Genomic DNA, 71,285 nt, shown 5'->3' with positions numbered 1-71,285 from the left:
TCCGTATTACACGTGGAGGGTTGAAGATTTGTGTTTGTCCGTCCACGTTTCTTGCCCTTCAGCATGAGGCGTTGTGAGCTGCGAGCTAGACTGCAGCCATGTGGATCTGAGTCAGCCATGCATCCGTACAATCGATTTTGTTACACCCACATCCCACGCTGGCTGCTACCAAGGGTCCCAACAAGGGTTTTGACCGCTAATTACTATTTGCCTGCTCCTTAGAATCCAATTGACCTCTCCAGTTGTCCCAGTCATTGTATAAAATAGATAAGGAAAGATTTGGAAAGTACATGTCAACATAATGGATTAGAGAATTCTTATTTTATGTACTCACTGTGTTTCTTCGACCTCCTGTGCTTTATGGCTTTGTGTGGCCTGTCATGTTTCTTAGGAATTATAGGCCACTTGTCTACGATACGTGATTAAAATTGTTGGAGGAAATTAGTCTGAATGTCACCTGGAAACAGGTACTTTAAACACCCACTAAGCAGCCGCAGGTGCTGCAAGGCTCGGTTGACTAGCCTTCTACAAAACCAGTTTTTCTCTTCCTTTGTTTCATTTGGAGTGATTGTTAATTAGGCTCACTTCTCCCCGGCAGGGACTCAATATTTGGGGGAGCAATGTGCACAGTGAATTTGTTTCGAAATAGCTCTTTGCACATTTCATTAAACTTTACTCTGTCTTTCGGGTCAACCTTTGGACTCTCTTATTCAGCTCGTTTACAACACTCTTTTCCTCCCCATTTGATTTAGTGACTCTATGCCAGGACCACGTTTCATAATCGCTTATGACATTCATTGGGGAAATCCGCTGCACACGATCTCTTTAGACTATTAAAAAGCAGGGAGGGTACTTTGAGGACTAAGGTGTGCCTGATCCAAGCCGTGGCATTTCCAATCGCCTCATACGCATGTGAAAGTTGGCCATTGAGTAAGAAAGGCTGAAGGAGAATCGATGCATTTGCATTGTGGTGCTAGAGAAAAGTCTTGAAAATACCATGGACTGCCAAAAGAACACACAGTTATTCTGTCTGGGCAGATGTGTGGCCAGAGTGCCCCTTGGAGGCAAGGATGGCGCGACTTCATCTCACCTACTTTGGACCTGTGGTGAGGAGAGACCCGTCCCTGGAGAAGGACATCATGCTTGCTACAGAAGAGGGGCAGCAAGAAAGAGGGATGGATGGACCCAGTGGCTGCCCCCATGGGCTCAGGCCCAGGGACAATTGAGAGGATGGCGCAGGCAGGACCGGCCAGTGCTTCATTCTGCCGTGTGTTGGATCCTATGGATCAAAACAGACCAACATGTTCAAGATAAAGCTTCCAACTCTCTTACGATGTTCACTTTAGCATTTCCTTTCTTTACGATCTTTTTTTTTTTTTTAAAGCAGCTGCAGACAGTCAACGTTTAATAGCCATTTCCTTCATTGAGATGGCGAGCAGGGCCTGGGGGACAGTGCTGAGTATTATTAGAGTCTGGGCCCCAGGTCCCAGAGGTGGTCCTGGGAAGGCTGGGTATCTGGAGATCTTCAGAGCTCTGTGACAACAAACGTGTGCAGCCCAGGGAAGCTATTCCAGGCAGAGGGAAGACACAGAAAACCCAGCGATGGGAAACCGAAGAGAAGCCAGGGCATAGGGGGTCCCCACTCGAGCGTGCCTTCCCCGGCCTGCCAGCATGCTCAGAAGTAGACGGAGCCCTCGCTGTCCTCCTGGTCGTCATATTTCTGGATCTGTGCCTTGAGGTGCCTCAATTTGCCCTTCAGGTAGCAGTAGCGCGCCTGCTTGTCTAGAAAGCTGGGGTCCATCTGCTTCTTCTCAAATTTCGTCCAGACTCGGGCGGTGACCTGGGCCTCCTTCTGGCTGCGGGGTGAGGGCAGCGAGTTCAGCTGAGTTTGCAGGTGCCTGAGCTTCTCCTGTGCGGTGGCCACCTCCTGCTGCAGCTCCCTGAATTCTGAGTACTGGTCCTGGAACACAGTTACGTAGCGGCTCCACTCCCTCTCACTGCTCACAGGGGGGTATTTCAGCTCATAATCGGGCAATGGACGGGGACTGGGTTTATAAACCCCAGGGGTGGCTCCGAGAGGCCTCCTGGTCTCCAGGAAAGGCTGGGGAGGCAGCTCGTCCTCAAACACAATCTTCTTGGGCCGTGCCCTGTGGGCTCCAGACTGAGGTTGGCACAGACTGCGTGGAGAGCTGGCTTCCAGTGTCACCGCAAACAAGGAGGCTGGGGCCAGGTGGGCGGAGCTGGGGGTCCCTCTGGGAACTGTGGGTCTGGGGAGTCTCCCGGCTGGGCATTGACCTCGGGACGGCGCCGTGAGGGGGGTCCCCTGGGCGGCGGGCGGGACCTACGGGTGGCGGCGCGGCCCGCGCATGGCGGGGGTGGTCGGCGGGCAGCCTGTCCCAGCGTCCGGGGCTCCGAGTCTGGGGTCCGGAGCTCCAGGACAGAATGTCCGGCCGCTCCGGTTGAGCTTTAACGGGAGCTTGCACTCGATGGCGGAGGTCGCTGGGCTCTTTACGATCTTTTTAATGATTGTTCTCTTGCTTCGTGTTTGATGCACTTGTCACCGCATGGCTTGTCTCATCATCATTCATTCGTGTTCGGGCATCAAATCCATTCCACAGATGATCCTTAATTACGTGCCCAAGTGGGATATACCCAACGTCATACTTTGGCTCTCTTGAACTTGCATATGTGCAATTGATGGTCTGTTCCACAAACAGCCTCTGGCCTTTTTCTGACGGATGATATTGAGCGTCTCCCATCACCTGGTTCTACAGAAGTAGCCTGTTTGATTCCTGCGTCTTCTCCCCGGAGAGCTGCACATATTTAGTCATTGTTTATGTAGATGAAAAAACCATAAATAAGTCGTTCATCTTGCAAAATTCTACCTGCAATCTCTGGCATCATTTCTATCACCAAGATACTTTTCCCAACGACTGAGACTTCTTTTTGGCTTCCAGCTTTCCATTCCAATCACCAGTAATCATCAATCCATCTTGATTGGATGGTGATCAATCAGAGACTGCAGACGCTGGTAAAACATCTTCCAGTTCTTCCTCTTTGGTTTGTGAGTAAATGTTAACAATATGGGCATCAGCCTCTTACTGACAGTAATGTACATCGGGATAGATCTTGAAATGCTCTTTTTGATCAATTCATCATTCCCAACACCGAAGGCCATATGGTTGTCTGAGTCGCTCACAATAGCGAATACAGTCCATTTTAGCTCACTAATGCCTGGGATCTGCAAGTGCTTCATTTCGTTTTCGGACAACTTCCCATTCTTCTTGGCTCATACTTTCTACATTCCCTGCTCCACTTACTAATGGGTCTTTGCAGGTGTTTCTTCGCATTTTGATTTGTGCTACAGTGGACAAGCAAGGTTCTGAGAGCTTTACTGTGTCCATATCATTGAGGCTAAGCCAGCGTCGAGAAGGTGGCTCTTCCCCAGGTGGAGTGGAGTACCTCCCAACCTGAGGGGTTCATCTTCTGGCTCCATCTCAGATAGGTTCTGCTGATATCTAGAGGGCTCCGCTGGCTTTTTCTCTTTACTTTCATCAGTAGATATTTAGGTCCTTTTGACAAAGAAGGCTGTTTCCTCTGGAAGCCCTGCTGAAACCTGTTCGCCATGGGTGATCCTGCTGGTCGTAGAGATACTGGTGACATACCTTTTAGCATCTCGCTGCAGCCCACAAGCCACCACCGTATGGCAAACTGACAAAGAAGTGGTGATAAATGAGATTCTAAATCGTACAGTTTATCACATATGAATCATAATATCTTTACACTTATATACCTCTTTCTATTTATACCCTCGAAATATGCCTTTATAGGTGCCACCTAAATAAAAGCACTACAAAAAAATCAAATGCCTAAATATATATAAATAATCTAGCAAAATATAGGCAGGATCTGTATGCTGAGAGGCACAAAACACTAAAGGAAATTAAAGAAAAACTAAATTCGTGTTTTGGACTGGGATTGGATGTTTTCATGATATACAATTACTCCTTGATATAAAGCTGTTTCTTACACATTAAAAAAAACTAAATAAGTGGAGAGGTACCCATATTCATGAACTGGAAGATTCAATTTAAGATATCAATTCTCCCTAAAATGATCTGCAACTTTAATTCAACCCACATAAAAATCATAGAAAGATTTTTTAATCGTTTTATTGGGGTCTTGTACAACTCATTACAATCCATCCATCCATTACGTCAAGCACATTTGTACGTTTGTCGCCGTCATCATTCTCAGAACATTTGCTTCCTACTGGAGTCCTTCGTATCAGCTCCTTATTTTTTCCCCATCCTTCCTCCTTCCCTCACGAACCCTTGATAATTTATAAATTAGTATTATTTTGTCATGTCTCACACTGACCAATGACTCCTTTCACCTACTTTTCTGTTGTCCGTCCCCCAAGGCAGGGGTTATATGTAGATCATTGTGATTGGTTCCTCTTTTCTCCTCCACCTTCCCCTTATTCTCCTGGTATCTCTACTCTCAATATTGGTCCTGAGGGGTTTATATGTCCTGGATTCCCTGTATTTCCAGCTCTGATCTGTACCAGTGTACATGCTCTGGTCTAGCTAGATTTGTAAGGTAGAATTGAGATCATGATAATGGGGGGGGGGGCAGGGAGGAAGCATTTAAGAACTAGAGGAAAGTTGTATGTTTCCTCAGTGTTATACTGTACCTTGACGGTTCGTCTCCTCCCCATGACCCTTCAGTAAGGGGATGTCCAGTTGCCTACAGATGGGCTTTGGATCCCCACTGGGACCTGCCTGCTGGGAGCGCGCTCAGCCTTGCGGGTGTTGAAGTGATATTCCAGCGCCACCACCGTGCACTGAAACATGGTAGGCATTCCCAGGTGGCTGGACAAGGGCCAACCTGACTTAAGCTCTCCAAAGATGACCAAGCAGCCGGACTACGACCTGGAGACCATTGAGAACTAAGCAGAATCCACTCTCGCCAACCTTACCAATTACCTCTCAGCCCTGCAAGGTTTTAGGAAGGCCCTGTGCCTGACCGTGCAGCTGGAAGAGCAGGCGAGCAAATAAATCAGCGAGAAATAGCCCCAGTGATGACTGCAAATTAAATTTAAAATATTGGAAGTTACCCATATATTTTTGAAGGCCCCTGTATATCACTCAACTTTTGCCTGTTCAGTTATGAACAGGTGTAAGCCTTATTGCCAGCAATTACAAGTATCTGTTTGCAAGCGTACCATTCCATGATCCATGTGGTTTTTCCATCTTCCCCCCACTCCATCCCCCCAACTTTCTCTACACTGACCCTAGTAACCACTAGTAGACTTTGATGTCTATATAAAAAAATTAGTCTCAGAAACTCACTGGGGCAGTTCCACCCTGTCCTATTGGGTCGCTCTGAGTTGGAGTTGACTCGAGGGTAGTGAGTTTGCTTTTCTGGTTGATGAAGCGGCCGTCATGGAGAGAGTTAGTATGTTAATGACAAAGGGTAAGACACATGAATGCACCCGGGGACAGCCCGGAAATAGCCATATAAAAGGCAACAAATGTACTGGTATAACTGGACATCTACATGAAAAAAATAAACTTCAATATCTTGTATGACACATGAGATATATATAGTGTATATAGTATAATATATAATAGAATATGGGAGTATATAACACATAATATCCTATATCATTATATATAATGTAGTATATAATTCAATATATCATATAAAATTAAAACTTTAGTATCTTATATAAGATATATAGAAATTAGCTACATATGGATCATAGAGTGAAACCTGCCTGTCCCAAGATCATTAATAATATCTCAAAAAAAGAATATCTCCTGTTTTGTTTTTGAAAATTTGCATGTTTTACTCTATGATCCATTTGTAGTTAATTTTTTAATACTATAATTAAATAAGATACTAAAGAAATCTTTCTAATCCAAGATCATTAAGAATATCTCCTGGTGTTTTTTTTTTTTCTAAAAGTCTGCATATTTCTTAGAAATGACACCCACAGCACAATCTGTGAGGAAAAATATTAGCACACTGTATTTCAGTGAAACTTAAAAACTTTTGCAGTGAGAGATACTTGAAGAATGAAATGGCAAGCCACAACACTAGGAGAAGATACGCGCAAATCACATATTGGACAAAGGTCTGGAATCCAGTCTGCGTCTAGAATTCTCAAAACGCTAGAATAAAAACCATAAGCGACTCGATTTTAAAAGGAACAAAAGTTCTGAACAGACGCTTCACCAAAGGTGACATTTAGGTGACAAAGAAGCAGGATAAGAGGCTCACAACCATGAAGCATGAAAGCCGTCACCCTTTGCCTTCAAGTCGATTCTGCCTCATGGCGTCCCGTAGGACAGAGTAGCATCACCCCCGTGGAGTTCCAAGGCTGTGAATCTTTACGGGAGCAGGCTGCCGCATGTGTCTCTCGCTGGACAGTTAGCGGACTCAGACTGACAATCTTGAGGTTAGTATCTGATCACTTACTGAAAACTCTCAAAAGCTAAACTCACTGCCATTGAGTAGATACTGACTTATAGCCCCCCTATAGGACAGGGCAGAACTGCCGCCGTGGGTTTCCAAATGGGCATAGAAAGCCCCAACTTTCTCCCTCCGCACAGCTGGCAAGTTATTGAACTACCGACCTTTCACATCGCAGCCCAATGCGTAACCTTCAATCGCCCGGACTCCTAACTACTCATCAGGCATTAGGAAAATGTAAATTAAAAGAACAAAGAGGTACAACTACCTAACTTTTATAATGGCCAATATAATGGCTAGTAGATTGGTGTATATATATATTTATTTATTCTCTGGTGGAAATGTAAAACGGTCCAACCACTTTGGAAAAGCATGGCAGTTGCTCATAAAGTGAAACATACACTTACTAACCCCACTTCTCTGGAGCTAGAATTTAGATTCACACAAAGACCTTCACATGAATATGGATGGGAGCATTATGTGTAACCGCTAAACACTGGAAATAGCTGACATGTCTAGTATGTTACATTCATACTAGAGAGTACTTACTATTCAATAGATTTATTTTGTTTGGGGAAAACACAGTTATTTTTTATTAGATGCCATTTATATGGACGGTGGGAGTTAGGTAATTTCAAGTCACCTTGGCAAGCAAATGTAGGGGTGAAGTCTAGCCTGTCAATCAACCTGATGATGCCTCCTTGTGGGTGTGGCATGAGGATTCTGGAAACTTCCTCTCGCTCTGTCTTAGTCTTCCTGTTTATAAGCCCTGGGAGACTTGCTGAGACCTGTGAGAAGTCTCTCTCTCTCTCTCTCTCTCTCTGCTTCACCTCCTGTTTCAGAGCTACATCGAAGAGCTGGAGGAGCCAGCGCTGAGATGCTTCCAGCAGCACTGCATCCACAAGGCTTTCCACCCACCGGCCTGTGATCAGCCTGCGTTCGGCATCGTTGCATGTGCTGTGTGAGTCTGAAGAGGAATTCATGGGCTAACATCCGACATATGGGCTGATATTGGATGCATGGACTTGATCTGGACTGGGCTGTTTTCCAATATACAATTGCTCTTTGATATAAAGTTCTCTCTTACAGACATATGAGTGTCTCTGGATTTGTTTCTCTAGTCAACCCGGCCTAACACGTAGACATGTTTATTAAACCAAAAAAAATCAAAATGCGAAACTATGATTTCTTCGTATCCTTTATCTAGGGCAATATGTTTTCTAAAGGCGATGTTTCCATCTCTCTAAACCTTCCCCCAGAGATTTCTGTGCTTTTCCATTTATTCAATTTACACCAACTCAAACGACACTGGTAACCCTCGCGAGGGACCCAGATGGTGTAGTCTTTCACTGTTCCTGTTTGGAACGAAAAGAAGTCCAGAAGGGCAGGATCGGGGCTGTAGGGTCGATGGGGTAAGGTTTCCTAGGGCAGTCCTTGCCACCCTTGAACAATGATCGAATGCATTCTTACGATGGGGAGGAATTCCTTGCCACAAAGCTTTCCTGGTCTTTTACTCACCGACGCGGTTTTCAATTTTCTTAAAAACGTCTTCCTAATAAGCCCTAACGATCATGCCGTGTCCGGTGAGAAAATCTTTCAAGGTGATTCCTTCGGAGTCTTGGCATCTCCATAACGTCAGCGCTGACTTCTTGAGTTCATCGTTGAGTTCATCGCAGAGGCTTTCCGAATTTTCAAATGCTTGATCCGGCTAAAAGAGGTTATTTGCTGTGGGCTGCATCCCGTCAACATGCTGCAAAGCTTCCATGACGGGGGAAGATGTCCGATTGAGTTTTGTTAAAAGTGCTGCCATCCATGACCTCTTTTACGTGGCACCCAAGTATCCTGCCCCTCTCTTCGAAGGTACCTTAGCAAGAGTAAGACACGCTCCCTTCCCTGCAGCCATGCACTGACCACAAAAGCATATGTTTGAGTTTAACAAACCCATGCACGGATGGACGAAGGAGCCCTGCACTTTCCTGCAGCCATGCACTGATCACAAAAACATGTTTGAGTTTAATAAACCCATGCACGGATGGACGAAGGAGCCCGGGTTACGCAGGGGGAGGCTATCCAGAAGGTCAGCTGTCAGGAACCAGCAGCCCCTCGGCAGAAGGAAGGTGAAACTTTCTACTCCTGTAGAGTTGGAGACTCAAACCACGGGGACAGATTCACTGTGTCCTAAAGGGTCACCGTGAGTCAAAATTGGATCGATGGCAGTGAGTTTGGGTTTTATTTTGCTTTGATAGATGGATTGCAATGTAGTAGCAACCCTTTCTACTTACTCTGGTGTGTGTGTGTGTGTGTGTGTGTGTGTGTGTGTGTGTGTGTGTGTGTAGAGAGGGGGAGGAATGACAAAGTAAATGTGCTAGAATGCTAATTTTTGGAAATCTGGGTGCAGAGTATGTAGTGTTCTAATACATTTTCTTGAAAGTCTTAAATTTCAACATAAAATGTTTTTTTAAAGAGGCTTATACATTATTACTTTGTCATCTTTTTTCTCTTGCATATTATATATTTGAAGGATATACCAATAATATCAAATATTCTCCACTACATTTCAAAACTGTATCCTAGGAAATCGAATATTTACCAAAAGAAACTAGTGAACAGAATAGTCTACATGAAACCTGGTCTCATCTACTCTGAGACCAGAAGCACTAGATGGTACCTGATTACCACAACCACCCATTCTCATTCGAATCAAGGCCACGATAGATGGAACCTGATAGGAGACAAATGTGGGCCAAAGCCTTTCCTTTCTAAACCTGAACAAACACACCAGCCTCGCTGGGATGCCTTAGACTGGAGGATTCCCTGGGATTATGCCCTAAAATATTTTTTAAGTTTTGAAAACACAAAAAAAACTGACCACCGAGGTCCCCCCAAAACTAGATGAGGTTGGCTCACAAAGTAAGGTGTAGCTCCTGGACCCCACCCAGTGTCTGCTTTCTTTTCTGTTTATATTGCTTGTTTATTGAGTCTCTTGTAGGAACGTGGTTGGTGTGGTTCTGGTGACTCCGTGCGTTTTATGGACGGTGCAGTGAATTGTCAAAGGAAGCAGAGAGACCAGGTGCCATGGGCTGACTGGGCCCCAACAATGGGGAAGTTGGAAGGTGGGGACACATTTGACCTCTGCCTCACAGAAACCAGTTGTGTGCTGATTCCTACAGTCAACATCAGTCATGATGTTGCCCATAAAGTTAATCATGCCAATATCTCAAAAGTTTATTCAAGTCACCTGCTATTGTTAGGTATTTCAATATTTCCCTGAGTTTAATCCTCACTTGTACTTTTATTTCATATTCCTACTAATTCCAGAAGGGTTCAGACACCACCCTGCACCTTCACCCTGGGGTTGGGCCAAGCTTGCCTTCCCTAGACCTTTGGTAGATGGCCCGGGGAATAGCGTGAGCGTAGGCTAGGGATCAACATATGAGCCTCGCTCTGCTGCATGAGGAGGATCCCTGGTGGCACAGTGGATACAAGTTGGGCTGCTCACCCCAAAGTCAGCAGTTCGAAACCACCAGTCGCTCCATAGGAAAGACAGGACTTTCTTCTCCTGTAAAGAGTTACAACCTTGGAAACCCAGAGAGGCAGCCCTCCCTGTCCTTCACGGTTGCCAGGACCTGGCAGGGAGCCGATCTCATTGTCGCCATCGAAAATGTGAAATCAGTGTCTGACTGGGAGATGGGGATTTCTGACACCCCATGAAATGATCTGACAACACTGGCCCATATTCCGCCTTCACCATCATGCATGTCACTGAGTTTCAGCCAAGGCTATACTTTTGGGGGATGAACCCAAAATGGATCTGAAATAAAAAGGTGTAATGGGGCCCGTAACTGGCACAGGAAAGTGCGGGTCGACCGTTTCCTTGATAGGAGGACTTGGATAAGAGACGTCCCTTCTCGGAGCCTGATTCCTTATTTAGGAACTGAGAAGGCAGGAGGTAAGACCACACAGTCCGCGCTTTGAAAAGGCTCTGGAGATTTGGGACACATTTTTAATGTCGTTTTTGTGGTAAAATTAGGTGCCTCCGCTGATATTCGGGTTGGCTTATACCGAGTATATACGGTAGTTATTTTACCACCAACTTCCTACAGTGGTGTGAGCATTCAGTGCTTGAAAGTAAGGTTCAGGAAATAGTTACTTATTATTATCCGGAAAACACTTGATCTATCATTGCCCAAGGGAGCAGACGGGAGTCGGTGATTTGACTGACCTTGAGGGTGAAGGCCAGGCTCTCCGATATGTTTGAGTCTTTAGACTGGAAACTGGGAGGACACGGAAAGAGAGACATGCGGAAGAGAATGGATCCTGTAGTAGTACTAGGGTCTAAGTCTCAAGTAGAAATCTATTCTAGGGGGTACCTTGGGGTGTTAGGTGCAGAGCTAGCAGATCAAATTCAGAGGTGTCTGTGAAAAGCAAAAAAGGGAAGGATTTGTTGCTGTTGTTAATTGCTTTCCTTTTGGGTTTGTGTTGGAGGAGGGGAAATAAAGATCCTGGAACTTTAAACAAGAAAAGCAAGGTTCTGGCTTGGCTTGATGTAGCTCTGGGTTCTGCTGAACCCAAGAAACAAATAAACCAAACCCACTATCTTTGAGTCGATTCTGACGCAGAGCCACCCCCACCGAACAGAGCAGAACTGCCCCTGTGGGTTTCCAAGACCATAATCCTTTACTGGAGTAGAAAGCCTGGTCTTTCCCCTACAGTGGCTAGTGGGCTTGAACCCCCAACCTGAGGGTTAGCAGTCCAACATGTAACTACTACACCCCCTGGGCTCCTCCTAGCACTGAACAGGAAGCACTAATTCTTTTTGTGACTTGGTGGAAGGGGCTTTCCCCTGTCTCGGCCTTATCTATGAAAAATAAATAATAAATAAGTCATACAGAAAAGCAAACCTACCCACAAAGGTTGGTGTGACGCTTCGGAGTCCATGGCTTGAAAATTCCCCGGGCAAAAACAAGTGCAGAAGGCTGCTGGTGTGAGAACTCCCGCTACGCCCACCGGGAACGGGACAAAATAACCCCCGACAAAACCAAGAGTCGGCAAAGGCACGGAACACCTGGAATTGACTTTTTACTGTTAGGGGCCACTGTGCTTCTGTTCGGGGTGAAGATAAAATTTGGAACTAGCTCTCAGCAGCAGGTTGGAGAGCGTGACTAACATGGCTAATGCTACTGAGTTGCACACGTGAAGAACGTTCAAGTGACAAACTGTTCGTTAGGGATATATGTATCACAAGTAAAAAATACAGTTACTGAACAAATGGGCAATGGCTTCACTGGGGTCGCTACTCCGAGGAGGGTACTTACTCACGGGGATGCCCCTCCCATACCAAACCATACACAATCCTCAGTGATGGTCAGCGCCAATTTGATTTACAGAGCAGTAATATGGAGAAGTCGGAAATGGTGGCGACTTGGCCCCGGGGGTCTGAGCTGCTGGTTTGGTCCCGGCCACCTCTGGGGTGACCGATGGCAAGAGGAGCTCGCGGTGAGGAGGGCTCAGCTCGCATGTGGAAGGCCCTCACCTTCTTTGTTGCCCTCCCGGGGGTGGGAGTGAGCATTCTGAACGCCTTCCTGAAGTCGCAGCATGAGGATCAGAAGAGACCCGAGTTCGTCCCCCTTACCTTCACCTCTGCATCAGGTCCAAGTCTTTTTTTCCCTGGGGAGATGGTAACCCTACTCTGTTTCATAATCCTCCTGTGAATCCGCTTCCAAGTGGCTCTGAAGACGACTGAAGAGAACATGGACCAGGGTTGGGCCACAACACAGGGTGGGACCATTATTGTGCATGTGGACCAGAGAATGCGCGGCACCTGAAGCGCACCTTTCCTTGATGAACTGATGAACAATACATTGATCTCCCATCCCGTTGGCGGGGGATGGCTTAAATAAATAACTTCATCATGAAAAAAAAACCACCCACAAAACAGTATGTGATCAATGTACTTGTAAATCTCTTCAATGTAATAGTCCTTACATTAGCACCTGCAACATTTCTTCCATCGTACCCTCTAACACAGGGGTTCTCCACCTTCCTCATGCCGCGACCAGCTACTTCATCACAGTCATTTTGCTACTGATATGAATCAGGCGACCCCGGTGAAAACAACCACAGAATATGTCGAGGGCGCAGCCAAGACCACGTGATCCTAAGGGTCATTATAACTGGGTAATATCCACAGCTCTGACTGCAGCCAATTAGATGGTTCCGATAGTCAGCAGAGTTTTAGCCTTACAGATATTGATGCACATAAGCTGAGCTTATGAAACATTTTTGTTGCTATAGCTAGTACAGAGATTTTTAATATACAAAAATATTTTTAAATATATACATATAGGTTGGTTATATATGTGTGACTACAGAGATTTTTTATATATAAACTATTTAAAAATATATATGTATGTCGGATTTGTGCCCTCGTAAAGAGTGACAGTCTCAGACAGCACAGGGGCAGTTCTGCTCTGTCCTGTCGCCGTGAGTTGGATTGAACTCAATCGCCGTGAGTTTGTTCATTTGAGTGTGAGAAGAGCGAACTCATTGGTCATGGAAGTGCGGTCAGACTGCACCTAAGGAGCAAGACTGGCTTTGTCTCCCAAGCTTGGGGCACGCTATCAGGAGAGATCAGTTCTGGAAGAAGGACCATGCTTGATGCAGGGCCAGTGAAAAAGAGGAAGTCCCTCAACCAGATGGACTGATGCCAGGGCTGGAGCAGGGGGCTCACACCGCACGATTGTAAGGATGGCTGCAGGAGGGACAGCGTGTCCTTGTGACGCAGGGGCCGCTGAGTCGGAGTATCAAACAAGGCTCAGGTAAGGCTTACACAGTCCTTCACTGCCAAGTGTATCGCAGGTCAGAGGTTACTGGGCCCAGGGTGACGCCTGGGTTCTGAATGTCACCCCCAGGTAAGCCCAGGCACTCCCAGCCCCTGGGGGGGGGGGTAGCAATCCCTGGCACACACCACATGAGACCCTCTGGGAAGGGGACTGGATCCTCTTTGAACCTGGTGGGAGGCATACCTGCCCTGCTATTAAAAGAGGGCAAGGAGCACTTGGTCACCAGTCTCCCTGCCAAGCAGCCAACAATCCCCCCACCCCCACCCCAGCCCAGCCCCGAGAAAGAGCGGGCTGCCAAGGAAAGGATCCAGGGAGAAAAAGATGCAGCAGCCCGCTTCCGTAAGGATTGACAGCCTGGGAAACTGGGACAACTCGTAAGCCCAAACCAAACTCGATGTAGTCCAAGGATACCACACGGAGCGACCCTCTGGGGCAGGAGAGAAATGACGGGGGCGGGTTCCGAGTCTGTAACGCTTTACGCGAGTCGAAAGCTCCATCTTTCGTCCGCGAAACGGCTGATGGTGTGGAAGCGCAGACCTTTGGGATCGCAGCCCCACGGGAAACCATTATTCCGCCAAGGCTCCTCCTAGGCGAACTGCGCTTGGCCTCCGGGCATCTGAGCGCGGGAGCAGACTCGTTGGCAGTGGGCGGGTGAAGAGCGGCGGGAGAGCGCCCTCTACTGGCCAGGAAGCCGATGCTTTCTTAGCGGGCCTGGCGAACAGGTGGCGTCGTGCGCTACTGCGCACGCGCATCCTCTCCGGAGTCGCGCGCTTCTCTTAGGGGCGGAGCCAAGGGTGAGGGGGCGTTCCTTGCCCCTCCAACCTGCCCACAGAATGTCCCGAACTACATTTCCCAGAATCCACCGAAGCCGGAGACTTCCGATTTCCTCAGCGGAAGCCGTGACTGGATCGGGCCGAGTTGCGGCGCGGCCGGCTTGGTCACTATGGAGGAGATCGGCATTTTGGTGGAGAAGGCTCAGGTCTGGTGGGGACTTGGGCTTTTGGGGGGTGGGTCGAGGACGCTGGGAGAGGCCGAGACTGGGCCTGAGGGGAGGCCTTGGTGACTTTGAGGATCCCGGCCCGGCGTTCCACAGGCCCCCTGAGGAGCCGGGTGCCTTCCGGAGGCCGAGTGGGCGACAAAGCTCAGAAAGGGGCGCTGGAGGAACGCGCGACGGTGCAGGTTCCCTGGGGACTGAATGCTCCCGGAACCTGGATGGAAAGCTTAATGTCATGCGGGGAGACTGACTGGGCCGCCTAAGTAATATCGAAGACTTAGCCCATGTTTGGGGCCTCCCGGGAGGGCAGGGTGACATCGGGAGCCAGGCGTGAATTGGGGTTCAGCGACGTAAGGGAACTTGGGGACAACGAGTAAAGTTGGAAGGCGCCGTGACACCGACAGCTTATGTGGGAGTCATGTGACCAGAACCTTTGAGGGGTTATTATAGTCTGAAGAGGACTTGATGGAATGTATAAGGTTACATTCGGGGCATGTTGTGAGTATCATTTGGTAGCGGAAGATGTGCTTGTGGGTTTAGTTGATCTAGGGGCTGTCTGGGGACTGGGTGGCATCAGGGGCTGATAGGTTTCAGGGGTCTCTCTGGAAGAGCTGAATGTCCTTAGGAGGCAGTTTGCACGGAATGACCTAACAGTGACGTGAGATGGGAGTTCTAGAAAAGCTCATGAGCGGGACCTGCTTCTAACCTGAAATGTATCGCTTGTTCTAGGATGAGATTCCAGCACTGTCTGTATCCCGGCCGCAGACTGGCCTGTCCTTCCTAGGCCCCGAGCCGGAAGACCTGGAGGACTTGTACAGCCGATACAAGGTACGTTCAACCGCACTCAGGGACCAGCCGCCCTCCTCTACCTCCCACCGTTTCCTGGTCGGACAAGGGCTCAGGCTGTCCCACCTCTCCCTTTTCTGCTCACAGAAGCTGCAGCAGGAGCTGGAGTTCTTAGAGGTGCAGGAGGAATACATCAAGGATGAGCAGAAAAACCTGAAGAAGGAATTCCTCCATGCCCAGGAGGAGGTGAAGCGGATCCAGAGTATCCCGCTGGTCATTGGACAGTTTCTGGAGGCTGTGGATCAGAATACGGCCATCGTGGGCTCCACCACAGGTGTGTATGGCGGGGCTGCTCATTCACGCCTCGGTTCAGTCCCAGACGGTTCTGCTGTCGTGTGGGGAGATGAGCTTGAGTCTTCTAAAACCCAGCGTGACGGGGCTGACCTAAAAGTAGAAGTATATTTTGTGGAGTATGTGCCCAAAGAGCTGTGGTTTCATGGGAGGATATTTCATCTGACTGCATGGTTGGAAAGAATCTGTGGGCTAATGAGCACCGGGCTGCTCACCAAAGTTTGAGCCCAGCAGCCTCTCCTTGAGAAACAGGTGAGGCCGTCTGCTCCTGTAAAGATCTTCAGCCCCAGAAACCCTACGGAGCAGTTCGCTCGCTGCCCCGTACCATCACTAAGAGTCGGAATTGGCTTCACAGCAGTGGACTTGTACATGGTTTGATGTGTGACACGCTCGGTTGTGTGCTCCAGGCTGCCGTTGTCTGGTTTTGTTTTTTTTTTTGGTTTTTTTGTCTGGTTTTGTTTTAAACACAATTCCAGGCATGCCCTTCTAAATGGATGCCATCGCATGGGCACGGTTGGTAGAGTGTTGGCACTGAGCTCTCGAATCAGGTTATTTACTAGTTGTGGGTTTTTGGCTTCTCACTGGTGTTATTTATTTATTTATAAATAGTTTATTAGGGGCTCATACAACTCTTATCACAATCCATACATATATCAATTGTGTAAAGCACATCTGTACATTCTTTGCGCACATCATTTTCAAAGCATTTGCTTTCCACTTAAGCCCTTTGCATCAAGTCCTCTTTTTTCCCCTCCCTCCCCACTCCCCCCTAGTCATGAGCTCTTGATAATTTATAAATTATTATTTTGTCATATCTTGCCCGGTCAGACGTCTCCCCTCACCACCTTTTCTGTTGTCCATCCCCCAGGGAGGAGGTCACATGTAGATCCTTGTAATCGGTTCCCTCTTTCCAACCCACTCTCCCTCTGCCCTCCCAGTATCGCCCCTCACACCCTTTGGTCCTGAAGGTATCATCCACCCTGGATTCCCTGTGCCTCCAGCTTCACTGGTGTCATTTAAACTGACACACACACACACACACACACACACAAAACTGGCTCAGCTTAGCTGAATCCCAGTACCTAGAAGTATGTATTTGCATTTCATTTGATGTAATTGTCCTCCATTTTCTGGCGTGTGGTAAACCCAGATCTCTGTGGCTAGTGAGGCAGGATTAGGTTTTGTTACATTAGTGAGGCAGGATTAGGGTGGGCTGTGTTCCCCTCACGGGAGTCACCACTCTTCCTCAGATACAGCCCTGACCCAGTGCATCACCTTCTGTCTTAAAGAGATAAAGAGAAAGAGGAAGGAGTTCAGTACCACCAAGAGGGAAGAGCTGGGCAGGGAGCATATCCTTTGGACTGGAGGCCCCTGTGCTGCCCAGATGCAGGGCAAGATGGGCGTTAGGCCCCATGGAGATTTCCAAGGGCTTCTGGGCCCGCACATGTGGAAAGGAAACGAGGGCCTCTCCCCAAAGCTAGCAGAGCATTCCCTAGAGTTGGCACCCTGCATTTGGACTTACATCCTCCCAGAGTGTCACAGAAAAGGTTGTTTGTTAAAGGCACTGCCTTAGGATCTTTCTATTAGAGTGGACCCTGGGTCTCGGCTCCTCTACGGGCTCTTGTGGGGTTTTCTGGATGGTCAAATGAGATTGTGTGCATAGAGCATTTGGCCTAGGGCCTGACTCTTGGTGAGTGTTCAGTGTATCGTACTGAGGCTCACGAAGGACAACGATGAGCCTTTTGACCCCTGTAAAGAGGTACAGGTTGACCCTGTCCTACAGGGTCACTTTGAGTGGCCATCGAATCCTGATGGTAGTCGGTCTGGTTTTCTTGGTTGGTTATCAGTGCAGGTCCAGGCCCTGCCCCTACATTGATGATTGTGGCTGGCGCCCCCTGTCTTTTCCTGCTCCTGGCCTCTGCTCCTCTGGACGAAGCCATGCTCTTGTGATGGTTGTGAGGAAGCAGGTGTAGCCGTGTCTGGAATGGGACTGGTGGGAGGTGAGGAGAGACAGGTATCCAGGTTCCTCTCTGGGACCTGTGGGGCTTTGGGGAGACCCATGGGGCTCCCTCTGAGGTGGTACCACAGGCAAAGAGTAGGCTGGGAGGGAGGCAGGATAAGGTAGGACATTCGGGTCAGTAGTGAGATGGAGGTTGGCAAGCGATGGATACATGTAGACGGTGGGTTGGAGGAGGTGAGACTGGAGGGAGGCTGGAAGACCTGGGAGGAGTCTGGTGCCGGGACCCGGACAGGGGGAGGATGAGTCTGAATCAAGGCAGGGGGAGCAGGGACAAGAATGATTGGAGAAACCTTCAGGAAGCCCGTGAACAATCGTCTGGATGAGGAGGCGGCTGGGGGCTCTGGCTGAGGGCTGGAAGGATCTCCCTAAGACAGATCCAGGGGACACGGCACAGTGGGGGTGAATGATGCCATCATCACTTTGGGACACGGAGGTGCCCAGAGGACCTCCAGGGGAATGTATTCCCCGAAGTGACTGGACATCCAAGCTCGAGTCAGGGCTGTAGACAAGTCCATCCTTGGTGGTACTCTGAGAGGCGGCCTAGAGGAAACCGGTCCGGAAGCCATGAGCGCCTTGGGTCTGAAGTCGGTCAAGGTCTTCCTGAGATGGGCCACGAGATGGGGGAGGAGGGAGTGGCCCTGAGGGCAGGGGGGCCCCTCATTTCCCTACTCCCTGCCTGTCCCCTTTCCAAAGGCTCCAACTACTACGTGCGCATCTTAAGCACCATCGACCGAGAGTTGCTCAAGCCCAACGCCTCGGTGGCCCTCCACAAGCACAGCAATGCCCTGGTGGACGTGCTGCCGCCCGAGGCCGACAGCAGCATCATGATGCTGACCTCAGGTAAGCGGGGAGCCTGGGGCTGGGGAGGTGCCTGGGAAGGACCCCGCGGGCTAGGCCCAGAACCCCTGGCCCTGCTCTTCCCCCACCAGACCAGAAGCCAGACGTGATGTACGCCGACATCGGGGGCATGGACATCCAGAAACAGGAGGTGCGGGAGGCCGTAGAGCTCCCGCTCACCCACTTCGAGTTGTACAAGCAGGTGGGGCCTGGCGGGGGAGGGGAGCAAGAGGCCCTCAGCGCTGGGACGGGTGGCAGGACCCTCCCAAACCCCCCCTGCTTCCTCGCAGATCGGCATCGACCCTCCTCGCGGCGTCCTCATGTACGGCCCACCCGGCTGCGGGAAGACCATGCTGGCAAAGGCTGTGGCACATCACACGACAGGTGCGCCTCCCACGCCTGGCGGGGACCCTGCCTTCTCTCCCAGCTCCCTCCTCGCCGGGAAGTGGCGTGGCTCCCTAAGAACAGAGGGCCTTAGTTCAAACCGCTTAACTGGTTCTCTAGCCATGAGCAGGGGCTTCACCTCCCCGTGCCTCAGGCGTCTCCTCCAATGAGAGGAACTCACGTCACAGGGTAATGGTGGGGAATGAGTGAAATCACTCCCTGTCTTTTCTCTTCGGGGGTGGGGGGGAAGCTGTAGCCCTGTAATTACTGGGAGAAAGTTGAGGCCGTCAGCTTTCATAAAGATGTACCGTCTCAGAAACGCAACGGAGTGATTAGACCCGGCCCTGGAAGGTCGTGGTTGAGCAGAATGTATTAGAAGGCAGTGGGTTTAGTTCACAGACATTTAACAAAGAGGTACTGGGTGACAGCAAAGCAACGTCCTTGAGGGGACTTGGAGTGAATCCAGATGTCATAGACGAGGCCGCACAGTGCTGTGAAGAAAAGCCACATGGGGAGCCAGCCCACCGCCACAGTTGATCCATTCCATAGCGGATCTGTAGTCCCGTGGGGTTGCTGAGACTGAATCTTCGCCGAAGCAGACAGCCTCCTCTTCCTCCAGCAGAGCAGTTGGTGGGTTTGAACTGCCTGCTCTGAGCTTAGCAGCCCAACACAAAACCCAGTGGGCCCCTCCTTCACTTAGAGTAGTGTTTCTCAACCTGTGGGTCGGGACCCCTTTGGGGGTCGAATGACCCTTTCACAGGGGTCACCCGATTCATAACAATAGCAAAATGACAGGGATGAAGTAGCAACGAAAACAATTTTGTGGTTGGGGGGCGTCAACACCACATGAGGAACTGTATGAAAGGGTCGCGGCATGAGGAAGGTGGAGACCCACTGACTTAGAGGGAACATGAAACACTCATTTTTTGTCTAGAGGCCAGGGGGCCCATAAGGACACTCCAGGCACTGGACACGCGCCAGTGCCAAGTAAGTGCATTCAGAGCAGAAGTCAGACATCATAGGGTTGGGGAGCAGGGAGTCCTGGAGGGCAGGTACGTTGTTATGACTAGGTGCCGTGGAGTTGATGCCGACTTGTGATCCAGGGTGACCCAGTCAGAATAGAACTGCCCCGTAGGGGTTTCTAGGCTGCGGTCTGTATGGTGTGTTGTATGTCTCCCGTCTCTGTGCGTGGAGTGGGTAGTCTTGGGGTGGTGCTCTGTGCAGCTCAAAACCCTATCAAGTCATGAAGAGCCAAGTTAAACTAAGAAATGAAAAAGGAAGTCTCAGAACATGCTTGTCTTTCCCCCCGTGACTGCGTCCTCTCGTGTCCCAGTTGGCCTGTGGCCCCTGGCTCGGGCATGAGAGTACGAGGGGGTCCACAGAGCACATCTCGGGGAGGTGAACTGACTGGTGCCTTCGTTTTGTGAGCTGTGTGCCTTTTCTCCTTGATTCTTCTGCAGGACACCCAGATTATTATTTTTTTTTTTAATGCACTCAATCTTTAAATGTAGGGTCAAAAACAATACACGTATGACTGGGATTCCTGATTTGGGCTGAGCTGTGAAAGAGGTGATTGCTATGGCTAATGACCTTTGCCATCTGCCGCCAGCTGCATTCATCCGGGTCGTGGGCTCCGAGTTCGTGCAGAAGTACCTGGGTGAGGGCCCCCGCATGGTCCGAGATGTGTTCCGCCTGGCCAAGGAGAACGCACCCGCCATCATCTTCATAGACGAGATAGATGCCATCGCCACCAAGAGATTCGATGCCCAGACGGGGGGTGAGTGATGCCCAGCCCGAGCTGAGAGTCTTGGGCCCGCTTTTAGTAGAGCCTGGCCCCGGACTGACTGTTGGACTCTGTGCAGCTGACAGGGAGGTGCAGAGAATCCTGCTAGAACTGCTAAATCAAATGGATGGATTTGACCAGAACGTCAACGTCAAGGTTCGGAGCGCATGACAGCGAAGGAGGGGGCTGGAATTTGAGGGGGTGGCTGTCGCGCTGGGAAGCAGGGAGGGTGCAGTGGGAGGGAAGGTCTGAGTCAGCCTGCCCCGTTGCCAGGTGATCATGGCTACGAACAGAGCAGACACCCTGGATCCTGCCTTGCTGCGGCCGGGACGCCTGGACCGCAAAATTGAATTTCCTCTCCCTGATCGCCGCCAGAAGCGACTGATTTTCTCCACCATCACCAGCAAGATGAATCTGTCCGAGGAGGTTGACTTGGAAGATTGTATCCTGTGAGGGAAGGGGCCAGGGTGCAGAATAGGGATGAGCTCTGGCTTCCTGGAGAGCTTGGTCTCCGCCACATGTAGGCGGAACACCCCCTTTCCCCGAAAATAAGACAGTGTGTTGTATTAATTTTTGCTCCTCAAGATGCGCCAGGTCTTATTTTCAGGGATGTCTTATTTTCCCTTGAAGAAGAATACGGTACACGTTGATTGTTGAACAACCAAAAGAGGAAATTTATTACCTGTATGTGGTACCGGTAGTAGTTGTCATCACAAACCAGCATAACCAGACAAACTGAATTCTACAGTATCAAGAATTTCTTGTTACTACCATTATTTCCATGTACAACAATCTATGTTACATTTACTCATAATCTGTGGTACATTGACTCGCACTTCGTGTCTGCTCCGGCTGCACAGTGGTGCCCACCACTTAGGTCCAGAGTTATGGTAGCTTGAGGGGCCTTATTATCAGGGAGGATGCCTTATATTTCAGCAAGAGGCAAAACTGTGTAAGTAGGTCTTATTTTCGGGGATGTCCTACTTTCGGGAAACCACGGTAAGCATGGTCTAGAGATGATTGGGGGTAGGGTGTGGCTGGGAGGGGTTAGGGGTGGGGACACAGGGAGCCCTGGCTGACTTCCGCTCCAGGCATTCATCTGGGAAGGTTTCCTTCACTCACCCACTTCAGATGTGGCCCGGCCAGATAAGATCTCTGGAGCTGATATCAACTCCATCTGTCAGGAGGTGAGCGATGGTTTTTCTCTGGTTCCCTGGCGGGGTGCCCCTCATCTCCATGCCCTCTCTGACACAGTCTTTCCTTCATGGGCCCCTTGGAGTCTTGGGCCCTGAATGTGTCTTCTTCCCGCATCACGAGGGGCCGGGAGTGGAGGGAATAAGGCTTTGACTTCCATTCCTCAACAGAGTGGAATGTTGGCCGTGCGAGAGAACCGCTACATTGTTCTGGCCAAGGACTTCGAGAAAGCCTACAAAACCGTCATCAAGAAGGACGAACAGGAGCATGAGTTTTACAAGTGACCCCTCCCCATGTTGCCCCCGCCCCCTTATCTCCCCAGGGACCTGTGTTTTCTCTCTCCCAGGTCTAGTCAATAAACAAACTAGATCGAATCCTGTTTCACTTCTTCTTAGAAGCGTAGCTCCTTTGGAGACCCTGGGCCTTGCCTGGGACCCTCTGTTCCTCCTCATCTCCTGACATGAGTAAGTTGAGATACCGGCCGGAGCTTGCGAGGGAGGCAGTGAATCAGAGCCAGTTGACTTCGGACATGTGGAGAAAGGGATATAAGATGAATCAAATGCAAGCCCTTGCCTACACGGTAAAGCCCCTGTGCGCCCCTACCCTAATTTCTTATGACCAGAAGGCCAATTGAATTGTCCACGGCTTCACCCTCCTCGGACTGAAGCACTATCGGGCACAGGGAGTCTCCCAGAGTAGTGTGCAGTGCCTGCCGGGAGTCTGAATGTAGTTGGCTGTAGGTCAGTGCTAGCTGGTTGTGGAGTGAACCGTGTTTACCACAGCGTGTCTTTGGTGTGTGTGTGTTTGTGTGTGTGTGTAGCTATAATTTCTAGCTAAAAGCAAATTCCACCCATAAAGGTACCTCCTGAGTCACATGTTGCTTTCCATCAAAGACTACCTCGGTACTTGCTGATGACCCAAGGCATTCCCTTGGGCGTATCTTTCCGCAAACAGTTGGACACCTGGCTGCAGCTTCCTCATGGTGCCAGTGGGGCTCTTCCAATATGTCTGACAGCTTGTGGAACGAAGCAGCCATCCCCTTCTAGTGCACTTAAGCCACGGTTCAACGTGGCTTATGAGGTGCCAGGTCATCTGGCCCCACTCACCTCTTGCCCTATTTCTGGGTCTTGGCCCTGCCGGTCTAATCTACCTGCACATCCCTGAAAGTGCATGCTCACTTCCAGGCCTTCACGCGTGCTTTTCCCGATGAGCACACTGTCCCTTCCTCCTTACTGGACTCATGCCCGCTCCTCGGGGTCTCATTTTGACACATCTCCCTAGAGGCGGCCTTCCCTGACCCCCAGAGTGAGGAGCCTCTCCTGTGTCCCCCTGGCACCGTGTGCATGCTGCCTTGGTACTGATTACCAGTTATTGAGTTCCCTCATGGTGCCCCATGTAGGTTAAAGTCAGATAAGATTGCCCAATGGCTGATTTGAGGGGAAGTAGATTACCAAGCCCATCTGAAGTGCCTCAAACCAAGCAGTTCTCAACCTGTGGGCCACGACCCCTTTGGGGGTCAAACGACCCTTTCACAGGGGCCACCTGATTGATAACTAGCAAAATTACAGTTATGAAGTAGCAACGAAAATAATTTTATGGTTGGGGTCAGCACAACATGATGAACCGTATGAAAGGATCACGGCGTGAGGAAGGTTGAGAACCACTGCCCTAACCTTTCGATTCATCAGCCGAGCTCCTGAGCCATTTGTACCACATGGCTTCTGGCACTTACTGCATCCTGTCCTTACTACCCTTTCTTTAGACTGGAATCTGCTCTAGGAGCATCAGGGATTACACCTTGATCGCAGTTCGAGCCCCAGCCTTTACCTCAGTGTCTGCACACAGTAGACATAAAGTCAATGTCTGCTGAGCAAACATGAATGTCCTAAAGAAAGATGGAGGAAGGTATGAGGGGGCAGAGTGGGTGAGAGGAGGAGAATCTTCTGCAAAGAGCAAGGAGGCTTCTGGTTAGCATGGCAGGTTCCCCAGAGACATGAACTCTGCCTCCCACCTGCCACCTCACTAAGAGGAGAACAAGGAGGTAGGTGAGTGAGGTATTCCCCTCCAAGGCCAAGGGGGAGGAATGAGATGACAGAATGTGCGAGGTTACGAAACGTTCCTCTTCACTAATGTAGCCGGGCTGTGTGCTAGCAGGGAGGGAAGATCCGAAACAGCAAATACTGGCTTCCACTGAAGGTGAGGGCTAGGCAGGCTGTATTTAAAAAAAAAAATCCATGCTCATACATCTGAAGTGTGTGGAGTAGGACCTTTTATGTAGGAACTGCAGCCACTATGATCGAAGGCCCCTAGACCCTTATCTAGCCTGGAGCGCAATTGCAGGTTTACTCTGGAAAGGCCAGACCAGAGAAAAGGCAGTTCTTGTTTACAGCACTAGGCACAGGTGGCATGAGGCACGGGAAACAAGGCACCTGCGTAAAGCATGGGTAGCAGGCCCCACAACTTGGGTTGAATGCCCTGCATGATTTGTGTTGGGGGCTAGCTTCGCTTTGGTGAGGTGATGCCGGGGTCCCCAAGCACTCTGACTGTGCCGGGGGTAGTGAGGACGATGGTGTATGGTCCTGTCCACTTAGGCTGCAGAGACTGAGGGTGAAGTTCGTTTAGCAGGACGGAGTCTCCCGGGCTGATCACTGGCAAGTCAGGTCGTGTAGGATCAGGGGTGGGCAGACACCTGTCTGCGTGTTCCCGGAACCGTTTCCTTAAAAGAGAAAGGAAGGGTAAATAGTCTGCCAGTGGTGGTGTTTGGATTGGTAGGTTGTAGATAAGAAAAGGCCTGCTGTACAGTAATTCAAAGGGGCTTAAAAAGGAAGGGGAGCAAGGGGTGGCCTGAATTTGAGGTAAGGCAAAGGGGGAGTAGGTCCACCCACGGGTGATGAAGTTATAGGAACAGTTTAGATAGATGTGTTTTTTTAATCATTTTATTGGGGCTCATACAACTCTTATCACAATCCATACATACATCAGTTGTATAAAGCACATTGGTACATTTGTTACCCTCATCATTCTCAAAACATTTCAAGCCCCTGGCATCAGCTTCTCATTTTTTCCCACCTTCCCCTCTACCCCCTTCCTCATGAACCCTTGATAATTTATAAATTATTATTTTGTCAGATCTTACACTGTCCGACATCTCCCTTCACCCACTTTTCTGTTGTCTGTCCCCCAGGGAGGAGGTTATATGTAGATCCGTGTAATCAGTTCCCCTTTCTACCCCACCCTCCCTCCACCCTCCAGGTATCGCCAGTCTTACCACTGGTCCTGAAGGGTTTACCTGTCCTGGATTCCCTGTTTCCAGTTCCTATCTGTACCAGTGTAGATCCTCTGGTCTAGCCAGATTTGTTAGGTAGAATTGGGATCATGATAGTGGGGGGGAGGAGCATTTAGGAACTAGAGGAAAGTTGTATGTTTTATCATTGCTGCCTCGCACCCTGACTGGCTCATCTCCTCCCCGTGACCCTTCTGTAAAGGGATTAGACAGATGATTATGTATAATTCCATTAATTTTCCTCAACTTTTCCAGAGGATTGAGGTCTGTATGGAATGTGTAAGCGCCACGTAATGTTTAGGGTGAGTGAAACGTGTTGTGTGATCTGGGAAATGAAAGAGGGACCGTTAATCAGATTGTATGGCGCTGGGGAGGCCAAACCTGGGAATGATGACTTGGGTCAGTAAGATGTCTGTGACTGTATCTTCTGCCTCTCGTTTGGTGGGTTAGGCTTGGACCCATCCTGTAAAGGTATCTACTAGGAATCTAAAACTTGTGGTTGGGCATATGAGTGAAGTCAGTTTGCGTCTTGCCCGGGCAGATAACCACGTAGTTGGTGTGTTTGGTTTAAGGGCTCCCTGAGTACTGACGGTTTTGCATACGGAACAGGAGGAGCTAACGTTGTGGATGAGCGGGGTTACTTTGGGGTGGTGAAATATCGGTTGTAGGAACGGGGCTAGGGCACGAGGCCCTGTGTGCACAGGGGAATGGATTTGGAGTGTGAGGCTCTCGGCTTGCTGTGTTGGTCGTGCTATTTGACTGTGAAGAACTGTCCACCCTTCAGGGCTCTTCTTTCTCCCCTCCTGAGTCAGGGCAGCTTCTTCCTGGAGCGTGTAAGAGGTCTGCGTCTCGGGGATGGTAGAAAGTTGGAGCTGGGCTAGCTGGACTGGTCGTGAGGTTCCTGGCAGTAATGTCTGCTTTGTTGGTGTCCCGTGACAAGAGAGTGACCAGTCTGGTGTCCTCTGCAATGGATAATAGCTACTTCTGTCGGTAGTTGAAGAGCCTGTAAAAGATTAGCTATTACTTTACTGTTTATGATGCGGGACTCTATGGTTTAAGAAACCCCCGTCCTTTCCACATGGTGGCGTGACAGTGAGCTATAAGGAACGAATATTTTGATCGGTAAAAATATTAACCGTTTTTCCCTTAGCTAATTGGAGCGCTCGAGTGAGAGCAATGAGCTCCGCTTCTTGAGAGGTGGTCCCACTAGAGAGACGGGCAGCTTCCCACTCCCGGTCAAGCGAGACGATAACACAGGAGGCTCGTCGTTGTCCCTGGGTATCTACACAGAGCTGCCGTCAACACAGTTAGATCTGGATTAGGACAGGGCTGATCTGAAAGTTCGGGTCCTGGCCGTGTTAGTTCTTCAGTTGTTTGCGGGCAGGAGTGACTGCTAGGTTGCGGCGAGTCTGGGAGCTGAGGCAGGAGAGTTGTTGGGTTTAAGGAGGGAGCCTGGTGCAGGGTTGTGTTAGGGTTTTCAATAAGCATGCAGTGGGTCTCTGGTAAGTGGCTTGGAGACAGCAGAGACAGGACTCTGTGAGAGGAGGCCCTGCAGTCTGTGGGCAGATAACGTCTGGAGAGGCTCTCCTCGTGTTCGTTTTAGGGCTTCGTTGGTAAGGGTGGCGGCTTCCGCCAGGGCCTGGAAGCACGGTGGCCAGCCTCTGACTGTCTTACCTGGCTGTCTGGCCCCGGCCCAAACAACGTCTACCCAAGTCCTGAACAGAGCACCTTCTCTTAGGATTGCTGGTTTCTGTTTCCTGGGTCTAGCTCTTGGTGCAGCTTGAAGTCTCTGCGTGAAACTATTACAAACAAAAAAGATGTTCAAACGAAACGGGCATCACAGCTAAGTCCCGGGGCAAGTAAAAGGAGTATGGGAACTAATGTTGTCAGGTGCTATCGAGTTGGTGCTGACTCACAGAGACCCCATCTCCAACAAAAGGAAACGTTGCCTGGTCCTTCACCATCCCCACAGCTGCTATGTGTGAGCCCATCATTGCTGTCGCTGCGTCAGCCTTCTCCTGGACGGTCTTCTACCAAGTTCTTTTCTAGGGACTAGTCTCTGCTGACCTTGAGACTAAGTCTTGCCATCCTTGCTTCTAAGGAGCCTTCATAGTTTTACTTCTTCCAAGACAGGTTTGTATATTCTCCTGACAGTCTGGTATTGTGAATATTCTTCACCCAAACCATAAGTGAAATGCATCCATTCTTCTGAAGTGTTCCTGTATTCATTGTCCAACTTCGTGCATTTAGAGCAACAGAAAATACCATGACTTGGGTCAGGCACGACACAGTCCTCAAAGTAACATCCTTGCTCTTCAACACTCGGAAGTCTTGTGCAACAGATCCATGCAAAGCAATACGTCAGTTGATTTCTTGACCTGCTTCTTCCATGAGCCTTGATTGTGGATCCAAGCAAAATGGAATCCTTGATAACTTCAGTTTTTTTTCTCCATTTATTATGATGTTACCTACTGGCCAAGTTGGGAAGATTTTAAAATATACTTTGTGTTATAATCCATACTGAAGGCTGTAGTCCTCGGTCTTCGTCCGTGCTTCAAGTCCTTCCTCGCTTTCAGCAAGCAAGCAAGGTTGTGTTTTTCAGGTATCACAGGCCGTTAAGTGAACCTTCTTGCAATCCTGATGCTACGCTCTTCATGTCGCCCAGCTTCTCAGATCATCTGCTCGGCAAACAGTTTGAATACATATCGTGAAGGGATGCAATGCTGACACACCTTTCCTGATTTTAAACCGTGCAATAGCCCCTCGTTTTATACTCTAGTGCTTGTGGGAAGCAGTGGCTCCGTTGATCAGACTGTCCTGTTGCCAAAAATCCCACAATATTATGATCTAATGGCACAGAAGCTCTTACCTGTTCCATACTTGAGGAAAGCTGACATTTGACTCGGGTCTCTGACAAATAAGAAATCAAAAAATGACCAGGAGAGAATGCTCTCTAGTGTTCTGGAGACCTTGTATATTCGCCCTGACCGCTTCCCCAACTTCAAGTTTACAGACAATCTTTGATAAGATCTAGGTCTTGGAGATGGAGGCCGTGTTTTCCTTCTCTGGCTGCTCACACGATTCCCACCAGACTTAAAAAATCATTTGACTGGCACATACTTCACATGTCATACAGTGTAATTGTTGGAGCGCATTAAGGAGAGCCGGGCCATCCTCACAATCAATTTTAGAACATTTTCTCCTCCACACTCGCTGTTAGCTCCCCCGTCCCCCCACGAGCCCCCCTGCCACGCCCCTTGGCCATTATCGATCCATATAGATGTACCTATATCCTGGATTTCATGTGCAGAAAACCAGACGAGACGCAGACAGGAAGCATATTACATTTAGGTGAACTTGGGACTTGCTGCTTTACAGCTGTGCCGGTCCTTTTCTTGATAGAGATGCTCTCTATACTAATCTGCCAAGTGTCATGGGTTTTGCCTCTGAAGAACCGTCACTTCAGTCACACACCACCTCACACCCAAAGAACTACCACACATGCAAGACCACGACCGACTCACACCAGAGAGGGGCTGCCGGTCCCACAACCCTTAAAGCAGCGGTTCTCAACCTGGGGGTCACGACCCCTCTGGGGGCTCCAACGACCCTTTCACAGGGGTCGCCTAAGACCATCGGAAAACACATTTCCAATGATCTTAGGAACCGAGACCACACTGCTCTATCCAGGTAGGTCCTCCCACATGCAGATACGCCCACCTACGAGTACCCCATGTGAAGGCTGTTACCCACGCTGCACCATGCTTCAAGACAGAATGTCATTGATCTGTCATTAGAAATACATATTTCACAATATAGAATGACATACTGTTTTTGTGATTGAGGGAGGGGGAAAAATGAGGAGCTGATGCCAGGGGCTTAAGTGGAGAGCAAATGTTTTGAGAATGATGAGGGCAAAGAATGTACAAATGTGCTTGACCCAATGGCTGGATGGCTGGATGGATGGGTTGTGATAGGAGTTGTATGAGCCCACCAGTCTTCTGGTTAGCAATCCAACGTTTACCCGACTGAGCCACCAGAGTGCCTTATGGAACCAACTAGTTATCAAACACAGGCACTATTTCCAAATCAGGTTTTCGTTATACTCGCAGATCCTGGAGACAAGAGCTGGTACATAAGACCATTGGAAAAATGAGTAGCTGTCAGACCGAGATGAACATTTTGAATGTTTGACAACAATATAACCCTTTCATTAGGTTACATACTTTACGTTACTGCTTTTAATCGGGAATGCGTCATGAATACCCTTCTCAATCAATAGTGCCTTACACCAGAACTGACCATAGCATACTTTCCTGGCAGGGGAGACACCTTGATCAGGAAGGTGGTTTTCCCAGGGCGGGGCTCATCCATTGCACTCCGGATGTGCAGACCCCTGCGATCTCCCCAAGTGTGGGAAACTCGACTGCATGATTTGTGGTAGTGGGGGGGACTGCGTTCGCCCTGAGGGGGGAAAAAAACTGACCATAACTTGTTTAGCCTATTGCCTCCTGTCACTGTTTCTAATATCTTCACTCAAAATCCCATTATAACAAAGCTTATGTAGCTACTTCCTGAGGAAAATAAATCCTAGAAATGGAATTAGAGTCAAGTAGCAGACAATAAATAGACTGGATCTCCTGGCAGTAATTGGGGGTGATACGAGAACTAAACCCACCCTATTGTTGCCCTTAAGTTACTTGTGATCCGGCAAGGAGAATAAGATCCAAATAGACTGACTACTTTAAGGTGAAGGTCCTATAAGCCCCTGGAGAAGTTCAGGTCGCGTGTCTTGGAAGCTCATAGGAAGGAGACATCATTGTTTCTGTAGCCACTCTGTTGGGCTTTGACCAGATTGTCCTGAACTCGGGGAACTCTGAGGAGAAATGGATGTCCACCTGTAAGTGTTACACCAGAGCCCTGGTGGAGGTGCAGTTTAAGGTGAAGTGCTTGACTGCTAACAGAAAGGTTGGCAGTTCAAACCCACCAGCTGTTCCTCAGGAGAAAGATGTGGCTTCTGAAAGGTTGGGAACTCTATGGAGCTTTTCTACTCCGTCCTAGAAGGGTCCCGAGGAGTGGGAATCAGCTCGAGGGCCTTGTGGTTACTTAGGCTTCGTTCAGATGCTGTCAACAGCACTTGCTGTAATGCCGGGTACGTTCTCCAAGGTGAGTACCTGGAATGTGACTAACGCAACCGAGGAACTGAATTTTTAACTTAATTTCACTGAATTTTTTATTTAAAATCGCCCTGTAGGGTGAGTGGCTATTATAGTGGACCGCCCAGTGTCAACGGCCGATGGCTTGTATTCTAATGACGTTAGCTCAGAGTGAGACTAATGGGCCAGTGTCACCAGCAACAGCTGGAGGACAGACAGCAGGGACCAGAGAGCAAAATGCAGTGTCAGGAATACGTGAAGAGTCTCATTAACACCAGCATCAGTGCAGACAAGAGACTGCGATACATTTAGATGTTTGTGGGCAGGCATTCAAAACAATCAAGGTGTTCGGAGGTAAAGGGAAGGTGTTAGTCTGGGTAGACTAGAGAAATTCATAGACACTCGTGTATAGGGAAGCGTGGGATACAGAAAGATTTCTCCCAAGTTGTCTCCCCCAAATATATGCCAAACCTAGCTGCTTGCTACACATAGAAAACGATTATACACTTGGAGGTCAACGAAAGCAGGTCAAAGGTTACGTTCCCTAAGGGTAAATCAGCCATCTAGAGCAATCAGACTGTATAGTCTGTCCCACCCTAAGTAGGGCCCACTCCCTTCTGATAAGGGTAGTAGTAGATTGTTTCCCAGGGAGGTCAAGCCCACTCAAGGGGTCCAAGGTTAGGCTGCCATATGGAATCTGGTGTCCGCCCATCTTGCCACACATTTACTCCTAATCCCTCCTCTTCTATAGTGTGTACACCCCTAGATCGTGTCCCCCCCCCATTACTGTATTACCTATAGTACAACCCCTTCCTGTGACGGATGTCTTTACCTGTAACCAGGGGGCTTGCACGCCCCCCAAAGATACATAAGCCTTGGTTAGAAGTAAATCATTCTCTCTCCTGCCCTCTCGCCTCCCACCTCCATGTGGACCACCAAGAGGAGCTGAGGTGAGCATGCGACCATGAGATGTGTCTGGCTCCTTTATTTTACTTTCTCTTCTAGCTCTTATTCTCTATGACTTTACTATAACCTTTATCTATCTTAACCATACAGTTGCACTTACCAAGCCCATGATAGTGTGAGGGGCTGGTTTCCCCCACAGGAAAAAGCTTTGTATAAAGAGTAATTGTATATTAAGAAAACTTCCCAGCCCAGTCAAGATCACATCCATAAATCTGATATTAGCCCATATGTCCAGTACCAGTCTGTACATTCCTCTTCAGACTCATGCAATGACACCAAGTGCAGGAAGCTCACAGGCCAGTGCGTGGAAAGTCTTGTGGATCTCCTGGTGGTGGAAGCAGCTAGAGTGGGTCTCCACCTGGCTCCTCCAGCTCCAGGGCTCTGGCTGCCATCAGCATAGCTCCATGTGGCTTGTCAACAGGAATATCATGTAGGGAGTGAGTGTGTGTCCCACCTACAGCGAGCTATTTATCTCCTTAGGGCCTCCAAATGAAGTCATCAAGCTGTGACCTAATTGACAGGCTAAACTCCACCTCTTCACTCTGAATAGTCTCAAGTTGACAACAGTATGTAACTGCCACAGGGGGGAAACGTACACAGTAACATTAAAAGAGCTGTTTTTTCATTTACCTTGAGCTTTCCCCTCTAAATGCAAGAGAAGGCTTTAACCTAAAAAGACCTTCTATTTTCAAAAATAAAAGACATATACTGAAAGGTCAGTGATTCGAACCCACCAGCGACTCGGAGGAAGAAAACTGAGACTGCTTGTTTCTGTCAAGATTACACCATTGGAAACCCTGTGGGGCAGTTCTGCTCTGTCTTATAGGGTCCTTGTAAGTCACAACTGACTCAACTGTATAGGGTATGTTTTAAGGCTTCAAAACGATCATGGGAACATTCCATTATGTGTCTGTTCTATTTTCCCATGAACTTCTTAAAGCCCCGCTGTTTAAAATGTTTGTTTGGTATTTAAATTATGGATCGGACTTAAGCAAAATAGATCCTATAGATCGGCAGTGTTTAGAATACGGGCTTATGAGTCTCTGTGTTCTTCTGCCTGTCGCTGATTCATTCTTACTCTCTGTCTCAGCTATCTAGTGCTGTGATAGCAGAAATACCACAAGTGGGTGGCCTTTAACAAGTCTGGGAGACTGAAGTCCAAGTTCAGGGGACGGGCTCTAGGCAAGGCTTTCTCTCTGTGTGTTGGTTCTGGGGGTCGGTCGGTCTCTCTTTTCAGCTCCTGTTCCTGGGCCCTCATAGTGACCTTCCCGTAACTTGGCTTCTCTCTCTGCTCTTTCTCTGCCTGCTTGCTTCTCTGTCCTGGCCTACTCTTTTTTTAAGATCTCACACATGATTGCCTTAAAACATACTTTTCACAGACATGGCCTCTTAACAAAGAGAATCCATTTTCTTTTCTTGTTTGTTTTGTATAAGAACTCATTTTCAAATGTGATTATGACCACAGATATGCCCTGTGTCCAAAAACAAACAAAACACCAGCAACATAAAAATCTTGGCTGTTGAACGGATTCGGATTCGCAGTGACCCCACAGGGCAGAGTAGAAGTGTAATCCGTAAGGCACCAGGCTGTCACCTCTTCCTCAAGAAGGAAGCATAAAACAACAAAGCCGCTGCCCTCTATTTTCTCCCATGGAGCGGCTGGTGCGTTTAGATGGCTGACCTTGTGGTTATCAGCCCCAAGCATAACCCACCGCACCACGGGGGATCCTGAAAGTAGTTCCAAAACCCAACTCACGCCATCAAACCTATTCTGACTCACTGCAGCCCCATCGCCCAGAGCCACCCTTCAGGGTTTCCCAGACTAACTCGTGATGAAAATAGAAAGCCTCATCTTTCTCCCATGGAGCCGCTGGTGGTTTCAAACTGCTGACCTTTCGGCTCACAGCCCAACACAGAACCACCGTGCCACCAGACTGGGGAGCCCAGAGGACTGCGGGAGCTGTAGTTCTGGCGCGGGCGGGCTCCATGGGGCAGGCAGAGTTTTGCAATGGGAAAGGCTGCCTTCATGTCTACAGAGTTCAGGCCTATGCTCATCAGGAATGCTATCTGGCTTGTGTGGAGTGGCCTCAGCCCACGAAGGGAGACGCAGCGGGAAGGAGTTCAGCTCAGGGCAGGTCTCTCAACAGGTTAGTCTCAGCATCACACACTGGGATCGGCCAGACCTGCTCTTGTTAAGGAGTGTCTGACCTAACTCAATGCAGGAGACCCCTGCCCCGAGGCTCAGCTCCACCTTCAGAGCTAGTTTCATGTCCCATAGTGGTGGGGGGCTTTGTCCACACCCACTCTTGTCGCCTTTGGTCTGTCTGTGGCAACTGGTGGTGTTGGAAGTAGAAATGAAGGGGAGGGAGTCTCGGATTACATTTGACTTCAGTCATCTTAGAACTTCTGAGACAACCCTGGTATCGAAACTTCTTGTTCCCGGCTTCCCGGGACTCGGTACTTCTCTGGTAGAAGAAGCCCGAGACAGACTGATAAAGACTTAGAATTCAAAACCATGGCCCGTGTAAGTTAGGTTTCTCACCCTTGAAATCGTTTTTCTTTTGCTTAGTTCACGTGATCATTTTTCTTATTCTGGGACTGCCGAAGAGAACCTGTTGCTGAACCTGCCCTCCCGACAGTGATGACTGGTTCCCAATTTGCTCCCCGTCTCTCTCCCCTGTACTCACCTGTTCATCATCCAGCCTTTCCTACGTGGCTAGTCGTCTCAGGAGCGTCGATGGAGCAGGGGACGGGGAAATTCCTCATGGGAATGGATGGTGCGGCTTTAGAGGGGATGTTGGCATTAGACTCCCGGGGAAGCTTGCGTCTCCACAGACCTGGGTTTTGCACACGCGTGAGATGGCATGTGGTGTGGAAGGTTCCGACCTCTTGCCGTGACGGGCTTGTAGAACTGGACTGGAGAGTGGTTGGGCCTGTATATGGGGACTTCAGGGATCTTCTAGCCATGTGGTCACCGAGAGATGAACAATAGGAAGAAGGTCAGCGTTGTGGTTGAGGAGGTGTGTTAAGAAAATCCTGCAGATTCCTAATGGTAGCTAGAAGTAGACTCACAGGCTGCCGGAAGCTCTTATTTTGTGCAACTTACATATCTGAAAATAGGATGAATCTCATATATAGCCTTCAGTTGGATCAGTCAATAAATATATTAACTAACAATTTTGTCATTTATTACAACAAGGAAAAATAAGTATGACGTGATCTTACACAATGATGACTCCGGGTTTTGGCCAAATCATGTAATGTCATTCAAGTCTTATTTTCTTAGATGCAGACTTTAAAGCAGTGGTTCTCAACCTGTGGGCCGCGACCCCTTTGAGGTTGAATGACCCTTTCACAGGGGTCACCCGATTCATAACAGATACAAAATTACAGTTATGAAGTAGCAGCGAATATGATTTTGTGGCTGGGGGGGATCACCACAACATGAGGAACTGTATTAAAGCATCACAGCATTAGGAAGGTTGGGAACCACTGCTGTAGAGAATTAAGGGGGAAAAGAAATGTTTTTCATTCATCCTCTTTCTCCATGAAGGAACTCACACTTATGCAGAACTTGAAGTTCAACCATATAGTTTCCAGTGCACTTGTTTAAGCTATTTCATTTCACTTGCAAACTGATTGTTTTACTCATCTCTAGACCCTTGGATAATTACGTCATCCCATGGGGTACAGGAAATGTTTCTTTCAACGTTATTTTTTAAAACATTTTATTGGAAGCTCATACAACTCTTATCACAATCCATACATACATCCATTGTATAGACCACATTTGTACATTCATTGCCCTCATCATTCTCAAAATATTTGCTCTCCACCTAAGCCCCTGGCATCAACTCCTCACTTTCCCCCTCTCCCCGCTCCCCCTCCCTCATGAACCCTTGATAATTTATATATTATTATTTTGTCATGTCTTACACTGTCTGAAATCTCCCTTCACCCATTTTTCTGTTGTCTGTCCCCCAGGGAGGAGGCTATATGTAGATCCTTATAATCGGTTCCCCCTCTCTACCCCACCCTCCCTCTCCCCTCCTGATAGCGCCACTCTCACCACTGGTCCCGAAGGGATCATCCTCCCTGGATTCCCTGTGCTTCCAGTTCCTATCTGTACCAGTGTCCATCCTCTGGTCTAGCCAGATTTGTACGGTAGAATTGGGATCATGATAGTGGGGGGAGGAAGCATTTAGGAACTAGAGGAAAGTTGTATGTTTCATCGTTGCTGTACTACACCCTGGCTGGCTTGTCTCCTCCCTGCGACCCCTCTGTAAGAGGATGTCCTATTGTCTAGAGATGGGCTTTGGGTCTCCACTCTGCACTCCCCCTCATTCACAATGATGTGATTTTTTTGTTCTGATGATGCCTGATACCTGATCCCTTCGACACTTCGTGATCGCACAGGCTGGTGTGCTTCTTCCATGTGGGTTTTGTTGCTTCTGAGTTAGATAGCTGTTTGTTTACCTTCAAAGCCTTTTAAGACCCCAGACGCTATATCTTTTGATAGCCGGGCACCATCAGCGTTCTTCACCACATTTGCTTATGCACCCATTCGTCTTCAGTGATCATATCTGGGAGGTGAGCACACAATGATATGATTTTTTGTTCTCTGATGCCTGATAACCGATCCCTTCAGCACCGCGTGATCACACAGGCTGGTGTGCTTCTTCCATGTGGGCTTTGTTGCTTCTGAGCTAGATGGCCGTTTATTTACCTTCAAGCCTTTAAGACCCCAGACGCTGTATCTTTTGATAGCCGGGCAGCATCAGCTTTCTTCACCACATTTGCTTATGCACCCGCTTTGTCTTCAGTGATTGTGTCAGGAAGGTGAGCATCATGGAATGCCAGTTTAATAGACAAAGTAGTCTTGCATTGAGGGAGTACTTGAGTAGAGGTCCAATGTCCATCTGCTGCCTTACTACTAAACCTATACATATATGCACATAAATCTATTTCCCCATCCTCATATATAAATATATTTACATATGTACATGCCTGTATTTAGACCTCTATAAATGGCCTTTGCCTCCTAGTTCTTTCCACCATTTCCTTTTACTTTCCTCTTGCCCCACTGTCATGCTCAGCCTTCATTTGGGTTTCAGTAATTCCTCTTGGTTACATTACCCTTGATCACGCCCTACCAGGCCTCCTACACCATCCTCACCACCGATTTGGATCACTTGTTGTTCCCTTGTCCCTGGGTTTGTTAACACCACTTCCTTTCCCCCCACTCCCCCCTCTCCCATGTCCCCCTGGAACTGTCAATCCCGATGTTTTCTCCTCCAGATTGTTCATCCAGCCTCTCTTATTTATACAGACCTGCGGAGATAATAACATGCACAAAAACAAGACAGAGCAAAACCAAGCAACTAAAGAAAGCAAAACAACAACAACAAAAAGCTAATGACAAAACACACACACACAACAACAACAAGAAAGAAAAGCTTGTAGTTAGTTCAAGGATTGTTTGTTGGCCTTTAGGAGTATTTTCCGGTCAAATCTGATGGGGTGCCAAGTCCTGGCCCCAAGTCTATTTTTGGTATTCCCTGGGGACTTTGTTGCTCTGTTCCCCTTGTTCTGTTCCATGCCCTTAGTGTTTTGTCTCAGTGTGGTGGGATCAGATTGGGCACAATTCCCACACTGTCTCCAGTGTTGTCCCCTGTAGGGCTATGGGTTAGTGAGGGATGTCGTGTCTCATAGTGGGCCTGACCATATGGTCTTCTCTGTGGATTGGCTGCTCTGAGCGGGAATAGCGTCGTCAAGGCTTGGTGGGTCAACGTTATTTTGTAGAAATCATGCAGGCACTCTTTCAGAAATACTATTTTTTTTACTCTTCCCTACATGGCGCAGACTTGAACAACAACTTATTTGCTTGCTCACTTGCCTCTTTGTGGCAAAACAGTTTTCCACCCTGAAAATACATTTTCCAACATTTTTTCTTAATAGCCGGGCTTTAAAACTTCTTAAAAAGACTGACAACACAAGTAAAAGATAGGGAGAGAATCTGAAGGTATCTTATTAAAAGAGGATATTCAGATGGCCAAAAAGTATACAAAAAGATGCTCAATGTCCTTAGCTACTCCCAAAACAAAAACAAACTCACTGCCATCAAGTCAGTACTGGCTCATAGTAACCCTATAGGACAAGGTAGAACTGCCCGTGAGTTTCCAAGAAAGCCCCGTCTTTCTCCCTCAGAGCGGCTGGTAGTCTCGAACTGCCAACCCTGAGGATCACAGCCCATCATGTAATCACTACCCCACCAGGGTTCCTATTAGCTACTACGGAGATAGAAATCAAAGCGGCTGTAAGATACCAACTCATCCCCATTTGATTGCCAGAGATGCCAAACCAGTAAACAACAGATGTTATTGGGGTTGGGGAGACACTGAAGCGGTAAAATGGTATAACCAGTATAGAAAACAGTTTAGTGATTTCTCAAACAGTTGAACCTAGCATTCTATCCTGTGACTCAGCCATTCCAGTCCTAGGTACATGCTCAGACAACAGGACGGCAGGAGCACACTGCCACTTGCATTTTTCACAATCACCCAAAGGTGTAAACAACCAAATGTCCTTCAGCAGATGAACGGATAAATAAAATAAATTATGGCACACACAATGGAATGGTATTCAGCCATAAAAGGAAATGAAGCTCCTGGCGTGGAGTAGGGAACCAGTGGAGAGGTCTAGGAGGCTGGCCCCAGCACCATAAATTACGTGGATTCCTGCCCCTCCCCCAAAAAGAATTTGTTCCAAAGGACGACATTGACTCTGCAGCTCCAGGAGATGGACATATCTGATCATAGCACACGGGAGCAGATGAAGGGGCAGGAGGAGAGAGTGGAGCACAGCCTGGCCCACCAGGCCATGAGGAAGATGTTCCTGAGTAGAGCAGCCAGTCCACAGAGAGAACAACATGGCTGGCCCCACTATGAGACATGATGCCCCTCAGTGACTAAGGGTGATACAGGGGACTGCACCGGAGACACAGTGTGGGAATTGCACCTGACCTGATCCCACCACACCGAGGCAAATCACTGGGAGAGTGCAGCGGAACAGCAAGGGAATGGAGTGGCAAGGTCCCCAGGGAATGCTGACAGTGGACTTTGGGGCCAGGGCGTGGTGCCCCAACAGACTGGACTGGAAAATGCTCCTAAGGGCCAGCAAACGATCCCTGAACTAACTACAAGCTTTTCTCTTGTGAAAAAAAAAAAAAAAAAAAGGAAATGAAGCTCCAGAGCAGGCCATTATGCAAATGAACCTCGAACACATCACCCTGAACAATTAAGTCAGCTGCCCAAGGGCCAACACTGCATGATCTGACTAATATGAAATAAGCCCATATGTAGAAACCAGAGATTCTTAGTGGTCACCAGGGGAGGGAGGGCCTGGGGGAAAGGGAAGATTTGCTCAGGGGTATTGGGTTTATGTTACATGTGGGTGGAATGATTTGGAAAAGGAACATGGCTGCACAACCTGCAGACAGTTATGAAGGTCACGGAATCGTACATGCAGGAAATGTTGAGATTGTGTGTATTTTGCTATATAAATATGTATATAAAATTCAGCATACACACACAGGGTTTGTCATTTCACGTGTCACTGGCTTTCAGGGATGTGGCCATGGACTTCTCTTGGGAAGAGTGGGAATGCCTGGATTCTGCTCAGAGGAACTTGTATAGGGATGTGATATTGGAGAATTACAGCTACTTGGTTTCATTGGTCAGGGAGTTTATTGTGTCAATCTGGCTGATAAACACAGGTGGGGTTAACTAAAAGGCTGAAAGTGCACCTCACCTTTATAGTTCTCTGGTCTCTTGCTTTCTGATGGTCAGACCAGGGTGCAGCTGCCTTGGCCAGTTCCCTGCTTCAGCTGGCAAGTTCACTTCCTGCAAGACACCCCTGAGGAGAAGCCACATGGACCTACCCTGATGCAGCCCTGGGTGCTGGAACAGCCGTGTGGAGACCCCTGCCAGCGCTGAGATGCTTACACATCCACTGACTCAGCTTTCCTCTTGCAGTTGGCATCATTGCATCTGTTTTGTCAGATGGAGGAGGACTGTAGCAACTTATGTGGATCCTGTTTTTAGAATTACAATCCTGATCAGTCCCTCTGGTTTCCTCTTCTGGGGAGAAGAAACAAAAAAGTCCAAGTGCGCCTCAAACCAAAAAACCACAACACACACACAGCCATCAAGTTATTCCCACCCATCGTGACCTGGCTCTCAGGACGACTGAAATGAATACTCTGGCTTTCATTTGTATGTCTCAAATACCAGCTAATATTCAGCCTCCTCCTCCTATACAGACTGACAGGCAGGAAGGCAGACAGACAGGCACACACTATCATACTGATCAAGACTGGAAGCCGTCTGGGCAAAACCAAAACTCTTTTGTAAGCCCCAGGGAACAACACAGCAGAGGAACATCTTCCTTGAAGCTTCTCTGAAATCCTTTGACCGGTCCTCCATTCTTAGGAGGCGAATCTAGCCCTAACAGTGGGTCCTTCACCCTGCCTTCAGCACATTCTCCTCCCTCGGTCCCACTTTGAGGAGACGAGGTCCTATTACCTTTTGTAGGCCCAGGACTGAGCGAGGAGGAGTAAGGTGTGAAACGTGGAAAGGACATGGAATTGTTCAGACATCACTCAGCATTCTACACCCAAAAAAGCCAAGTGGTTAAATGTGGTTTGGAAAATCCACTTACTAAGCAATCACTAAAGATTCCAGAAAAATCAGGTTGCAACACGATTTCATTTGTAAAATATGTTTAACAAATAAAGATTAGCAGGTATTAATGGGGGTGAGGGTTACGACTAGAAAATAATATTCCATATTAACAATTCTTACCTTAGTATTGTAACTCTGATTTTATTCTCTTTGCTTAAATATGCGTCATATTTGTTGTAACTAAGGCTCGGCATGAACTTGCCTGGCGGTGCAGTAAAAGCACATGTACCAGAGGCTCTACCAGGCAGAGACCAAGAGACAGAACAGAGGAGCCATGCTCAGACCACACGGCAGCGCAGAAGCTTCCTAGCCCACAGAACACGACCGAGGCCACGGCACCATGTGGCTGAGAGGCTGAGGACCAGAGACAGGCTTGGCCGCTGGCTGAAAAGAACCACTGCCGCGAACAAAAAGGCTGTATCCTATTTTGTAAACTGTTACGTTTCCCTAGTAACCCCCCAGAACTATGAATATTGTCTGCGAGTTCTGTGCCGACCAGTCCCTGGAAAAGGATGTTTGGTAAAGTGGAGGGTCAGTGGCAGAGAAGAGGACCCTCCATGAGATGGGTTAACATGTGCCTGCGAAACGGAGCTCAAAGCGAGCCACGATCGGGAGGACGGTGCAGGACCCGGCAGGGTCTTGTTCTGCTGTCCACAGAGGGCTGCTATGAATTGGAACCAACTCAACAACTTGGCATCTCACCAACACCAACAGGTAATAATGCAGGATAGCGGCAACAGGATATACAATACATCAACCAGGACAGCTTCCAACCCAGAAAACGCTCTGCAATTTTTCAACTGCATCCAACAGTAGGCTGTGCTTCTTGACCCCGCTAGCATTTCTCAGCCATGCTAGCCTCCATTCAGCCTCTGCTCTGCTCAGGCAAATGTTACAGACCTTTAGCCCTGCTCACAGGTCCGGGGAGGCACCTGCTCAGCTAGCAAGCCTCCTGCCCTAAGGCTCATTCCATGGACTGCCCAATGTAGCTGTCTCACTGTTACACTCAGGCCACTGCCGTGTCCTCTCTGTCTTCAGTGTGACGACTCTGGGTCCAGGAGGGTCTCAGTGCAGAAATCCCAGGTCCAAAGGGTACTGATTTGCTCCGGGTTTTTCTTGATGGTAGTAAAGTACCCCTCCACCTCGGTGGAATTGTACTTTTGTTGCTATTGTTGTTTTAAGATCTTTTTATTGCAGGCCCTTCACACAGTCCACACATCCATTGTTTCAAGGCCATCTGTACATATTCTCCTATCATTATTTACTAAACATTAACTTTCTATGGGAGCCCTTGGTATCAGCTCCTCTTTTTTCCCTCCTTCCCCACATCCCCACTTCCCATGACCCCTTGATAAATTATAAATTATTATGTTCATATCTGGAATTGCACTTTTACAAGCCTATCCTTCCCACCAAGACCACTGACCAATCCCCTTGGCCGGATACCGTTTTCTGATTAATTTTACCAGTCCCCATGAAGAAGTGATGCACCTCACTGGCATAGCAAGTAATGGTAATATCATGTTGGCGGAGCTACAAACCCAGGCTCAGAAAGACAACATATAGAGAAGCCTGGAGCATGACCGAATAAAGCGTGCCCTGCAATACAATGGCATGTTGTTGTCAGGTGCTGTCGGTTCCGACTCAGTGCAACCCTTTGTACAACAGGATGGACCACTACTCAGTCCTGCGCCTGCCTCACAGGGTTCTTCTGTGTGAGTCCATTGATGCAGGCCCCGTGTCCATCCATCTCGTCGAAGGTCTCCCTCTTTATCACCGCCCCGCTATTTCACCAAGCGTGATGTCTCTGTTCCAGGCACTGGCCGCTCCTGATACTGTACCCAAAGGACGAGAGATGAAGTCTCGCCATCCTTGCCTCTAGGGAGCACAATATTCATTATGATGGTCCATAAAGAGAAGAGTTCACGATGAATTCCTGCGTTGGGCAGGCAGGTGTTCAGATGTGTATCTAATTTCAAACACGGCGCCCTGTCATTAATACACATTTGATTGTCTAGTTCAGGATGTGAATCTGAGCTGTGTGGGTAATTTCTTAGTGCCTCTGTATGCCACCGGGGCTCCTGCCTCTCGCAGTCCACACTGCCACATCACCGCCCAGCTGCGAAATCTCGAAGGAGGTGTACACATTGCAACGTATGAACTATGGGGAAATCCTGGCTCTTGTTATAATCACGGGAGAAAGACTGAACTTTCTACTCCCGTAAACAGTAACAGTCTTGGAAACCCACAGTGGGTCGCTAAGAGTCAGCATTGACTCCACGACAGTCAGTTTTGTTGTTGTTACAATCATTTCCCATGCCATCATCTCCCCACTCCCTAACGCCCCCTAGAAGAGACAACTGCGGTCCACTGCTGCCTCAAATCAGCTCATCACCTCAGCCAGTCCCGCTGTGCTTTGAAAAGCAGGCGTGCAAAGACCAGACGGCATGGGGTGTGTGAGCCCAACGAAACGCGGACGCTCACATGAAGTTATCGTCTAAAATAAAGCTTTGATTGGAGAGTGAACAACGCAATAGGAGCAATTCGCCAAAAGCCTAGGCAAATACTCAGCAGAGAGGTAAGGAGCCAACGGATGGGAAGGATGGCCCCCAGCCCTCACTGGAAAACTCCCCAGAGCTGATTGGCTTCGGTTCCAAAAGCCAGAAGGCATTTCTGAAACGAGGTGCGCATTCCCCCTCCGGGAGAAGAAGGTGTGGCTGAGGGGCGCAGCCCCGGTTGGAAAGCCCTTTCTGAGCCACTTGTCCTTGGCACATGGAAGTCGCCTCAACGCCGGCTCGCAGGAGCCACCTGTGCCCTCGCCCCGTGACAGCAGCACTGGGCACGACGCACGGCCGCCACTCAGGACCACACCACCCCCAGCTCGCTGACCCCTGGGCGCGCCCGGGGCTCCTCCCTCTGAGCGCCGCCCTCTCGCTATCCCCTCCTCCCCTCTTCGGATGCAAGACCCTCTCCGCGTAGCCGTGGACCGCAGGGGAGCGGCCAGGTGGCCTCGCGCGCGGTGCTCACTGGGAAATGTAGTCCCGAGGGCGCGCCGCTTCCGAAGGTCTGGAGCCCCGCCGTTCAAATTCTTCCCAGCATGCCAGGTGGCCCCGCCCCTTCCGGAAGTGCTCCCGGTGCCTTGTGGGTGTTCCCGCCCGCGAGGGGGTGCGCAGGCGCAGTGGCCCTTTAAGGGCGGGAGGCGCGTTTCATGTTCGTGGAGTGCAACGCAACTGGTTGTTTTTATTTATTTTTTATTTTTATGGAGAGGAATGCAAGTCCGCATTGCTTACTAAAGAAGGATTCAAAGCAAAGAGGGGGCAGAACTAGTCTTCCATGTCTCTGATATGGAGGGAACTTCTCTGAGGATACATTTGACCTGATTGAACTAAAGAATCGATTTTGTATTTGGCGAGGAAGCGTGGTGTCGTTAGAGGGCTTCAGGGAGTCAGCTGCCCGGGATTCTCCAAGACAACGAATGCTCTTCCGATTACCTGGACAAACACGTGGACCTCGGGAAGTTGAGAAAGCATGTTCTGTACCATACAATGCTGCCCATCAGAGAATTTGCCTTATCTTGAAGTTCGGATGATTAGCATATAGGCCTTGTTTAAAATACTGTAAACAAATGCAATTTGTTTTCTTAAGGAAATCGTACTTTCTCTGTTGTAATCTGGCAGTCTGGAACTTTTAAGATCATTTTATAGCTTCCTATTACTTGCTGGCAAAAATGCACCTAGTTTACTTTTAAAAGAGTTTAGGAACTAAGCCATGGAATCTTGTAACATCTTACAGATTGAATTATGTCTCAACATGCCTTTGTTGGTAATCCTATTTGAGAATGAGGTTTCATTGTTGTTGAGGCCCGGTAAGTTGAGGGGGTCTTGAGTGAGTCTCTTGAAACATAAAAGGACCTAAAATCAAGCAGAAGTGAGGTGGAATGAGAAAGACACACGGAGATCTCCCAGGAATCAGGAAACAAGCTGACAAACCCCAGAGTTGGGATAATGAGAAAGAATGTGTTCCCTAGCTCTGATGCCCTGCATTTGGCTTCTAGTTTCCAAAACTACGAGGGGAAAAAATTGACTTCTACCTATGACCCCCACCCATTTGTGGTATTTCTGTTACAGTTGCACTAAGGCAGTGTCTCAGCTATTTATGAGAATTGGCATTTGGAAGCCACTAGTTATAAGATAAATGCAAATTAAAACAGTAATGAGATACCACCTCACACTGGCACTGACAGCAAAATGAAGAAGAAAACAAAAATAATATGCTGGAGATCATGTGGAGAGACTGGAACCCTCGCACACTGTTGGTGGGATTACAAAACGGTGCCGCCACTACGGAAAGCAGTACTGCATTTCCTTAAGCAAACGGATGTGGAAATACCGTCCACCCAGTGATCTCTCTCCCTGGCACGTTCCTCAAAGAAATCAAGACGAGAACACAAACAGGTGATAGGCACACCCATGTTTGTGGAAGCACTGTGCACAGAAGCAAAACGACAGACACAGCCAAGATGCCTGTGTGGGGAGGAGGGATGGATAAATGAAACTTTGCCATATACATACAATGGAATGTTACTCATCCCCACAGTGCAGTGATGAAACTGTCAACACTTTTTTGGAAGACATTGTGCTCAGTACGGTTGCCCAAGCCATTGAGATGAATACTCTAAAGAGACTACTATTATGAAAGCAAGATGGTTTCAGACCCAACGAAGCTGACTTTGGTAGTGATAGGGAAGCCAGGAGAAAGGGGAGGGGTAAAAATAAGTAACGAAGAAGTGGGGGAAAGAAAGTTGACATTTAAGGATACATCAATGTTCTACATCCCTAAAATTAGATTATGTAGCACAACAATGTTCTACATCCACGATGGGGTCAACCTCAGCTCCATCACAACCAACAGCATTTAGAGGATGATGTCATTCTAGAGGTCCTACTAGAGAAAGGTATCAAGTCAGCTCGGTGTAAAGAGCAGGGGATACAGGTTCCAATACAGGCTCCACTAAAAGTGACCTGAATGATACTGAGCAAATCCGTGCCTTCTTCACAATGCCAAGGAATTAAGTGCTTGACTATACCCTAAAAGTGCCTGGTCTTGGCAAAAGGGACTCCATTTTGAATCCGGTGCCTTCAGCCTGGCTCTTAGAATTCACCTCTCATCGACCTCCCTCTAACCGACCTCCCTCTCCCCTGCTCAACCCCAAATCCCTGGAGCCGGCTCGTCCTGGAGCCAGAATGTTTTCTGAAGATAAGCACACTCCACTCTGCCCATCCCGGACGTATAGATAAGATTAACAACCTCTTCCCTGCTGAAGCCCCTGTGTGCGCACATCCTCCCCAGCTTTGATCCTTCCCAGCTGTGCCTGCCAGCAAGGGGTATAAAAATGCTGCCTGAATTCCCCAAGGTGTGGTTTCAATAGCTCAATTCCCTGAGTTGCTGAACCCTCCCACAAGCTTCTCAATAAAGCCTGCTTCTAAAACTTTGCCAATTGGATCTTTAGTTCTGTTTCGTGCCCCAATAAACCTTACAAAAAGGTTGTCATTTAAATCCATGCAGAGGTGCCTCCAGACAGCGTTGGTGATCTGCTTCCAAAAGGTAATAGCCTTGAGCACCATATGGAGCAAGTATGTTCTGCACCTGGGAGGTCACGCTTGGCTCCCTGACAACCAACAGCAACAACATGCCTTCCCCCATGATCCTTCCTTCCTCCACTAAAAACAATGGAGGCCACAAACCCAGGGACAAGGGAACAACAAGTGATCTAAAATTGATGGCAAGGAGGGCGTAGAATCCCTGATGGAGGTCCATCAAGTGCAATGTAGCCGAGAGGAATTACTGAAAGCCGAACATATTGTGGGACAAGAGGGAAGTAAAAGGAATTAGAGGAAAGAACTAGGAGGCAAAGGACATTTATAGAGGTTTAAATACAGTTATGTACATATGTAAATATACATAACTATAGGGAAATACATCTATGGACAGACATTGGGCCTCTACTCAAGTACTCCCTTAACGCAAGAACACCTTGATCTAATAACCTGGCATTCTGTGATGCTCACCTTCCCAACACGATCACTGAAGACCAAATGGGTGTGTACGCAAACATGACCAGCTATCAAAAGCTATAGCGTCGGTCTTTACCGCATAATGAAAAATTAAATGCTTGTGGAAGAAAAAAAAAAAGCTATAGCGTCTGGGGTCTTAAAGGCTTGAAGATAAACAAGCAGCCATCTAGCTCAGAAGCAACAAACCCCACATGGAAGAAGCACACCAGCCTGTGCGATCATGAGGTGTCGATGGGATTAGGTATCAGGTATCAAAGACCAAAAATAAAAAAATCTTATCAATGTGAATGAAGGGGCATGCAGAGTGGAGACCCAAAGCCCATCTGTAGACAATTGGACATCCCCTTACAGAAGGGTCACAAGGAAGAGACGAGCCTGTCAGGGTGCAGTATAGCACGGATGAAACATACAACATTCCTCTGTTTTTTTTAATGCTTTCTCCCCTCCCCATAATCCCCCACCATTATGACACCAATTCTGTCTTACAAATCTGGCTAGACCAGAGCATGGACACTGATACAGATAAGAGCTGGAAACAGGGAATCCAGGACACATAAACCCCTCAGGACCAATAGTGAGAGTAGTGATACCAGGAGGGGAAGGGGAAGGTGGGGGAGAACGGGGGAACTGAACACAATAATCTACATATAACCCCCTCCCAGGGGGATGGGCAGCAGAAAAGTAGGTGAAGGGAGACATGGGCTGGTGTAAGACATGGAAATTTTTTTTCCTAAATTATCAAGGGTTCGGGAGGGAGGGAGAAAAATCAGCTGATGTCAAGGGCTCAAGCAGAAAGAAAATGTTTTTAAAATGATGGCAACCTATGTACACATGTGCTTGACCCAGTGGCCGTATGTATGGATTGTGCTAAGAGCTGTCAGCGCCCCCAAGAAAAGGATTTGCCCTGAAAAGGGTGGAGGCCGGAGCTCCCCTGCCTGGTGGATGGAGCCTGCACCGGCCGGCCACCAGGTGGCAGCAGAGGAATGCCGGGCGCGCCGCGCGGACGTCCACTGGGCTCCCATTCGGTCCTCCACAATCCACTGCCATCCAGCCGAGGACGGCTCGTTGGACCCGACAGGACAGGCTGGATCTCCCGCGGGACCCCTGGTATAACCGACCACGCCCCCCGGGGGCTCCTCCTTCACTCGGACTCACGGAGACGTCGGAAAGAAGCAGCCCCCCCTTGCCCCTCGCCCTGGAGCTCAGTCCACCTCCTCGCGGACCCTCTGGGACCGGGCAGAAAGCCTCGTCTGTCTCCCTCGGGGCTGCTGGTGACTTCCAATGGCTGGCCCCGAGGCTACCTTAGCAGCCCAGCTTGTCCCTGTGTCACCTCCAGGGAATGTCCCCAGGGGCCAGATATTGTATGAAATCCTCAGAACGAACCAGTCAGCGCCCACTTGCTGAACCCCAAAGGGCAAGCTACTGCAGGAGCTGCAGATGCAGGCTCCGCAAGCTTGTGTCCCTGACCTGCCTGTGGAAATTGGATACTTTCACATCGCACCCAGGATTTTAGCTACTCTTGGGAAATCTGGGGCGTGGCTCACTCTGGGCCCACCTTCCCCCATGGTGAAACGTGGACTAGCTCAACACCGATCACACCGTAAGCTTTTCAGTTTGCCTCAGTCCCCACCCTGCCTTATTGCCTGTCACTTGATCCAGTTCCCTTTTCTGCCGGTCCTCTAAAGGCATATGCGTGGGGTTTCCCCTTCCTTTATTTTTCTTATTGCAAAATACACCCTGTATGAAATGTTTCCGGTTTAACCATCTTCAAGGACAACGGGGCTTCCAAACAGGGGTGGAAAGATTTCAATGTTTAGAAGCCCCTCAGATACAACTCCATGCCACGAAGTATATAGGCGATGTGCACCCTCACCACACGGTCTAGCTGCAGGAGCCTGTCATCTACCCCATTCCTATTCAACAGCCTCACTCTATCCACCTGCCTGGCAAATACCTATCTACTGCTGGTCTGTGCGGATGAGGCATTGGAAACCAACATACGCATCACACACTGGGCTGCCACCTGCAGGGTCAGCAGTTCAAACCCACCAGCCACTCTGAGAGAGGAAGACAGGGGTTTCCACTCCTGTGAAGGGTTACAGTCTCAGAAACTCACAGGTGTCTTTCTCCCCTGTCCTGCAGGGTCTCTATGAGTCAGCATCGACCCAGGGGCGGGGGCTTGTTTTCTTGTGGTTGCCTCTCTCTGCATCTAACACCTCGTCCAGTCCCAGTCGCCATCCGGCCATTTCAGACCCGTGCACCCCGGGATATGTCTCGGAGAATTGTGCTTCATAGGATTTAGAGGGCGGGCTTTCCAGCCGTTGGACTGCCAGGCCCTTATTCTGAGGCACTTCCGGTGGACTCACCCTGCCAACCTCTGGGTTCAGGCTGAGGGTATTAGCAGTGTGGTGGGGATGGTACAAACTCACCACCACAAAGTCCATTCCTGTGGGATCCAGCCCCCATCCGGATGGGTCCTAAGGCACAGTTGTATAATTGAAGGGGAGGAGTTGAGAGACAGGCAAAAGCTTTGGGGTGCTCACCTCCGTGGTCTCTGGAACCAGGTCTGGGAGACCGAGAAAATGTATTCTTCCATCAGCTTGTATAGTTTCAGGGTATGCAAGCCCCATAATTACAGGCACCCACATACTTAACACAGTGGGCTGTACCCGAACCCTGGAGGTCCCTGGGTTCATTGGAGGAGTAACCTGACACCAGTGCTGGGGGCAAGTGAGGGAGAGTGACGGTCCCCTGAGCAAGGAGAGCAATTGCAACATGTCTGCTTCCCGGGATCAAGCTGCCAGACAGATAATAATCAACTTCTTATAAGAAGTAGCACAATCCCCCCCCCCCATCATGATCCGAATTCTACCTTGCAAGTCTGGATAGGGCAGAGGATGTACACTGGTGCACATAGGAGCTGGAGGCACAGGGAATCCAGGGTGGACGATACCTTCAGGACCAGGGGTGTGAGGGGCGATATTGGGAGAGTAGAGGGTGAGTGGGTTGGAAAGGGGGAACCGATTACAAGAATCTACATGTGACCTCCTCCCTGGGGGACGGATAACAGAAAAGGGGGTGAAGGGAGACACCGGATAGGGCAAGGTATGACAAAATAATAATTTATAAATTATCAAGGGATCATGAGGGAGGGGGGAGCGGGGAGGGAGGGGGAAAAAAAAGAACCTGATGCCAAGGGCTTAAGTGGAGAGCAAATGCTTTGAAAATGATGAGGGCAAAGAATGTACAGATGTGCTTTATACAACTGATGTATGTACATGTGATAAGAGTTGTATGAGCCCCTAATAAAAGGTTTTTAAAAAAAGTAGCACAATTATGGGAGGATATTGAGGAGCTTCATCTTAATTATGAGAATGTGATTGGGACTCATCTCTAACTCCCAAGTGTGAAGGCCTCCCTCCACCCGGAACCCTGGCTTCCCAGGCTTCTTAAATATGAGACTAAAGAACTTGTCTGCGTCCACTCTCTTCCTGGTCCTCAGTTTCCCACCCATTCCGACTCCTGGTGACCCTACAGGGTGCGAGCACTGCCCCAGGGAGTTTTAAGCCTGCACATTTTGCTGGGAAGGGAAGGTCTCGTCTTTCGCCCATGTGGCCAGGGATGGTTTCAAAATGTGAACCTTTTGTTTAGCAGCCGCACGGGCAGCCACTGGACCACAGGGTCCCAGGGACCCAGAGGCCATAGGTCTTTAATGAAACAAACAATCTCATCTTTTTCCTGTGAACAGTGTCACCGGGAATCCTTTAAACCAACCAACTGCTATCGTGCTGTTTCTGAGTCGTAGTGACCCGTGGGAAACTGACACCGAGGGAAATGGGAGGAGGACTCGATTCCCTAACGTATCACAGAGGGAATCTGGGAGCTGGTCTTCCACGGTAGGAAAGCCACCACTTCGGTAAGTTAAAGGTAAGGTCCAGGTACATTATCCTGTGTAGTAGTTACATCATCTATTGTCAACTTGAGACTTGAGAGGGAAGGGGTGGAGTTTAGCCTGTCAATCAGGTTGCAGCTTGATGACCTCATTTGGAGGCACTAAGGAGATAAATGACTCGCTGGAGATGGGACACACAGACGCTCCCTGTGAGACATTTCTGTTGAGAAGGCACATGGAGCTACGCTACAGGCCTGGAGCTAGAGGAGTCACGTGGAGACCCCTGCCAGCACTGACATGCTTCCACCACCACTGGATCCACAAGACTTTCCACCCACTGGCCTGTGATCTTCCCGCACTTGGCGTCGTTGTACGTGTTTTGTGAGTCTGAAGAGGAATTTATAGATTGCTATCGTACATGTGGGCTAATATCAGACTCATGAACTTGATCTGGACTGGGCTAGGATACTTTCTTGATGGACACGTACTCTTTATACAAAACTCTCTCTTACTCACATATGAGTGCCTCTGGATTTGTTTTTCTGGTCAACCCAGATTAACACATCCCGCTTTAAACATCATGCCCACAGATTCCCCCCTTAATAGCGAGGCTGCCTTAAAGTGAGCACCTGGTGATCCGTCTCCTATAGAAGCTGACAGTCTTGTTATCTCCTCCCACAGCGGCACCCATCCCTCCTCAGACCTCCCCCCAATACAGGTATTAGGTTTCCTCACCTGTGAGCTCAGGGACTTTATTGTGATTCCCACCCACCTTGTCATGTGTGTAACTCATGAATATGCATGACTAATGGCTATCCTTCCAAGCCCCAAAACAATAAAGACACACTCTCTCCCCCAGTCCCTGGTTCTTCTCTCCTCTGGCCCTTGCTCCTCTCCCCAGATCGCTCTCTCCCCTGTTCCTTCCCCACCTGTCCTCCTTCCCCGCCCTCTCTCTCGCTCCTGCCATTCCCACCTTCCACATCCTCACATGGACCACAAAACTGGGCTGAGGTGAGCATGCTACCATGAACTGTGTCTGACTCCTTTATTTCACTCTCTCCTCTATCTCTGTAATTGTCTATGACTTTACTATAATCTTTACTTATGATCACTGTACAATTGTGCCTGCCGGGCCGGTGATGATTTGTTAGGGGCTGGCTCCCCTGACATGCTATAATCTTTATATATTATCGCCATACATTTATGCCTTCTGGCCCTTCCGTTGTTGGCGGCAGAGTTCCCCCAACAGTGACCCTGTAGAACAGAGTAGAACTGCTCCCTGGGATTTCCAAGGCTCTCTGTCTTGACCAGAGCAGAAAGCCTCCTCTTTCTCCAGTGGAATGGTTGGTGAGTTGAACTGCTATGCTTTTTGGTTAACAGGCTAACACGTAACCAGGGGGACTTTGGGGACTCCCTGTTGTTAGATGCTGTGGTAGTTCCATAATCAGGTGTCAATTTGAGAGGATGACGAGTGAAGGGGTGGAGTCTGGCCTGTCAATCAAGATATAACCAGTGAGGCCTCTGTGCGGACATGGCCTTCTCCTGAGAATTCTGGGAACTCCTGTGATTTCCTCCTTGGAGGTAGGAGACACTTCTCTCTCTTTGCTCACTCCCTTGGAGACGCTCAACTGACAAGACTCAAGGATCACTCCCTGAGAGATGCTTTACTGACAGGATACTATCCCCTGGGAGCTGGAGAAGCCACATGGACCTACCCTGATGCAACCAGACCTCTGGAGCCGGAGAAGCCACCTAGAGACCCCTGCCAGCGCTGAGATGCTTACAACACCACTGGATCCACAAAACTTCCCACCCACTGGTGTGTGATTCTCCTGCATTCAGCACCATTGCATGTGTTGTGTGAGACTGAAGAGGAATTTATAGATTAGTATCAGCACAGAGGAGTCTAGGGGAGGAGATGAGTCAGTCTGGGTGCGATGTAGCACCGATGAAGAACACAGCTTTCCCCCAGATCCTAAATGCTTCCTCCTCCACAACTACCATGATCCGAATTTTACTTTGCAAGTCTGGATAGAGCGGAGGATGTACACTGGTGCATATAGGAGCTGGAGGCACAGGGAATCCAGGGTGGATGATACCTTCAGGACCAGGGGTGTGAGTGGCGATACTGGGAGAGTAGAGGGTGAGTGGGTTGGAAAGAGGGAACCGATTACAAGGATCTACATGGGATCTCCTCCCTGGGGGGACAGACAACAGAAAAGGGAGTGAAGGGAGACACCGGACAGGGCAAGATATGACAAAATAATAATTTATAAATTATCAAGGGCTCATGAGGGAGGGGGAGCGGGGAGGGAGGGGAAAAAAAGAGGACCTGATGCCAAGGGCTTAAGTGGAGAGCAAATGCTTTGAAAATGATGAGGGCAAAGAATGTACAGATGTGCTTTATACAATTGATGTATGTATATGTATTGATTGTGATAAGAGTTGTATGACACCCCCTGATAAAATGTTTTTTAAAAATAAATTTAAATTAACAAAAAAGATTAGTATCAGGCTTATGGACTAATACTGGACTTATGGACTTGACCTAGACTGGGCTGGGACATTTTCTCTATATTCAATTGCTCATGTATATAAACTTCTGTCTTATATACATATGAGTGTCTATGAATTTGTTTCTCTAGTCTACCCGGATGAACACAGATGTCGTCAAGTTAGTCTCAACTCACAGCCACCTGTGTACAAATGCACAAGGCACTGCCCAGGCCCACGCTGTCCTCACAATGGTTTTTATTGCTGAGCCACGGTTGCACCCACTTGTCAGCCCACCTTGTCTTCCTGTGTGTTTCGCTGCCCCTCCACTTTACCAAGCACGACGTCCTTCTCCAGGGTCTGGTCTCCTCGTAACACGTCCAAAGTCGGCAAGATCAAGTGTCCCCATCTTTTCCTCTAAGGGCATTCTGGCTGTTCTTACAAGATGGATTGGTTTGTCCTTTTGGCAGTCTGTGGTACTTTCAATATTCATATTCTTTGCCAGCACCGTCATTCGACTGCCTCGATTCTTCTCCAGTCTCCCGGTTCAGGGTCCACCACTTGCCTGTCAGTTTGCTGTACGGTGGTGCCTTGTGTGTTGCTGGGATGCTGGAAGCGATGTCACTGGTATGTCACATGCCAGCAGGGTCACCCAAGGGGAACAGGTTTCGGCAAAGCTTCCAGATGAGGGACAGGCTATGAAGACTAGGCTGTCCACATCAGACAAATTATCACCAAAAGCCTTATTAGGGCTCCTTAGGGACTCCATAAATGGAAGAAAGAAAGAGAGAAAGAGAGAGAGAGAGAGAGAGAGAGAGAGAGAGAGAGAGAGAGAGAGAGAGAGAAAGAGCCAACATTCTAAACCAGGCGTCCTCAAACTACAGCCCGTGGGCCGCCTGCCGAGGACATTTATCCGGCAATCTGGGTGTTTTGGCCCCATTTCTTTTTTACTTCAAAATAAGATATGTGCAGTGTGCCTAGGAATTTGTTCATAGTTTTTTTAATCATTTTATTAGGGGCTCATACAACTCTTAACACAATCCATACATATGCATACATCAATTGTATAAAGCACATCTGTACATTCTTTGCCCTAATCACTCTCAAAGCATTTGCTCTCCACTTAAGCCCCTGGCATCAATTCATTTTTCCCTTCCCTCCCGATCCCCCTCCCTCATGAACCCTTGATAATTTATAAGTTATTATTTTGTCATATCCTGCACTGTCTGACGTCTCCCCGTACCTACTCTTTTGCTATCCGTCCCCCAGGGAGGAGGTCACATGTAGATCCTTGTAATTGGTTCCCCTTTTCCAACCCACTCACCCTCTACTCTCCCGGTATCCCCACTCATCACTGGTCCTGAAGGGATCATTTGACCCGGATTCCCTGTGTTTCCAGTTCCTATCTGTACCAGTGTGCGTCCTCTGGTCCAGCCAGACTTGTAAGGTAGAATTGGGATCATGATAGTCGGGGAGGAAGCATTTAGGAACTAGAGGAAAGTTGTATGTTTCATCGTTGCTACGTCGCACCCTGACTGGCTCATCTCCTCCCCAAGACCCTTCTGTAAGGGGATCTCCAGTGGCCTACGAATGGGTTTTGGGTCTCCATTCTGCACTCCCCCCCTCATTCACAATGATATGATTTTTTGTTCTTTGATGCCTGATCCCTTCAACACCTCATGATCACACAGGCTGGTGTGTTCTTCCATGTGGGCTTTGTTGCTTCTGAGCTAGATGGCCACTTGTTTAGTTTCAAGCTTTTAAGACCCCAGACACTGTTATCTTTTTTTTTTCCAACTCATCATAGACCCACTATTATCTTTTGATTGCCGGCCACCATCAGCTTTCTTCACATTTGCTTATGCACCCATTTGTCCTCAGTGATTGTATCAGGAAGGTGTGCACACAATGATATGATTTTTTGTTCTCTTATGCCAAATAACTAATCCCTTTGGCACCTCATGATCACACAGGCTGGTGTGCTTCTTCCATGTGGGCTTTGTTGCTTCTAAGCTAGATGGCTGCTTGCTTACCTTCAAGTTTTTAAGACGCCAGATGCTCTATCTTTTGATAGCTGGGCTCCATCAGCTTTCTTTACCACATTTACTTATTCACACGCTTTGTCTTCAATGGTTGTGTTGGGAAGGTGAGCATCATAGAATGCCAATTTAATAGGAAAAAGTATTCTTGCATTGAGGGAGCACTTGAGTGCAGGTCCAATGTCCTGCTACCTTAATACTAAACCTATAAATATATGCACATAGATCTATTTCCCCATCCTCCTATATAAATATATTTGCATATGTACATGCCTTTATTTAGACCTCTATAAATGCCCTTTGCCTCCTAGCTCTTTCTTCTATTTCCTTTGACTTTCCTCTTGTCTCACTTCATGCTCAGCCTTCATTTGGGTTTCAGTATTTCCTCTTGGTTACATTACCCTTGATCATGCCCTACCAGGTCTCCTGCACCCTCCTCACCATGGATTTGGATCACTTGTTGTTCCCTTGTCCCTTGGTTTGTCAACACCACTACCTTTCTCCCCATCTCCCCCTCTCCCATGTCCCCCCGGAACTATCGGTCCCATTGTTTTCGCCTCCAGATTGTTCATCCGGTCTATCTTATTTAGACAGACTTGCGGAGATAATAACATGCACAAAAAACAAGACAGAGCAAAACCAAGCCACAGTATACAAATTCACAACAATAACACACCAATGACAAAAAACAAAACACAAGAAAGAAAAGCTTGTAGTTAGTTCAAGGACTGTAGTTGCTTTTTTAAAAACTATAGTCCGGCCCTCCAACGGGTCTGAGGGACAGTTGAACTGGCCCCCTGTTTAAAAAGTTTGAGGGCCCCTGTAACAGTGCTTAGTGCTAGTGGTTGAGATCAGGAAATGTTCCTCTCTTGAGTTACACGTTGGAGAAGGGAGGCGTGAGTGTGCGGGCGATTTTCACTTTATTTCTGAGCACTCTCCCACCCGCTTGCGCTGTAAGGAGAGAGGAAGACACACAACATCTGGGGCCGTTCAGGCGACAGCGAGCGGCGCCTGCGAGGCAGATGGCCTGTTCACGAGGGAGACGACCGAAAATAACTCCCTTCTGGCTCAAACCACCTTGATCCGGAGCTTTCCACTGATGTGCGCCCACCATGACGCACTTAGACCAGCTGACCAGCCAACTGACCAGCGTCGACCCCGATCCTGGGCAACCCAATGGGACACGGGGTTTGCAATGGCTGGTTTTCCGGAAGGGCACTGATGCCCAGATCTACCTTCCCAGGTGCCTCTGGGAGGCTTTGAATCTCCCAGGTATTGGCGCTGTGACTCTTTCATACACAAGGAAGCTGGTACTTAGTTGGCGGAGGGGTGTCAGCTTCCAGGGACACCAGGTAGCAAATCAGCTGGTTAACAGGCTCACACGTGACCCACTTGCCCTACCAGGGGACATGGAAGGCTCCTTGCCATCAAGTCAGCTCCGACTCACAGCACCCCGGCTACAACCGAACAAGCCCCTACCCAGGCCCGCGGCGTCCTCACATGGGCTTTACTGTTGAGCCCACACTTGCAGCCCCTGTGCTGATGGCATCCTTGCTTCCACTGGGTGCTGCGCTCCGGAGACAGCTGGCTCAAAGGGCAAGGTCACCAGCAAAGGCTGACTCAGGCTCAAGGCTGCTTGCTGCTTGCTGCTTCCCGCCCTGGGACTCCGCGTGAGACATCCGAGAAAGAACGGGCTCTGCAGGCCCACTCAGGCTCACTGTGGCCCAGTGGATTCTGACCCAGAGCCACAGCCTAGGGCAGTGGTTCTCCACCTTCCTCATGCCGCGACCCGGGAATACAGTTCCTCAGGTGGTGGTAACCCTCCAACCATCAAATTATTTTGTAAATCTGTGCAGGGGTAGAAAAGCTTCCGCTCTCTCTCACAGAGAGGCTGGTGGTTTTGAACTGCTGATGTTGCAGTTAGCAGTCGGATTTTTAACCACTATGCCACCAGGCCTCCCTCCTTCTTATGTAGGCCGGTTTCCCTCCGTTTGAAATCATGGCGTCGGTTGGATGGGCTAAGATTTCCCAATGGAATTCATGTAAGGTAGCCTCTTGCCACTCTAGAAGAAGGAGTAGGCGCATCACTGTGATGGGGGTGTGGTGGGGGTGCTCCTCTCTATAAATTCCTTGGCCTTTTCTTACCAATGCAGTTTTCGGCATTCTTAAGATGTCTTCCTATCAAGCTGGGTGTCTCATCCTCTGTCTTTCAGAGCTGACTTCTCTGCTTTGGTTTTAAAACGAACTGAGCAGATGCCCTGGGAAGCCGCTGTCATGATTGGGTCGCTCGCTCTCCTTGAAGGTGCCCAGAAGAGGCAAAAGCAGTTCTGGCGGCGCTGTGGGGTGAGTGCTGGACTGCTCACCTCAGGGTGGTCGGTTCGAACCCATCCGCCGCTCCGTGGGAGAAAGAGGAGGCTCGTTGTGCCCCTAGCAATTTACAAACCCACTGGGTCACCAGGGCTCCCCAACCTGTGGTTAGGATTGGACATAGCATTGCCGGGGTGGGGAGACAAAATGCAACCCATAGAGATACACACACATATTTGGATACCAAAAAAAAAAAAAAAAGAAAAAGTGTTAATGTCACTAGAATCAACACATGTTCCCTAAGAAAAAAGAGAGATTCCCAAAATAAGATTTCAAGCGCTTTAAAGGGCAAGGCTACATGATAATGCCTGAGGGTACACAGAGAGGCTAGAAATTCCCACAAGGAACACACACCGAACCCACTGCCATCAGGTTGATTTGGACCCCGCAAGGGGGTTCCCGTGGCTTTGTGAACCTGTGGGGGCAGACGGCCTCCTCTTTCTCCCTTGGAGCAGCCTTGAACCACCGACCTGGCAGTTAGCACAGCAACGCCTAAGCTGGAGCCCCACCGAAGTTCCTACTCCAGATCCAGAGACTCACTGCCGTCAGTTCAATCCTGAAGCGGAGTGGCCTGACGGGACAGGGCAGGAGTGGCGCTGTGGGTTTCTGAAGCCGGCTTCCTCCTGAGGAGTGTCGGCTGGTTTCCAATGGCTGCCCTTGCAGATCACAGCTCATAGGTACCCACGACAGTGCCAGGCCTGCCCAGGCTCCTACGAGGAAGTTATTGTTGGGGTCACCCGGCTGGTGGGTAACTTTTTTTTTTAAGTGTCTGCTATGGTTTGGGTGAAAGTTGACGGCGCCATTGTGTTCCATGATCCACGTGTGTTTTGTCCCTCTGCATTGCACTCTCCACAACCTGATGGCCATCTTCCCATTTCTTCCTCTGTCCCTTCCCCGTCCTGCCGTCAGAGCGGGGTTTGTGACAGACGCTGTCTCTGAGGTCTCCTGTAGCGGCTGGAATGAGAACATTCTTCTCTGGTGTTGTTATGCACTGCGTAACCGTGTGAGTCCAAGTGGACCAGAGAAACAAAATTCCTAGGTACTCGTATGTGTGTAAGAAAGAATTTTATAGAAAAGAGCAATTGGATATTGAGACAACATCCCAGCCCAGTCCAGATCAAGTCCAGAAGCCCAATATTAACCCCTATGTCTGATACCAAATCTATAAAGTCCTCTTCAGATTCACGCAGCACATGCAATGATGCCGAATGCAGAAATATCACAGGCCAGTGGGTGGAAAGTCTTGTGGATCCAGTGGTGGTGGAAGCATTTCAGTGCTGGCAGGGATCCCTTCAGCTCCAGGGCTCTAGCATACCTCCATGTGTCTTCTCTACAGGAATGTCTCGCAGGGAGTGAGCGTGTGTCCTGCCTCCAGTGAGCTATTTATCTCATTAGCCAAATGAGGTCAGCAAGCTGTGACCTGATTGACAGGCAACACACCACCCCTTCCCTCTTCATAGTCTCAAGTTGACAACAGATGATGTAACGACCACAGTCACTCACTGCCATTGAGTGACTCCAACTAAGAGCCACACTGTAGGACAAGGAACTTCTGAGAACATAATTCTTCACAGGAGTAGAAAGCCTCTTCTTTCTCCCAAGAAGCAGCTGGTGGCTTTGAACGGCTAACCTTATGATTAGCAGCCCACCTCGAAACCACTACCCACTAGGACTCTTCTCGCGTCATAGGCCTGTCTGCTGTTTGGCTGAAAGGGGATCTGTAGTGGGTTCACCTCCAGGCTTGAAGCTTGTCTGAAGCCCACTGTAGGAGTTGTACACTTTCACGTCAACTTGCCTGTCCATCAGCCCACAGCCCGGTGATCCCTCCTTGTGGGCGTGGCCATCTCCTGAGGATTCTGGGAACTTCCTCTCTCTTGATTCTGCCATCAGAAGAGGAGGGTCACACACTCTCTCTGCTTCGCCTTCCTGCTGAGGTGCCACGCGGAGACCTGCACCCACACCAAGATGCTTCCACCGGCATTGGATCCACAGCACCCACTGGTCTGTGATCTCCCTGCATTCGTTGTCATTGTATGATGTGCCGTGTGAATCTAAAGAGGAATTTATGGACTAGTATTGGACATATGGGCTAATATTGGACTTAGGGACTTGATCGGGACTGGGCTGGGATGCTTTCTCAATATGCAATGGCTCTAGGATATCATCTCTCTGTTACACACACAAGTGTGTGTCTCTGGATCTGTTCCTCTAGTCAGCCCGGCCTAACACACCCACAGTGTGGAGGGCTCCCCCAGTCTCTTTCAGACCACTCAGTCGGGTCTTTGTGGTTCTGAATTGCGTTCTACACACGTCTCCTCTCATTCTGCGCGGGCTTCCACGGGGATCCACAGCAGTCAGTCGCCATAGCTGGGCATCACGTGCTCCTGCTGGCCTCAGCAAGGCAGCAAAGCCAAGGCCGAACTGTCAAGTGCAAAACTTAATATAGCTGTGATGAACTTACACTAATTTTAACATGTTTGAGGAGTGAAAAACGTCATAGGGATCAATTACAAAAGTAATATAGGTGTTCATTGCAAAAGCACTCAAAGGATTCATGATAAAAGTCATATAAAGCCACATAAGGTCAGTTCAAAAACTTCAGGCGGATACAGCTCTGCATGGGATGATGGTTCACCTTCGATGCGAAGCGCGTCGGGTCATCACACATAGTAATCTTGAGACCCAGTGCAATGATGGTCGGGATGTGCCCAGACCGTGGGGCCCGTACGCAGCTGAACCATGATACAAAGGAAGCAGGACTCCATGAGTGAATGGTATAAACCATGCAGTTAAACCGCTGCTTGGATAATGTTACATTCAAAAGAAATAAAGTAGTAACCAGTTATCAATGACAAGCAGTGAAATGCTGACATAATCCCTTGGGTGAAGGAGAAGACACTATCCCACGAGAGAGCGAGGGGGTAAAGGAGGGGGCTGACTAGGACTAGGGGCGTGGGGAGTGTTGATATGTGTAAGTTGGTGAGTGCAAAAATGAGGATGTTGTATGTAACCCCCCACCTAATTTACAATGGAAAGGTGGTTTTGTTTTTTTTATTTTTAATGACACAGCGCATCCTTGTTGTCTAAAAGAAACACCTGAACCTGCCACAGTTAACCCCAAACAAGAATCAGGCTCGTCTCTCGCTTAATGCCATTTTAACACCGAAAACACACCTTGCTATCAATGCATACGTGTGTGTAAAGCCACACCCCTGCTAATGAGCCAGCTCTGACTCATCGTGACGCTACCAGGGTGCAGGAGTCTGTGCATCTTCATGAGAGTCAACAGCCTCGACTTTCTTCTGAGGAGCCACTGGTGGCTTTGAACCACCAGCCTTGCAGTCAGCAGTCCCACACTTACCCACCAGTGCTATGTACCTAGAACATGAAAGATGGGATGTCTACTGCTGTGGAGACTGACAGACTCAGAAACCCACAGGGGCAGTTCTCTCCTGCCTGGTAGGATCGCTCTGAGTCCAAACAGACTCAATGGCTGTAAGTGAGTGAGTGTGTGTGTGTGTGTGTGTGTGTGTGTGTGCACGCGCGCATTTTTTTTTTTTTTTGGCTTTCCATGAAGCTTCTGAGTTGTCAGGAGTTTATCATGGGTCACTGGAAAACAAGAGAGTACTTTTCTCTGTTCAACCAACCAAGTCATTGACTTTAACTCTCTAGCAAAAGATGAGACCCTTTCTGAGGCTGAATGAGTCTCATTCTGATTTCTGATTTGGCTTCTCAAAGTTCCCCTGTCCCCACGGTCCCCTTCACTGTCATCACTTGGTTCAGAATCTAGAGAGAGGGCTTCTGGGTCCCTGAGGCTGGAAATCTCTGTGGCAGCAGGTAACCTCATCGGAATTTTGGTATGGCTCTCTGAGACTCTTACTCTGTGTGTGTGTGTGTGTGTGTGCTTTGCTTGTTATTGGAGAACTGTTCAAAGTTTTCTCTGCCTGTCTGCTCACTGCCAATCATTATCTCCAAGCAGAGGTGGCCTTGCCTTTGATGGTCTCCAAGGACCAGGGGCAAAATAGCGGTTAAACGTGTAAGAATCTAAAATTGGATTCCAGGCTGCAGCTCGGGTATATGTCTCAAGCTTGTGTTTCAGCGCCTCTGAGAGGTTTGTCAATCCCCAGAGGGACTGCACATGCCGTACTCTTTTTGCTTTTTATGCCCCCCCCCCACCCCTCTGCCCCCAACCTCTCTCTCACAAGAGTCTGCTTGACCACGATTGGCAGCAGCGGGGAGGATTCTGCTTTTACCTCTTGCAAAGGGTTCTTTGTTGTCTCTGCTCATGAGCCCCCCCCCCACCCCCGCCGAGAGCCTCTCTGTATAAATTACTGCGCTAGACGTTTTCAAGCGTCTGGAATCTTGGGGCTCCTTAAGCCACAGAACAAAGGCCTCGGGCAGCCAGTGAAAGCTGGTCGGAGGGTTGCCAGCCCTGGAAGATGGTTAAAGACTTCAGTGCCAAGGTAAGTCAGTGCAAGGGGCTCATGCTGCCTGCCGGCGCCAAGGCAGTGGCTCTCCAAGTGCAGGTGCACTTGCTGTAACCACACACGGTCCACCCGCCGCAGTGCTTCCGCGTCAGGGTTGAATGGCACGGAAAAGTCCCACACTTGGAACACTGAACCCCTCCCCAAGGTTGAGAAACGCCGTATCTGGGGATAAGAGGGCATCCTGCCCGCTACAGAGACCAGTGCCAGCGCTGCCACGGGCGTGTACTTGTTTAGTACAAGTTTGCTAAGAACAGTCCGGAAAAACTAATGTGGCCAATTAAAAACTCTCTGCGCACACGGATTGGGATCTAAGAAGATGGAATCCCTCCTGGGATGTTCAGATGGTCCCGCTCAGCACCCACCCACCCAGCCCCCTGCCCTTGATTCTGACTCACGGCTAACCCAAGGCTGTAACTCCGCCTGGGTCAGAGAGCCTTGTGGATCTCTCAGTAATGACCTTGGCTGTTCTTAAATTTAAAAGGAGAGAGGGAAGAATGTTGAAGTGGCAAACGCTTTGTTATGCATCTATTTACCAACGTTTTATACAATGGTAGAAAATGTACTTTATTGCCAGTCAGATGTTGTTGATGTGGTAGTTGTTAGTGGACCTGGGGCTGGCACCCACTCAGAGCAACCCTCTGTACGCAGACGAAAACTGCCCGATCCCGTGACACCCTCACGATGCGTCTCAGGGTGGAGCTCACTGTTGCAGCCACTGTGCCAATCCATCTTGCGTTCATCACATCATCTGGTGTCAATTTGAGAGGATTAAGAGTGAAGGGGTGGAGTCTAGCCTGTCAATCAGGTCGCAGCTTGATGACCTCATGTGGAGGCGCTAAGGAGATAAATAGCTCGCTGGAGGCAGGACGCTCAGTCCCTGCCAGGCATTCTTGTTGACAAGTCACATAGAGACAGGCTGATGGCAGCCAGAGCATCAAAGCTGGAGGAGCCACGTGGAGACCCCTGCCAGCGCTGAGATGCTTCCACCGCCACTGGATCCACAAGACTTCCCACCCACTGGCCTGTGATCTTCCTGCATTCGGCATCATTGCACGAGTTTCATGAGTCTGAAGAGGACTTTATAGATTGGTATCAGACATATGGGCTAATATCGGACTGGTGGACTTGATCTGGACTGGGCTGGGATGTTTTCTCAATATTCAATTGCTCTTGTATATAAAACTATTTCTGATACACATATGAGCGCTGATGAATTTGTAGTCCACCTGGACTCACACAAGGCTCTTCTTTTTCCTTCCTGCCCTTCGATTTCACCAAGCGAGTCCCGTTCCAGAGACTCGTCTCTCCTGACAGCACATCCAAAGCACAGGGGATGAAGTCTCTTGCTTCTCAGGCGTGTCTGGCTGTCCTTCTTCCATGGCAGATCTGTTGACTGTGCTGCCAGTCCATGGTCCTTGCCACCTTCTTCCCCAGCACTGGCATGCAAACACATCGATGCTTGTATTCAAATACCCAACATCCCAAGGATCCAAATGTCCAACGTCCACCTGGGTAGGAAGTGGCTGAAGACGCCATCGCTTGGCTCCGGTATACCCTGTCCTCAAGGAGACAGCCTGGCTCTCCAGCACTTTGAAGAGGTCGTGGGCAGCAGCTTTGCCCAAGGCAGTAGGTCACTCGATTTCTTAATTCAGACAAAAAGAAAACATTTGTTTAAGAGAGAGAGAGAGAGAATGGAATGACAAACTTCAGAGCTTTCAGACCACAGCAATACAACGGAGACTGCTTTTTAGGGCCGCTTTTCAATCAAAATCGTAAAATGTGGGCAGTGATGCTCCCACGACAAGACCAAGCCCTCCTGCTCTGGCTCAGGGCAGGTGACACGAATTGGCGGTTTTAGCAGTGGATGCCAGCGTCACGGGGTGGATGAGGCATGACTTCGTGGAACCCAGCCTTTTTAGGTCAATGAAAACATTCTGTCTGTATGATACTGTGATGGTGCGCACATCCCAATCCCATAGGGCTGTACTCATAATACCCTAACGTGAGCTGCGGCATTAGCTAACAATGAATTCATATGAACGTAATTAAAATATGAATTAACGCATGTAACACTGTGTTCACATTGATGCCATCATGCTCATCAATTGTAACCACCGTGCCATTGGCAGACACCTTTCCCGCGTCCCCGAAAAAGAGGTTCGTAACAGGAGAAACAATCGGGGGCTGGGAACTATATGGGAACTCTGTCTTTTCTGCACAATTTTTTTCTGGAAACCCAAAACAGCTCTAAAAATCAGGCCTAATGTTTAAAATATTATTTTTCAACAAAGCTTTACTAGAGAAGCCAGGTTCCAATAAAGTAAGATGACAAGTAAAGGGAATCAAAGTGATTTAGGAAAATAAAGTTTGGCCATTAAAACAACCAGTCTCCACATTACCACCATGTCTGCATTGGGTGCTGCCAGGGACTCTGCGTTTCCCCTCGTCCTGCCAGCAGTTCTCTGGGGAGAAACATGAGTGGTGCTTTTCTCAGACCCATGATATCATGTCCCATCTCTGCCCAAAGCTTGGGAGTGACAGGACCCGGAACTCCCTTAGAAGCTCGTGAGCAGCCATCAGAGGTGCGACTGTGAGGTGGGACCAAAACCAAAGACACATGGAGTGAGTCGTCCGATGGAGGAGTGGGCCACACGAGCATCGGCCTCCATGGCTCAGAGACCAGGAGAACTGGAGAGTGCCCGGCAACCGCTACCAACCGCTCTGAGGGGGACCTGCTTGGATAAAGTGGGGTGAAAATATGGAACAAAGCTCAAACTATTTTTAAAAAGACCAGGCTTACTGATTGGGAAGGGACCGGGGAATCGCCCTTAGTTAATCAGTAAAAGACTGGAAGTGAACTCACCCCCATGACTCAATTTTCAGCCAAACAATAGATGGGTCCCTGAGGGGATTAAGAACAGGGGGTGAGGGTATGTACACCTTACAATAACCAACCATTTGCGATCCAAAGGGTGGGATTTACCCAAGGACACCTTTCAGAAGTGTTAGGAAAAGAGGAATGGACAAGGAAACCCCGGGAGGAACTGGGATCAGCCCTGTTACATTGCAGGGACTCCAGGCAATGACATGAAGCACACGTGCATGAGCTGTTGAATGGACAGCCTGCTCTGCAAACCTTCATCCGGTGCACAAGTCTTTAAAAGTTTGGAAAGGTTTACAAATAAGTCAATAAAGCCCAAGTCCTCTGTCGTGGTCCATGAAGTCCTTGAGAGCTGACCCCTGGTGCCAGCTCCCCTCTCACCGCTTCTGCCTTTTCAATCTCTGGGCTCCTCCTTGTGATCCTGCCAAGGCTTCCTGCTTGGTCCGACCTCAGGGCCCTGGCACTCCATGTTCTTGGCTGGGATTGCTCCCTCTCTCTCAGAGGCCCTCACCGTTCATGCCTCACTCAGTCCTGGCACCGCGCATCCAGGCCTGTCCCAGGCTAGCCAGCTGCTACTGGGAAACCAGCAGCAGAGAAACACACAAGCCAGCCCCTCTCAGCCCCCCACCAGGAGAAACTGATAAAACAACTGCTCATCCAGCACTGAAGGCTTTTCAAAAGCATCTCCGTTGCTGAACTTTATGCTCTAGAAATAGACAAACCTTCCGAAAGTCAGTCAGATTCTCAGTTCTCTATGCTCTGAATAGATTATTCCCACCCCACCCCAACCCCCCTTTGAGAAGAAAATACAGTGTCAGAACAAGAGTGGCAATCTGTACCAGCTTCGCTGGATTTGAGGGCCAGAGAAAACGTGTCCCCTGTTCTGCAGCCTCCGACACCCACTCCCAGCGCTAACGAAACTTGTTAGTTTTCCTTTCCTGTTAAAGATATTTATACTTCCATTATGTTTAAGGTTTGAACCGTGTTGAGATGAATTCCTTAGATTAAAAGTCAACGGTTGGCTTGGAAATTAGAACTGATGTTAAATTATGGGGACCCTAGTGGTGCGGCCGTTAAAGTACCGCTGCAACAGAGAGGTAGGTCAGCAGTTGAAGCCCACCAGCCACTGAACAGGAGGAAGGTGTGGTCGTGGGCCTGGGTTCACAAAAATTAGCAAAAAAATCACTGCTTTCCAGTTGATTCCAACTCTTATATATACCATACTCACTGCCACCGAGCCAATGTGACATGTTGGGCTGCTAGCCCCAGGTCAGGAGTTCGAAACCACCAGCTGCTCTCCAGAGAAAGATGAGGCTTTCTACTCCTGTAAAAGATTCATAGTCTCAGAAATCCACACAGGGCTGTTCTACCCTGTCCTATAAGGTGGCTATGAGATTCTAACTCATCGTGACCCTATGTTACAGTGGTTCTCAACCTGTGGGTCGCGACCCCTTTGGGGCTCAAACGACCGTTTCACAGGAGTCGCCTGATTCTTCATAACAGTAGCAAAATTATAGTGATGAGGTAGCAATGGAAATAGTTTTATGGAGGTAAACAAGTGACCATCTAGCTCAGAAGCAACAAAGCCCACATGGAAGAACACACCAGCCTGTGAGATCACGAGGTGTCGAAGGGATCAGATATCAGGAATCATCAGAACAAAAAATCATATCATTGTGAATGAGTGGGAGTGGGGAGTGGAGACCCAAAGCCCATTTGTGGGCCACTGGAGATCCCTTACAGAAGGGGAGGAGACGAGCCAGTCAGGGTGTGATGTAGCAACAATGAAAAACACAACTTTCCTCTAGTTCCTAAATGCTTCCTCCCGCCCCCCCACCCCCACCTCACTATCATGATCTGAATTCTCCCTTGCAAATCTGGCTAGATCAGAGGATGCAGATAGGAACTGGAAACACAGGGAATCCAGGGCAGATGATACCTTCAGGACCAGTGGTGTGAAGTGGTGATACCGGGAGGGTGGAGGGAGAGTGGGGTAGAAAGGGGGAACCGATTACAAGGATCGACATGTGACCTCCTCCCTGGGGGACGGACAACAGAAAAGTGGGTGAAGGGAGACATCGGACAGTGTAAGATACGACAAAATAATAATTTATAAATTACCAAGGGTTCATGAGGGAGGGGGGAGCGGGGAGGGAGGGGAAAAATGAGGAGCTGATGCCAGGGCCTTAGGCGGAGAGCAAATGTTTTGAAAATGATTTGGCAAAGAATGTACAGATGTGCTTCATACAATTGATGTATGTATATGTATGGATTGTGATAAGAGTTATATGAGCCCCAATAAAAATGATTTTTATTTTTTTTTTTCACAAGAGAAAAGCTTGTAGTTAGTTCAGGGATCGTTTGCTGGCCCTTAGGAGCGTTTTCCAGTCCAGTCTGTTGGGGCACCACGCCCTGGCCCCAAAGTCGACTTTCAGCATTCCCTGGGGACCTTGCCACTCCATTCCCTTGCTGTTTCGCTGCACTCCCCCAGTGATTTGCCTCGGTTAAAAATGATTTTTAAAAAGAAAGAAAAAGAAAATAATTTGATGGTTGTGGGGGGTCACCAGCACATGAGGAACTGTATGAAAGGGTTGCGGCCTGAGGAAGGTGGAGATCCGCTGCTCTAGAGTGCTTCTGAGGCTTCATAAATCTTTATGGAGCAGACGCCCTTACCTGACTCTCCAGGCAGACGGCAGAGTTGAATCCCCAATTGAGCAGCTAGAAGTCTAATGCTTCTCCAGTGCTTCCCGGGCGCCTTCCACCAAGACTCCTCTTCCAGAAACCCTGTGGGGCAGTTCCCCTCTGTCCTCTAGGGTCGCTCGGCCTGGATCAACAGGCAATGAAGGGTTATAAAATCCTATCGGAGGTTTACGAAGGCTATTGCGATGCTCGTGTGGCTCTGCGGTTAGGGAAGTCATTTTCCTTGGTTCCTCTTCCTCCCATGGCACTTAAAATACCGTGTATGCTCGTGTAAGAGCCGAGTTTTCCAGCACATTTTTAAAATGTAGGTTTTGTGGTAAAAGTGGGTGCCTTGGCTGATATTCGGGCCGGCTTATACTCGAGTATGTACGGTAAATGGATTCACTCGTATTAACTAGCCCGTAGTTTCCATTGGGTCCACAGATCACGCTGTACAGCCCCATGGGTTTTGACCAGTGCAAATCAACCTGTGTCCGCCACCCCACGGCAGTCACTGTGAGCAGGGCACAGGACTGGTGGACACCGTGTCGCTATGAGTTGGATCTGACTTGCCAGCAGCTAGCAACCCGCCCCACCCCCCACCCCCTACAGTATCCTACAGAACCAGCTCTCTGCCAGCCTTTGGGTGGGGAGCCTAACCCCTCAACCACGTGTGCCCAGCAGACCTCAGAGATGTCAGTCGCCTCCAGTCACTGAGCGCGATGGGTCTCCATCCCCGACCACCTCACCACCAGGAGGGGCTTGTCCATCACACGCAAGAAAGCTCAAGAGCGACCAAGTGAGCCGGCACACAAGCCTACGCTCGGCGTTTACTGAAAAGAAATGGAAAAGACGTTCACGCAAAAACTCACGGATGGGGCCACCGTGCTGAGTGAAGTCAGTCGTTCACCAAAGGACCGCCATTGTATGAGAGCACGGTAGCACAAGCACAGAAAGATCAGAATGCAGGTGATCGATCATACCATAAGAACCAGGCTCTGGCTGGGAGAGAGGGGGAGGAGAGACAGGTGTTCATTTGAGTGCAAAATAACCCAAAAGTAAAACATAAAAAGAAAGAAAGAGACTCACTGCCACCGAGTCAATTCTGACTTGTAGCGACTGTATGGGACAGGGCGGAACTGCCCTGGGGGTTTCACAGGCTGCGACTCCTTACAGGAAGCCGTGTCTTCCTCCCAAGGAGCCTCTACACCGCCAGGGTTCCTCTTTGGGCTCAAAGGAAGATAAGATTCCACAAGGAGAAGAGAGGCAGGGGTGGGTGTTGAGGACAGGGCAAGCTAACAAGATTTGAAATGCTGTTGAAGTCGTTGAGTACGAAAATGATGATCGCAGATGCAGACCTCCACCTAATTTGCAATAAACAGTGTCTTAGAGCGGGTCGACTAGAGAAACAAATCCAGAGACACTCATCTATGTGCACGAGAGAGCTTTATACCAAAGAGCAATTGTATCTTGAGAAAACATCCCAGCCCAGTCCAGATCAAGTCCCTAAATCCGATGTTAGCCCATATTTCCGATATCAATGTATAAAGACCTCTTCAGACTCACACAACACATGCAATGATGCCGAATGGAAGAAGGTCACAGGCCAGTGGGTGAAGAGTCGAGGATCTAATGGCTTCTCCAGGGCTCTGGTTGCCATCAGCGTGGCTCTGGGTGGCTTGTCAACTGGAAGGTGAAGCAGAGAGAGAGAAAGAGAGAGAGAAAGAGAGAGAGAGAGAGAGACCCGCCTCTTCTGATGGCAGAATCAAGAGAGAGGAAGTTCCCAGAATCTGTTGGCAGCAGGATAGGGGGTTGTTCCTCTCCATGCCCACAGGAGGTTGGAAGCCAATGCGGGCTAAGGGGCATGTGCCAATTCAAGCCCGAGCAAGGTGGGCTTCATTCATCCAATGGGGTCAACCAGTATCAACCACCATGCCTCCCAGCGGAAAGTCCTGAAGGCCGGAACCTGAAAACCACTGTCCTCTCTCTTTCCAGCTGCTCCTCCACCTTCCCCTTGGCCAGCCATCTCTTTCTCTCTGTCTCTCTGTCTCTCTCTCTCTGGTCTCAGGCCGCCATGCAGTCCCACGAAGTTGCCTGTGTTCAGTGACTATAAAATCTGAAACTTCTGTCCTTTATAAAAACCCACTTGAATCACAAACCAGGCTCCAGCGTGAATTCTTTCTCGTGCGAAGCCAAGACTCGAGGTCTTTCCCACCGGAGAGACCTAACAAATCCTCATGAGAAGGCCACGCCCACAAGGAGGCATCATCAGGCTGTGACCTGATTGACAGGCTGGACTCCACCCCTTCCCTCTGAATACTGTCAAGCTGACGCGCGATGTTGTAACGACCTCCTTGCATGCGACTGTTCATAGCAGCAGCATTCACGCTATCCAACAGATGGAACAACCCAAACGTCCATCAAGGGAGAGTGGACAAAATCCGGTATATTTATCCAATGGAATCTCATTCAGTCATAGAAAGGAGTGGATTACAACAACATGCTACCACATAGATCCACCACGAAAACATCCCAGTAAGCAAAGAAGTCAGATACAAAAGGCTCCATTCTCCAGTGTGGGGAACAGAACTGGGAAGAGAGTGGATGCGGACAAACTCTCAATCTTCCTACATTAAGGAATCTGGGAGGCCAAGGCTCCCAGGGAGGAAACCTTCACGTTTGTGGGTTGGAGATGCGTCCCACTCACATTCTCCTGAGTAAACGTGATTCCCCACGATGTCCCCCCAGAATGATGCCAAACGGAAGGTGCTGTTTGCAAACACTTGCTCACTGACTATACACTTGGAGGTTGACTGCGTGAAGATTATCTGCCTGAAGGTTGTCAGCCCGCTAAGACATCGGACTCTATTGTCTGTCCCACCCTAAGTAGGACCCACTCCCTTCTGATCAGGATGATGGATTGCTCCCCTGAAGGAGAGGTCAAAGACTCCTAAGGTCAAGATAACTCAGATGACCAAGGTCAGGCTGCCAGCTTGACTCCAAAGTCCACCCACCTTGTTATGTATGTGCCTTCCTGTCACGTGGGGGCCCCTCGTGTCTCCCTTCCTATTGCAGATACACCCCTAGCGCCTCCCGCTCCTGGTGCGTGTCTGCCGAGCAACGCTTCCTGTTATGTATGTGTGCTTACCCTGGCCTGCCTACCTGCCGAGATTGTATAAGCTCATGTGTGTCAGGGGAGCCAGTCCCTAACAAATCATCACCGGTCCGGTAGGTGCAATTATACAGCGGTAATAAGGATTCTAGTAAAGTCATAGAGAATAAGAGAAATAGAAAAGAGATTGGAATAATGGAGTCAGACACATTTCATAGTAGCATGCGCACCTCAGCCCCGCTTTGTGGTCCACGTCGGGGTGTGGAAGGTGGGAAATGCAGAAGAGAGAGCGAGAGGGTGAGAGAGTGATTTATTGCTAACCAAGGTTTATATATCTTTGGGTGTGTGCATGCCTCTTAATTACAGGTAAAGACATACATCTCAGGAAGGGGCAATACATGCACTGCGGGGGGCGGCATATACAATGGGCATAAGTGTAACAGGAAGGGGATGAGCTAGGGGTGTACACATGATAGAAAGGGGAGGGACTAGGGGTATATATGTGACAAGATGGGCGGACTCTAGATTCATGATAGTGGTCTAACCTTGGTCCCTCTTGAGTGGGCTTGACCTCCTTGGGCTCTCCTTCAGGGAAACAATCTACTACCATCCTTCTCAGCAAGGAGGGGGCCCTACTTAGGTTGGGACAGACTATACAGTCTGATTGCTCTAGATGCCTGATAACCCTTGGGGACAATAACCTCTGACCTACTTCTGTTGACCTTCAAGTGTATAGTCATTTACCACATGTAGCAAGCACCTAAGTTTGGCATATATTTGGGGGAGACAACTTGGGAGAAATCTTTCTGTGTCCCACACATTTGAGATTACATTATGCTTCTCTCCGTGTGAACCTGGTTCATGAAATCATGACACCTTCTTGGTATCCCTACCCTCATTATTGGTCCTGAGGGGTTTATCTGTCCTGGATTCCCTCTATTTCAAGCTCTTATCTGTCCCATGGACATGCTGTGGTCTAGCTGGATTTGTAAAGTAGAATTGGGGTCATGATAGTGGGCTGAGGGGAAAGGATGCATTAAAGAACCAGAGGAAAGTTGTGTGTTTCATCGGTGCTATACTGCACCCTGACTGGATCATCTCTTCCTTGTGACCCTTCTGTAAGGGGATGTCCAATTGTCTACAGATGGACATTGTCCAACTTTCACATGTGTAGGAAGCAATTGAAAATATTGTGACTTGGTTCCGGCACCCTTTAGTCCTAAACGTAGTATCTTAAACACGTCCAAGAGGTTTTGAGCAGATTTTCCCAATGTGATACGTTGCTTGAACCAAACTCAGAATCATAAAAGAGATCAGGCTTACCAGTCGGTTGGAGACTGTCCTTTACCGTTAGTGAACTGAATTCATCTCTGTGTTAGAATAATCAATCACTGATCAAAAGGGTAGCATTTATCCAAAGGCAACGTTCAGGGGGTTGGGAAAG

At 49.0% G+C, this 71,285-nt stretch overlaps 1 protein-coding gene, 1 long non-coding RNA gene, 1 other non-coding gene and 1 pseudogene across 3 annotated transcripts; 2 read left to right on the top strand and 2 right to left on the bottom strand.

Moving 5' to 3' along the window:
• Positions 1-1,524: 1,524 nt before the first annotated feature.
• Positions 1,525-4,855, bottom strand: LOC142431630 (occludin/ELL domain-containing protein 1 pseudogene; annotated as a pseudogene).
• Positions 4,856-14,171: 9,316 nt separating this feature from the next.
• Positions 14,172-22,045, top strand: PSMC4 (proteasome 26S subunit, ATPase 4). The gene is made up of 11 exons (XM_075536546.1): positions 14,172-14,301; positions 15,046-15,144; positions 15,250-15,436; positions 18,167-18,313; positions 18,403-18,512; positions 18,601-18,694; positions 20,304-20,471; positions 20,557-20,633; positions 20,751-20,919; positions 21,609-21,664; positions 21,842-22,045. The coding sequence occupies exons 1-11, from the start codon at positions 14,266-14,268 to the stop codon at positions 21,953-21,955; spliced, it is 1,257 nt and encodes a 418-aa protein (XP_075392661.1). The 5' UTR covers positions 14,172-14,265; the 3' UTR covers positions 21,956-22,045.
• LOC142431540 (uncharacterized) lies at positions 21,983-42,943 on the bottom strand. Its single transcript, XR_012780842.1, has 4 exons — positions 42,845-42,943; positions 39,016-39,214; positions 33,764-34,035; positions 21,983-24,387 (listed from the first exon to the last, which is right to left on the bottom strand). It is a non-coding gene; the product is annotated as an uncharacterized LOC142431540 (long non-coding RNA).
• LOC142432979 (U1 spliceosomal RNA) lies at positions 29,263-29,422 on the top strand. The gene has a single exon (XR_012781050.1). It is a non-coding gene; the product is annotated as a U1 spliceosomal RNA (small nuclear RNA).
• Positions 42,944-71,285: the final 28,342 nt, after the last annotated feature.

Source organism: Tenrec ecaudatus, chromosome 18, assembly GCF_050624435.1.
Source record: "Tenrec ecaudatus isolate mTenEca1 chromosome 18, mTenEca1.hap1, whole genome shotgun sequence".
Classification (NCBI taxonomy): Eukaryota; Metazoa; Chordata; class Mammalia; order Afrosoricida; family Tenrecidae; genus Tenrec; species Tenrec ecaudatus.
Note: the sequence above shows the minus strand (reverse complement) of the source record. Positions and strands in the feature narration are given on the sequence as shown.

What these genes read in the sequence shown, in the direction of transcription:
- PSMC4 (XM_075536546.1), top strand. Translation starts at nt 14,266, where the DNA reads ATGGAGGAGATCGGCATTTTGGTGGAGAAGGCTCAG. An exon ending in ACTTGTACAGCCGATACAAG is followed by an intron (nt 15,145 to 15,249) that starts GTACGTTCAACC and finishes TTCTGCTCACAG; the next exon opens with AAGCTGCAGCAGGAGCTGGA. An exon ending in ACCAGAACGTCAACGTCAAG is followed by an intron (nt 20,634 to 20,750) that starts GTTCGGAGCGCA and finishes CCCCGTTGCCAG; the next exon opens with GTGATCATGGCTACGAACAG.